This window comes from Lampetra planeri, chromosome 52, assembly GCF_965212315.1.
Source record: "Lampetra planeri chromosome 52, kcLamPlan1.2.h2, whole genome shotgun sequence".
In the NCBI taxonomy this organism is placed as follows: domain Eukaryota; kingdom Metazoa; phylum Chordata; class Hyperoartia; order Petromyzontiformes; family Petromyzontidae; genus Lampetra; species Lampetra planeri.
Window position 1 is genome coordinate 4,578,790 of NC_136158.1, and position 61,105 is coordinate 4,639,894.

A 61,105-nucleotide genomic window follows, 5' to 3' on the forward strand; every position below is an offset into this window, starting at 1 on the left:
TACCCGCAATTTACGAAATGGGAAAACACAGAGCAACATCGTCCTGCAAAAATACGCCTTGAGCCTCAGCAAAGCATTCGTGGGAAAACGAATGTCATCAAATATAACAAGCGTTATGAATGGTTATCGTTCGTAATCGACTGTGAATCACATCGCCTGAGCACAATGCCAATGTGTGTGGCACACCCTCCTCCACGCGACACGGCCATGTGAAAAAAGCCGTCACGTGAGCACAGCGGTATGTTGGAGAGCGATACGCGACGTTTAACAATAAGCTGCGACTCTTCTCCGGTAGATAGAACCGGCATCATCAGGCGTTGCCAGAACTGAACTCCTGCAAGAGTTGCCTGATGGTCATCGTCGAACGAAGACGGTCGTCTGGAACGCTCTTCCTTTCGATGTTAGCAAGCTAATGGAGCTATGCACTTTCAAATCTAGGTTGAAAACTATACACGAAAAGCAGTTCGAAAGAAATTAGTTTGTTGTCCTTCCCCAGCACCTCCGATTACCACGGTTAGCCACGCACGGTGCAAAAGAAGTTGATGATGATGATGATCACATTATCATCTTCATCAACCGACAGCTCTTGACCTCAACCATCGTTTTCTCTTACGCGGATAGAGTGCGATATTCGTCCGCTGCAGTAGGGGCACCTCGTGGCTTCGTGGGCCAAACGTGACGCAACAACTTCATTTCGTACGACCGGCGGGCCTCGGTAAGGTGACGAGGGCCGACTGCTACTTCAAAGTGACCCGCAGAGCGTTAGCTAAATACCTCCGCCACACTGCACGCATCGTAGCGGCACATCCGATGAGCATGGTCGGCTACGTACGGTGCGAAAGAAGTTCAACCTCGGGTCTGTTCTCCCGTAACGCGTGTTTTCATTACGCGATTTGGATACAACACGATGAATGTATTAGAGAAGACATCTTTTTTGTTTATCACGCATATGAGAATTTGGATATAACGCTATCGAGTGAATGGAACCAACTCGCAAGCGAGTAGGAATATGCGGTCGTACGGCTGCCTCGGCGTAGCCTCATCGCACAAAGCATTGGGATACTGCTGGATGCTTCTAGATGCTACCCACACGCCTCAGTCTTTGTTCAGCCTGCTTACGGACCTTGCATGTTACTCGGGACTGTGCTTTACCGCTACATTACATATGATTTATTCTCACGCGATTTTTCCCATAACGCGGTGTTCTTCAGGAACGCAACCAGCGCCGCGTTATCGGAGAACAGGCTGTACATTTCGTGCAAAAAAAAAAAACGTGCGCAAGAGCCGCCCGAGTTAATCGGGCCGTGACCGCCAACACGTGAGACGACGCGTCACGCGTGACGCCGACCGTGACGTGGAGGCCCCGCCCCCCTGCATTCCTGCACCACCCGGTCTGTCCGTCCGTCGTGTGGCAGTGACCCTCGGCCGAGGCTCGCATTCTGCCATATCGGTGCCCCCCCGGTCCTAATGAGAGTGCGAGACTGAACGCTCGTCGCCGCTATGAAGAAATTATAATTTTTTCACTTCCAAGCTCTTGTTCCGCCGAGAAAATTGGAACACATCAATACACATTGCGGTAATGGAGCAGGCAGACCCCCCCCCCCCCCCCCCCCTTGCAAGTCAAGGACGAGCTTTACCCTTTCACAGCTAGCCGAATATTATATGAATATATATATGTACGCACTAGTACACACACACATGCGCGTGCCTGCATGTATATCCGCGCGTGTATGTGTGCACGGGGAGCGGTAGTGTGGTGGTTAGCGCTACGCTGCGCTACGAATCCACCGACCCGAGTTCGATTCCCGCTCACGGCCAACAGCAGTAACGATTATCTGAACCCGTCCTGGGCCTCCCCTAGGTCGACTCGGCCTTAAAATATTAACTTGTGCGAGTGCGAACATGGGCATAGGTGTTGCTTGCTGCCAGCACTTGCCCCAACAGTCGATTAATGCCACACGGGGGATCTTTGTCTTTGTGTAGACTATTAGACATCGTGCCGCAAGGCAGGATTTTTCCAATTTGTGCTGTAGACAGAAGCGAGCCCTCCGATGCCCTCCGGGCGAACGTTTGTTTACAACAATAACGGTGAGAGGCAGCTCCAATTTACCTATCCCCCTAGCCCTTTACTATTGTTGTTAAGCGTGTGCCTTAACGGCAGGTGGGGGGGGGGGGTTGCCACCACTGAGGTGCAAAAACCAGCACGCATCATGGGAAGAGGAAGAATATGGGAATGCACTTTCTCGAATGGATGTCTTATTATTATTATTATTGCCACCTCGAAAAGAGGGCATTCTTGGGAAAACCAGGACAGGTGGCAACGCTAATTGCAAGTATGTTTTGGTACACGTGGCAGATAATTGGCTCTTGAAAAATGACGGATGAAGGCCTCCCACGCTGTGTTAGTTATAAGGGCTGTCTGACCGTGATGTTGAGATGTTAACTCCCTCGCCTGGTATGCAGGAGGTCGTGGGTTCGATCCTGATCCTGACGCCTCTGTGTTTTGGAGTTTTCGTGTTCTCCTTGTGGTTGCGTCGATTTTTTTTCGGGTCCTCTGGGTTTTTCTTTCCACATTTAGAAACATGCGTTTCGAGTATTTTGTTGCTGTACATTTCCACAGGATAAGCCAATTCGTTGAACTATCATTGTGGCCAGGTCACTTCTGAAAAAGAGTTATACAGCTCAGTGGACCTGACCTGGAAAAATAAACATTGTTTGCTTCATAGTTTATATGTATGTTGAACTTAATAATAATAGGGGTTTTCCCACCTTTTTTCGGGCAACAAAACTGAAACCTTTTTACAAGGATTCATGTCTGCATTAACCACAATACTTGCTGTAAAAATGCTAACAAAAAACATACTATGATAATACATGCATTGTCCTTGAAACTGATGGGTCCATACCAAGGGACGGCTTTCTTTTGAGCCTCGACCCAATTGGTGCTCGACCAGAGGACGCCAAAAGGCGTACAGCTCAAAGACAGCGGCACTATCAAAGTAACGAGGGCTCGGGGTGAGCATCTACATCATTATACCTCCTTTGCCAGTACCAAAATATAAAAATAGGGGAAAAACCCCTATTATTATAGGGGGAAACGCCTATTATTATATTTTGGTACTGGTAAAGGAGGTCTAATGATATGTTGAACTTCTTTCGCACCGTACGTAGCCAACCGTGGTAATCGGAGATGCGGTGGAAGGACAATCAACTAACCACAAACAACAGTTCTAAAGAAATTAGTTTTCAATCTAGATTTGAAAGTGCATATCTCCAGTGGCTTGCTAATATCAAAAGGAAGAGCGTTCCAGACGGCCACAGAAAGCGTACGATGTGGTGACCATCTTTGATGGTTTGCCAAAAGCCGCTGCGAGCGTGAGCGGAGTTTGCGTGATGGTTTATGCAAAAAATTGATGTCAGCCCTCGCTGGGAATGAAACTCAGGTCGCCGGATTCATAGTACAGAGTGCATCAACCACGCCACTCTAACCTGTGTATGAACGTCACCAGCCATTCTGTCTGCATGCACCTTCATAGACTTTTGTTTAATGGTGCGATAATTTCCAAAAATGAATCCGTTATTCAAGCGAGTGAAGCGGAGTATCAAAATTGCGCACAAACTCAGCAGACAATCGGTGTTTCGCTCAATTCGATCAAGTCTACCTCCGGTAATGGTGCACTTCTCTGTAGAAATGAAATGCACGTCGAGCGCAAATCAAGCCCTGTAAGGATAATGAGCTAATGTCAGTTACGTCATTCCCCAGTGAGATGTGCTGGCTGAGCCGTCAAATTAATGGGATGTGAAAAGTGAGCTCAACTTTTGTTTTACCCAATTAACGAGCAAAGCAAACGGCACAAATGGTAAACATGTTATGAAAATCGCACGCGCAACACAAAGAAGCACAAATCGCGATTTGAAATAGCACAGCACAGCCACAATAAATCTCGCAGGCCATCGGAGAACTGAGACTGGCATCTCCGACAAGAGAACACGTGCAGGCCGCAGCAGTTTTTTGGTTGTTCTCAAAGTGTCCTGCAAAGGATCGCTCGCAAATACGCTGCAATTCACGCGGTTACTCGAATCAACTTCGATCAAGTCCAGTGTTCCTGTAACGATGCACTTATGCACAGGGATGAGCAGGGCCGGATTGAGGTCAGCGTAGGCCCTAGGCACTTCTGTTTCGTCGGTCTTCACTGATAACTGTCTCCAATTGGTACTGCTGCTGCTGCTGCTTGCCCCATGCGACTACACCCGCTGTCACTCGGCCTGTTTCACACGCACTTCGTTCAGCCGCTGGAAAGACGTCGTTCGCGATACGTTCACTCTTTAGTCCGTGGACCTAATTCGATGGGAGCGCGCTATGTGCCGCAGATGACCAGATTTCATTTGCAATTATTGAGAGCAGAAAAAAAAAACGGTACGCTTAAAAATATTACGAGGGAAAATGTCCTCAACCATTTTTGTTACTGGGATTATATGATGTCGGATGACGCAGCTTTAAAAGGATGGCGTTCATTTCAATCGATAACAAATTCAACGTGCTGAAAGAACGACCGCATGGCGAGCCCGATGTTGCTTTACTTTCATTGAACCTTGACGATTATGTTCGACTGTTATTTTAATATGCCTCGCTTACAACGAGTCAACGACTTTTTACCACTGCAAATGGCAACGGACAGCCACATGAATATATTTATTCGAGGAGATATCTTGGTAAAAAAAAATTTTGTATCACACAAATAATAAAATATCTTACATTTTTTTTTATTCGTAGGGTTTTTGAGTTTTCGTAAGCCCTAGGCGCCGTGCCTAATGTGCCTATTGCATAATACAGCCCTGGACGATAGGCACTTCAGAATCATGAACTTTATTTATCCTGGAGAAATCCGATTTGCTCCGACGTTGTTATTTTTTCTTCTTCACAGATGTCCCGCAGAGTGCACTGTGTGCAAGACAGACCCATCGTTCCTTGTTGGGAATACGCTTTAAATGTACTCCCATTAATTTCCGTTCATATATTTAAACCACTGCCCTCTGCTCAAAAGCTACTTTGTCCTGCCGCCGCTGGTGGCACAGTCACCACACGTGCCCTTGTTTGACACGAGGGACGATTCATTATTTTTTTGTACGTAATTTTTTTTCTTCCTCCGAGGAATCGCGTGTAAAATGTAACACGTTTACATTATTTAAAGCACCTTGTTGTGCCTGTTCAGCGTGGCTAAACTTAAACCCGTTGTCTCATATGGCTGTGGCTCAAATAAAATAAAATAAAAATGGCCTTGTAATAAATCATGCAACCACGCTTCATTAGGCCAGCTGGCATAAAAGGTGCTTTGGTAAGTGTTTAGTTAAATAAATAATGCTACGCTCCAAAGGTAAATTAAGAGTGCTGATGATGTTCAGCGAATGAATGAGGAGAAGGCTGTGTGTGAGTATGTATATATAGGAGTTCATTTGGCCCCAACAGTCTCAAGAAGGGCCTCACAGTTTGTCGTTGAATATTTTCTCGGGTCCACTGGTCGACTAGACTGGGGTATACTCTTAGTTCTTTCGGTAAAGTCACGTAGGTAAAAAAATGAAATTAAAATTTAGAAAGAAAAAGAAAATAATAAATTATTTAAAAAAAAAGAAACTATTATTTATTTTTTTATTAGCTTTTTTTTCATTTTTTTACCTACGTGACTTTACCGAATGAACTAAGAGTATGAATCCTTGCAGTCAGGAAAGCTTCAAATCTAGAATTAGACTGGGATAGCTGGCAGCTGACTCTCGCCGCCAAATCTATAGCGAGATAGGAACATTGAATGTCTCCTGCCGGGGGGGGGGGCGGTGAGGGTTGAGATATTTTCCAGAGTTCAGCCCATGGACAGCTCCAGCTGAAATCTAGCACCGGTCAAAAAGCCTATACAGTGGGACTCTTGTGTCTTTGTGGGGGAGAGGTGGGGAAGCAACTGCACATCCGAGTAGCACGGTTGGCTACGTACGGTGTGAAATAAGTTCAACATACGTACGTACGTGCACGCACTTACATGCAAGAATATGCAATAGAAACAAAGATCCCCCGTGTAGCCTGAACAGACTGTTGGGGCTGTTAGCGAGCATCTATGAAGGCCAGCACGGCACACGAGGGGGTGTGTGGACATCCCCTCGTGTGCCGTTGTGCATACACACACAAACATGCAATCATTTCACACCGAATTACCCCACCCCCCCTAAACATGTATTTTTTTACTGTTTAGAAGAGACTATGGCCTACGTTCAATTATGTATGTACCGTATATTGAACTGTCTATTTGGAGTTTGCGTGTTCTCTCCCTTCTCCCCGTGGTCGCGTGGACTTGTCTCCAGGCCCTCCGGTTTGTCCCTCCACATTTAAACGTTCACGCCATGAGCCCTATTCTTTGAGCCGTAATTTGTGGCCGGGTCACTTCTCGAAAGAAATAAAACAAGACCTACCTATATAGCTCAGTGGGCCTTACCCGCTAAAATGAACACGGTTTAACTTCGTAGTTCACACGCACGGCGCGCTGAACTTCTTTCGCACCGCACATAAGCCGGACCGTGCGAGCGCGTTTCGGAGGTGTGTGCGAGAAACAGTGAGAGCGACGGAGCAGAACGCCCGTCGAGGAGACCGGATCGATGACATCGGCTCGTGGCTTGCGAGGCCGCAGAACCCCGAGCGAGACAGCGAGGGGGGTAGGGAGGGGGGAGGGGGGCGTCATCCAGCAGTGGATTGACCACGGCCAATGTATGGCGACGACGAATGGAGCAGAGCAGCGAATGCACAAAGCTCCTCGGGGAGTCGCGCGCAATGTTCTCACGCAGACCCCGCGCCCTGCCAAGAGTATGTCTCGAGTTTTACACGAAGCCAATGAAAGTGTGGGGGTGGGTAGGGGGGGCAATTGCCACGCGAACACGGCACCTGCTCCTCCACTGCATCGCCCTTGTTTTATTTTCTTTATAGCAGTCGGTTACTGATTGATTACGTTCGATTAAAGTGGAGTTAAACAAAAAGAGAGCAACCACTTCAGTGTACCGCACTGATAAAAATTTTTTTAAGTATTTATTCTGCAACAACAAAAACAAGGTCTGAGTGTATACTTTAATCATTAACTGCTGTGAAAGCGCATGATGTGTACTGTTTTTTAGTGGCCCTTTCGGGCATTCGATCATGATAAAATAATGGTGTGTTTACCCAATAAGGCCTCGTTAAAGTATTACATTTTTTTTCTCTCTTCAGAAGGGTCTTGAATTAGCACTGCGACTCGCAGTCAGAAGGTTATTGGTTCTAACTCCTGGCCAGGTCTTCTTGGTTCTTTCGGTAAAGTCACGTAGAATGGAAATAATAAAATAATAAAAATGAAATCTAATAAAATAATTCTCACGACGTTTCGGCCACAACGCAAGCAGCCGTCCTCAGGTGAAGAACAGGTCTGTCGAGAAGACAGAGTCTGAATGACACACCCCAGGCTTGGAGCGTCTGTTTAAGCTGGCCAGGTGTTCGCAGGACACTACACAGCGGAGTGCGGTGTTCTTCATTGCTAATCCACGTGGTTCACTGACGGTCCCTGGTGGCCTTTAGTGCGGCCCCTGACTGGCGGTCCTCAACAGTCAACAACGAGTGACAAACACCACCCACCCATCATCATCATCATCGTGCTGCTGTCAAACTCCCCAATGGCGGTCCCTCACTCACGCTGATGATTTCTTCTCGGGGAAAGTGGCACCCTCCTCTGAAAATTAGTGAGGAATGCCGGCGTAGTGTTACAAGCGGTTCGCTCAGCCCCGGCCATAGAAGTGTGGAATTTACGCTCTTGGCTCGGGGCTTTCAAGGATGATGAGCACCGCCACGCCACACAGACATTTGAGCGGAGACATTTGATTCAAGCTGGAAGAATCTGATGCGCTATGAAGCTGGTTATTTTCCCAGGTGTTCAGCCCAAGCCGTGGTTGGAAAGGGCGGGGAATTACAGGGTGAAGTTGCATGGGTAGATAAATCAAAACAAATCCCAACTCGAACGGCACAACAGAACGATATGGGATAACCGTTTGCAAATTCACAGTTGTCAAAGCACCGTTGCAATGAACAGTTTCAATTGCAACTGTGAGCGGAGAGACACTATATTTATTGTCTTGTGTCGTTAAGAAGCACGGTGTGATTGATGCACACTTGGAATTTACATGCGGCTCAAGTAAACGTGTGTGGTTTTACTGGGGTTTTTTTTGCTACCGTAAAATCACATCGTTTTGCAAGAACAGCCAATCTATACAATGACCGATCAGTATTCCAGCGCGAGCAGGAACCCCTTTCAAAATTACCCACTCGCACCCCACGGACGCAACAATCGAGCTCACTGTGGGGTGGGTGGGTTGCCGCGCTGCGTGTGCATGCATGCACGGAATGCCACGGATATTGGAATCATTTTACGGCCAATTTGCGTGAATTATTCGACATCAATTCTGATTTTGTGCCCTCGGTTGTTTCACGCGATGGCCTGCCGCGCTTGCCACAAACGCACCATAGCCGTCAATTCTTCACCGCCGAACCTACACCCTGAGCCATGAAACTTCACCGAACGTACACCATGAGCTGTGAAACTTCACCCAACGTATGCCGCGAGCCGTGATACTTCATTGCGCTGCGTTCTGTACGGTCAGAATCGATTAGGTGTAGAGGCGAAAAGCGTTCGCTTATTTGTTATCACAATGTCACGTTGTTCGCACGGCAAACAATGTTTGTTTGTTGTTTGCAACGCAGGTTTCTTATTTAGGCAACTGCCAAACCACAGTGAAGGGGTTTCTACGATGTATGGTGGCCAGGAGATGGTGGTACAGCAAATTTGTTTGAACATCTTAACACCTCCTCGTGTGTTATTGCCAGAAACGGTAGAGCCGTTTAGCGTTTTATCATCTTGATACTGCCAAAGAACGGGTCCCATAGTGTATAAATGTATTGAGGTTAGTAAACATTGTTTTTTTTGCGGGGGAGCGGTGGCAGAGTGGTTCCCATGCTGCGCTGTGAACCCGGCGGTCTGTTGTTTGATTCACGGTCAGTCTGGATGTCTCACTTAGAGTGATCAAACAAAGAGAAAGTGTTGAAACGTATAAACAATACATTTCCCTGTTGTGAAAAGAACGTATTTAACGTATGAACAAATTCAAGCCACCTTTTTAAATCCTTTATATTAAATGCGCTTGCTTGCTTAGGACCGTGCAAAATCTTTCGGTCGTTTTTTAACCCACTTCCCGTGATCCAATCGAGCTGACATTTTAGACACAGACTCGTTGTGCGTGACAATTAATATTCGTGAAAAATTTTTTCAAAAATGTTACACTTTTTAGGACAAAAATATTATATTTAATTACCAATTGCTTAATGGTGCAATGGAATCATCTGACCCATAGGTGGCAGCCATCTCAAGCCAGAGGACGAGAGGACTCTAGCCGCCACGCATATTAAGGATTTATAGTGAAAAACTTTGTTTTTACGGGTTATACTTATTTACAAGCGCCGTTCATTAACGTGCGACATTAACACGCAAAATAGCTGCTTCGAATGTTAAAGAGCAACGCGAATTAAAAAAGGCACAACATCGTGATCTGAGTGTGATGTTTCTTTGCGTCAAATAGTCCGCGCGACGCATTAAAATAGAACTAAGCTAATGACTTGGTGGGCAGTGAAGGTTTACATTTTTATTTCTTCTTAAATCCATATATGTATCCTCCAAATAATTGCCACGCAATTACAGCAAATATGAAATCATTACATGAACTGAAATTATATTAAGCTGTTACCGTTCCCAGGCCGTGTGAAGTGTTACGTTATTTATTAACACTTGAATGTGTGCTCTGCACACCTTTATGGTAAGTTGCAGTGCTTTTAGCGTTATTTTGTTGCCCGTTCAGTGCTTAAGATCTGTAACGCTGATGACCTAGAAATAGGCAGTAGAATAGAGGGACACCGCTACTTACAAACGAGTTATGTTCCAGAGGTCTGTTCGTAAGTCGATGTATTCGTAAGTCCAACTTTACTCCTGTCGATTCCGAGCACGTTGTACGGCATGTACACTAAACACAGGGATAGGCTTTCAAGTTGTATAATCTCTTATAGATGTAGATACCACTGGTTCGTCGTGTTCTGAAGATGTAGATGCCACTGGCTCTCTATGTTCTGCAAATGTTGATGCATTCCCAGAATTTCTGCCCAGATGCAAATGCCCAGGCAGCAATGCTTTGTAATGACACCGAATAACCACCGCCATTTCTTGCGCGGCAGTTGAACTTACGACTCTCGGTCCGAACAGGCAACTGGACATACGGACAGGTTTGTTCGTATCTATGAAAGTTCGTGAATCGAATGTTCGTAAGTATAGGAGTCCCTGTATATGCAGGGATAGAGCGTTACTCCCTCGCACCTGTGGGTTTTCTCCAGACGCTCCGGTTTTCTCCCGCTTGTTGTATACACGACTAATGACTGTAATTGGCTCAAAACATCTTCAAATAACATAAAACCCCTACAACTCAGCGTGGCTCTGCTGGATAAATAAGTTTTCAAACAATACTTGCAGCGAACTCGTTTAGCCCTGCAACGACAAATAAGGCACATCTGTCATTTTTATTATCTTATCACAATCGTGTGTACTCGGAGCACAAAAAGTAATAAAATACCAAGTTAATATGTGCTATGAAGTTTTTAAATAAATATATACCAGGATTTAAAGAATGTCCTGGCGAAAGAATTACGTGAACGGGAGCACAAATTGAGAAGTTGGGGCAATTTTTGTCAGGAGCATTGTCATACTTCTGTATTCCTTACTTCACTTCACGTAATCTACGGAATGACATTTCTCGTTATGTTTGATTCTTCATACGTTTGACTTTCGACGGAAAAATGTAATCAACATATTCATTATACTCTGAATGATCGACATCGTAAATACATTCCTTGATGCATCATCAGTTAAACTACTTTGTGTGTCGTCTTTAACGAAAGCATATTCAATCATTGGCTCTAAAAAAAACATTGCGGTTGTTGCACATATTAAAATAACGTACAAATCATGCGCTTGATTACTCCTAATATAAAATACAAAAATATTCTTGATTATTTACAATATTAGCAATATAATATACACGTTTGACCATCGGGGACACATCGAATAAAGCAGAATTAAACACGTTAAATCATCAAACGTTTATAAAAAATATTCTGCGTTTAAATGTTGTCAATATCCCTCACTTGCCTGGTGTGCAGAGAGCACATGCAAGTTGATCACGCCCAGAGCCAATGGGCGTGACAGGAGGCCGCAGTTAGCCGAGCAGGCCACTCCAATCACAGGTACGAATTCAGGAAAACAGGCTGTAGAGGAGGGCCTACATTTTTGTAGCCAGCATGAAAATATGAAGCAATCGAAAGCAAACAACTGGAATAATATTTTACGGGGTTTTTTGGCACAAATTGAATGTTATTTGACGATTCATACAGCCGAATGCGTGTTGTTTTTACGGATTTTTGTCTCCTATACCCAGACACACTGCTATGGTTTAAAAAAAAAAACAACTCAACGCACCTTCAGAAGGTTGTGAAATCAAATATCGATCAAGGATCAACTCAGCTCCCGTATGAGTCGTTGAAACGAGTAATGAACGCTTTGTGTAAATTCAACAGTCGTTGTCTTGTGGATATTGTGGGCCCTGCAGTAGAAATGTGGAATTTCTACCACCCGCCTCAGATCCACTTATGGAGATGAGCATCAAACTATTTTCGGCATGGGTGACACTTGGGTATACATATATATACACGAAACAAATCACAACTTTATTTGGCTCGTAAAATGCATAGGAATAGCGGTATGAAACGGGCCAATTAGTCTGTTAATTAGCGGGATGAATCGCCCGTTGAAAATTGCTGGTAATGATAAAAATACAGACCGTGCTGGGTCACAACATAATCAGTCTTGCCCATGTCTCATATTACGGCCTGCAAATGCATGACAACACTGTCGTTTTCTATAGCTATTAAATAAACAGCTGAAGGCGCAGCCCGTGCAACTTCTCGCTCACGCCACTGCTGACGGGAGGGCCTCCACTCGAGGGAGCTCCAGGGAGTCCCTTTAGAGGTTATTTGGCCTACTCTTCCACGCGGCCCATAAATATCTTGGAAGTGGTGGTGGTACCCACACTTTACCCCAACAGACACGCGCAACCTGCCGATCGACTGTAATTGAATGTTTTCCAAAAGTTGTTCAATACATTTTTAAATGCGTAGCTGTCTTTGTGATTGATGATCGTTGTGCTTACAAGTTGAGCTTTAATTATTTTTGCATTTTCAGGATGTGATTGAAAAAAAAAACTCCCCATAGTCGTTTCAACCAAAACAATTATTCCTGAACCATCATTACGAGACACTTTGATGCCCAGGATTATGTTGGCCTGTGCTTTGCCATTTCAAATCCATTTAAATCGCGCGACCATGCAATGATGTATCTGTGCTGTGCGTGTAATTTCGTAACTTATTTACCATTCGTGCCATTTTTTTTACTTATTCATTTGCTACCAAAAAGCGAAGCTCATTTTTGCACATTCAATTAATGTGACGGCACAGCCAATTCTTCTCACTGCGGAATGACATCACTGGCATTCACTCATTATCCCTACAAGGGTCTAGTTTACACCCAACGTGCATTTCATCTCTGCAGATAAGTGCATCGTTACCAGAGGTGGACTTGATTAAATCGAGCTGAACACCGATTGTCTGCTGAGTTTGTGTGCGATCACTCACAACCTGTTTTGAGAACATCAGCTTGCTACCCACGACAGCCACGGATTCGAAACCCAGGTTCTCAGCGCTGCTGGTTTCAGCATTCTGGTACTGTGCAGTGCTCACACTAGTTTCAACAAATTCTCGTGAAAAATATTTTCAACTAAGCGTGCGATAAGTTTCAATGCCGTTTGAAGGTTCTTGAACTCAGAATTGGTTATAAATGTGTACATTTTGTGTTGTACGATATAGTACATGCAACATATATGTACAGTGCCTGGATTTCTGTACATGTAAAGTACGTATCGTGGTTGCTTGGTAGGAAACAACATTTCCCTAAATGTTGGTCTCTATCCATACCTTATTCCATTGTTTCTCATGGGAGAACTTGCTCCGCTTTGCATCGCATAGGCAATTTTTACGCTCTTACTATCCCTATCCCCCCTACTATGGTGGGGGGGACGTCCCCGTTATCCATCGTTTCGTTATAAGTCGCCATCTTCCAGGCTCATACTAGTTTTCACTAAATTTTGAAGAGGCGAGTTGTGAAAGGCAGCAGCTACTGTAGGTGGTCGGCCAGTGTTCAATTCATCCCCAAGCTCTGGTGTCCTCTATACAGGTGCTTCAAAAAACATTGAACACTTCTGCGAATTTACAACAACACCACAAGAAATGTGTTGCCCCCGGGCTCTGGAGACCACCTGGAGAAGATTCCAGGCACGCGTTGGCAATGATATTTGACTTTTTGAAGCTATTAACATGCATTCGTTTGCATGTTACAGTGTATTATCCATTCTTTTCCCATTAAAAACGATAGTCCTATATAAGTGTTAACAAAACATTTCAGCATTCTGTATACTAAGGACGTATTGGTCAATCAATGGGTGTTTACATGTGGTTATCGTATTTGCGCCCCGATCGGCCCAGCCACCTGAAAACGAAGCCAGTGTCACTCTCTGTTGTGACGCCACAGTGGTGAGATGTTAACTACCTCGACAGGTATACAGGATGTCGTGGGTTCGATCCTGACCCTGACGCCTTTTGTATTTTACTGGTAGTAACCTCCTGGTTACACCAGCCCACAGGGGATTATTGTGTCCGTCCGTCCGTCGTGAAGGGAGGGGCTGGGTGGGGAGGGAGGGGCTGGGTGTGGATGGGAGGGTGGGGAGGGTGGAGAGGGGCTGGATGGGGAGGGTGGAGAGGGTGGGGAGGGGCTGGGTGAGGAGGGGCTGGGTCGGGAGGGGCTGGGTGGTGCCCTTATAAAACTCAACGTTTAACCTACTCACGCCGGCTTGTGACCGCCCTCACAGTCGGGCATATTTGCGGAATACACCACGCCGCCGTTGACTCTGGCCATTGACCGAGCAACCCAACGTTCCTACCAGCTCCCTCCGCAGGAATGTGTTTGGAGTCTGCATATTCTCGCCGTGGTCGCGTTGATTTGTCTCCACTTCTTCCGGTTTTCCCCCTCCACGAATTAGAATCAACGTGCGTTCGGAGCATTTGTCTGCGACAGATGTCCACGTGATGATGAGCCACTTCGTTGAGCGATCAATTTGTGACAGCCAGGTCGCTTCTGAACAAAGAACTACGTAGCTCAGGGGAGCCTTACCTGGTGAAATACGAAATATTTTTTGTTGTGTGTGTTTCGGGTTGCGCCGCCTGTTGTTCGGTACAACGTCCGTCATTTCTCAGGAACGCAACTGAGGGGGCTCACTTTCTCCCAGAAGGCAACATTGGCCGGCCCACAGCTCAGGCAAATTGGCATCCAGAACACGGCAGCACCAGCTGCAGCCTCCAACTCGATCTCACCTCGGAAGAACGTGAGCTGCTCAATTCAGTCCCTGAAGAAGCTCCCAACACGGGCGAGCGAAACGTCGGACATCGTGCGGAGCAACATACGGTTACAACCAGACACCCATCGGAGCTGTACCAGTCGTAGAACACAGGTTCAACTCGACACCCACAGGTGTCACACAGTTCGTTTTAAAAGTCAGGGTGCCTCCCTGCACAAACAAGCATGTCCGCACCTCCGATTAGCATGGTTGGCTACGTACGGTGCGAAAGAACTCCGACATACGTACAGACATCTCAGTTGATGTATCCGAGCCAGTGATGTAAATTCTATATGACCTGTGGCGGGGGGGTGGGGGGTCCGTAGGAAGAGCCGTCATTTCACTTCTCCGCAAATGGTTTCACATTTGTCAACCGCAGTGAGACGATAAGGATGATGGGGCTGAAACGACAGCTGACCAGGATTTGAACTCGCAAACCGTCCCTGATGGGAGGTTGCGCCGACTTACGTGCGTTGAACTTCCTTTGGCATCGTACGTAGCCAACCGTGATAATCGGAGGTGCGGGGCAAGGATGACCGGTGGCCCGTGATGTACGGACGCTGCACTCGGCGTGGCAACGCTGCGATGCACAGAGGGCCACGCTCTTGAGCGTGATCTTTGGCGACTGCGCTTTAAAGCAACCGCAGGCGCCACTCGGCCCGCGTTCAAATTTTTCCGCCGACAACACAGACACACAACACACACACACCTTGGCTTGAGTTACAGGCGCGCGTTTTATTCATTGCTCCGCCGTGATCTGCACAGATTTGATCGCAGTGCCCCGGCGTCCGAGGCAATAGACACGCACGCGCACAAAGCGGTTGCGCGAAGGAGCTTTAAAAAAAAAGAATTATCAGCAATTTCTGAAAGAATTTAGCAAAATACCACGGCGCGCTCCGCTGTGATTAATAGGCTGACTGCGGCTACTTAATACGTGACGTTTCAGAGCATTAGGCGTGATGAAATATGTCTTTGCACATCCATGCTTCCAGGACCTCCATTCATCAGCCGCGCCCGTACATCCTATTAAAAGGACACTAAAGGACGTGGATGCACAGTGTGTAGAGGTGCGCGTGTGCTTATAGAATTTATAGCCGTCGACACACAATGCATCCATCCCTACACCATACCAACAAAGACAAACACTCCCGTATAGCCTTTATTAGACTGTTGGGGCAAGTGCTGTTAGCGAGCACCTATCAAGGCCGGAACGGGACACAAGGGGGTGGGTGGCCAGCACCACGCCCGACCGCCTTTGTCTCCCCAGTGGCGACGTTTACACACTGCTCCAGGTACTGATTTGAGGCTGAGTAGACGTAGGGGAAGCCCAGTACCGGTTCAGATAATCGTCACTGGTGTTGGCCGTGAGCGGGAATCGAACCCGGGTGGCCGGGTTCGTAGCGCAGCGTAGCGCTAACCGCTACACTACCACTCCCCGTAATTCCATACCAACAAAGACAAATATGAAGATCCACCCCGTATAGCCTCAACAGACTGTTGGGGCGAGCGCTGTTAGCGAGCAAACACGAGGGCTGGCACGGCACGCGTGGTGGCTGGTTTGGTCTGAACCGCGAACGGACGCCTGTGTGTCAGCACCGATGTTTACACACCGTGTCCAGGTGCTCATTTATGGCGGAGTGGACCTCGGGGAGACCCAGGGTTGGCTCAGTTGTCACTCGTCGGTCATGCTTGATTCGTGCCGGGAATCGAACTCAGGTGGCCAGGTTTATCGTGCAGCGTTGCTAACCACATCGCCGCCGTTCCAAACATAAAACCACACAAGCACATACAGGCGAATAACCACTTTTATTAATATAAAAAAATGTTTTCCATGAATCGAACCCTTGCCTTCACGCGCCTTGGTTCAGTGGCCATGCGTTTTGATGGCTAAGGCCAGTTTGGGTAGGGTTGAGAGTTTTAATTAAATCGTTTTGGGATTATTATTTTTCTAAAGCAATACTTTAAATGTTTTATTTGGGGGGGGTGGGGATTTTCCAGTAATTCAAACGTCGTTATGTATTTGTCCGTTTTCTGGGTCGCAAGAGCGACGGTTACTTGACGTCACGTAAAACCACTTTTTTGAAACATCCGCAACACATTTTTTTTTCGTAATGTCTGAAATTTTGTATCCGCGGCTCACTTTTGGAATTTGTTTTCGGATTAATATGAAAATCTGGAGCGCTTCCCTTGTGCTTGCCATCTGGACGATGCAGTATTTCACGGTTAAATCTTGACTTAAAGCTTTCGTGACTGCAGGAATTCATATTCTTGGGTTTTTCGGTAAAGTCACGTAGATAGGTTCAAATAAAATAACTAAAATAACAAAAAAACTACGACGTTTCGATGGAAATACAAGCAATCGTCATCAAGCAATTCTCCTGATGACGATTGCTTGTGTTGCGATCGAAACGTCGTAGTTTTTTGTTATTTTTGCTATTTTATTTGAACCTATCTACGTGACTTTAAAGAAAAACCAAGAATATGTATTTCATGGTTGCCATAAATACATTATATTTATAAATTAGAGACCTGCCTTCTGGCGATCTGCTAAATAAAAGTATAGGGACTTCTGGGTATATTTTTTGTTGTACATCAAAACAACCTGGAACAAAAGCGTCGTAAATTTTGGCCACGGTCACTGCCTGGGGCTACGTTTGCTGTTCATAGAAGATGCACGTTGACTCTGCCAGAAAGACTGACCTAATCAATATAGAAGTCAAGCAAGCGTGACTCGCGGTTCAAACGAGCCATTGGACGGCGTTCGTCTCAGCTGAATGCCCTCTGGCATGTCGGGGAAATTCCACGTTCTTATGGGAGGGGACCAGTCCATCCGTTGATAGCGCAAAGTTGAATTCTCATAGAATTTCGATCATTGTCGTCATCATTCCCGTGGAGTGGGGTAAAATGAAAACACTGGTCAACACACTTTTTCTGGCATAAGGTATTCCAACGGTTTTAAGGTCATTTTGGGGTGCTGATTCCAAATCTGGCATCAGTTTTTGTCTATCACATCAGGTTTTTGAGATATCAAATATAGCATTTTCAATAAAAACTGCAGAAGAAAAATATTAAATAAATGTGGATATCTACATAAAATGATATTATAAACAAACTATCCTAAAAATACAGCACCATATTTTAACACTAAAGCAGTCACTGGACTCGCAACAACTTGCAATCATAAGTGACAGTTAATTTCGGGTAAAATCAATAAAAATAGGGTATGCCGATAGCATAAAAATGAGATGTGATAGCAAATCGGAGATCAGATTTGGAATCAGCACCCTGAAATTAGTCTAAAACAGCTGCAAAAGTCCAGGCCAGAAAAAAATGTTTTTTTTTGTTGACCAGTGAAATGGATCAAATGTTGATAGTATGCTAGAGAGTTGCTGCTGTGGTGTGCTGGTCAACACACAATCCAGAGGACACCGGTTCGATTTCCCGGTGCGGCAAGTGAAACAACGTTGCAAGCTTCTTGAATCCCTCCCCACCGCCCGCTCACATCCCCTCGCCTCTGTCCACCCAGCGGGATAGATGGGTGTCACCACAGTTAGTCGGTTGCGTGTCGTGAATCTTCTTCTTTCGTATGGCTGCTGCTGATGTGGATGCAGAGCAACGAATTACAATTTCACGTGCACGTAGTCACGCCAGGTTACTGTGTCAGCAGCAGCGGAGTGTGTCGCTGCAGTGTCTCCGTCGTATTAGTGGATCGGGAATTGCGTCGTTATATGTTGTACGATCTGTTCTGGATTACCACAATCGCACACTGGAGGGTTTTTTAATTCTCCATTTGTGCATCAAGTATCCACATCTGCCGTGGTTTCTACAGCGATGCGGTTTAGGGTAGACCATTCCTCTTGGTAGAATGTCATAGATCAGTGTTCTTTTGCGTTGGGTCTTTCGCAACAAGGTGTCTGTGAGTTCTGTTAAACTCCACTCAGCTGTCCAAGCATCGCCAGGGTTTGAACTTGCATCGTTGAGGGTGAAGGGCACGTGTCCAAAAAAGGTGGCCCGCGTCACTTTAAGCGACGACGAGAGACGTCATTGAGGTGGTGGTGGATTGAAGTGTGGGGGTACCCCCCACCCAAACTCTCCCGAGACATCCCCACCAGTGTAGATGAGTAGACCAAATACCCACTTAAGGGGCTTTCGCCAGCAGTGGCGACGATGGGATGGCTATTGCAGGGCTTGCGCCTTTGCTTGAGTTTCGCAATCGTGATTGGACTGGACTCGGTAAAGAGTGCGCGGTGAGAAATGCTGAGACTCACTTTTACCTTCTTGGTTCTTTCGGTAAAGTCACGTAGAAGGGAAGTAATAAAATAATAAAAATAAAACATGATAAAATAATTCTCACGACGTTTCGGCCACAACGCAAGCAGCCGTCCTCAGGTGAAAACCAGGTCTTAGAGTCGCGGCATCTCTTCAGAAAGGTGAGATACTCGAAATTTAACCGCCTCTACGGGGAGGGATTCCACATAACTTTGAGATCCTTCAACAAGCTCCGTGATAAGAAGGCTCAGCTAATCGAGTCTCTCACCTTTCTGAAGAGATGCCGCGTCTCTAAGACCTGGTTTTCACCTGAGGACGGCTGCTTGCGTTGTGGCCGAAACGTCGTGAGAATTATTTTATTATGTTTTATTTTTATTATTTTAATACTTCCCTTCTACGTGACTTTACCGAAAGAACCAAGAAGATGAATCCCTGCAGTCACGAAAGCTTTAAATCGAAACTCACTTTTACCTTTGGCACATCGCCACCTTGTGGTGTAGGCGTGTTACAGTGATTCGCCACGCCAGCGAATCGATACATTGTCATGATTTTGGGGGTTCGCGGGGCAATTAAAATTCCAGAATCGATTATGTTTCACGTTATTTGTAGCGGCTCGTTTTGTATTGTTTAATATTTCCCTCTTCTGTCTCGTTTTTGTTTGTTTGTTAGTTACCATTTTTGTTTGCTCCATTCGTCATCGCCAGCCATGGTCAATCCACTGCTGGATGAAGGTCCTCACCAAGTCGTCGTTCACCTCTCACGATCCTACGATGTCATAATCCACCAGCGGATTTAATCGACAACCATCTCCTCGGTCGGAACATGTCCCATCCATTCCGTTGGTTTGCCACTCCTCACTCCTCTAGCCTCGGCGTAACGTTTAAGCACACCACACATGTAACCGATTGTCACGTGTATGATTCCACTCGTATAATACACCTATAGAATGAAATTTATAGCAAAGAACCAATGCAATGCTCTCATGCCTAAAGTGTAGGGGCAATCAACATTGGTTGTTGTTGTTTTTAGAAAGATAAACAAGCACGCATACACGTGGAACATGTAACGATTTCCAACATGCATTTGTCTTCACAATTACCCGTTAGCATTATGGACGCTGTCGCCTAACTGCCGGTGTAAACGTGCGTTTGCGTAAATTCAAATACTGCTGTAGTCATACATCCTCTGGTTCGTGTCACCAAGATTTCAGCACGCCTTTTAATCAATGTAGCGAGTGTTGGCTTAAGCGTCCGTTCCACCAGAGCAACACAAGTGTATACGAACGTGTTGTTCATTGATGATAGGGTTTTCCCCTTTTATCTGGCAACAAAACAGGTGTTAAGATGTTAAAACACCAAACTGAAACCTTTTACAAGGAATCATGTCTGCATTAACCACAATGCTTGTGGTCAGAATGCAAACAAAAAACCCACTCTGATAATATATGCATTGTCCTTGAAACGGATTGGTCCACACCAAAGACAGCTTTCTTTTGAGCCTTATCTCAAACGGTGTTAGACCAGAGGATGCCAAAAGGTCGTACACCGTTTGAGACGAGGGTCAAAAGAAAGCTGTCTCTGGTGTGGACCAATCAGTTTCAAGGACAATGCATATATTATCAGAGTATGTGTTTTGTTTGCATTCTGACCACAAGCGTTGTGGTTAATGCAGACATTATTCTTTGTAAAAGGTTTCAGTTTGGTGTTTTAACATCTTAACACCAGAGTTGTTTCTTTTTGTTTGCATTTTGACTGCTTGTGTTGTGGTTATTGCAAACATGATCCCTTGTATAAAGGTGTCACTTTTTGTACCAGTTGAAAGGGTAAAAACCTATTACTATCTTAACACCTGTTTTGTTGCCAGAAAAAAAGGGGAAATACCTATTATCCTATTTTGGTACTGGCAAAGGATGTGTTGTTCATTTATTAGATTTTTTTACGAAAGTTATACTGCGCCCCTTTTCATCAACAATTTAAACTTTCATTTGAAAAGCGTTCGCGGATTGTTGCCTCGGAAGAAAAAAACAACGATTTAAATTCAGCACCTTGTCCCGCGAGCAGCGACAGCGGGAACATAATCCACTTTATCTCTCCGCCGCAGATGAGCGCAAGACTCGACAGCGTCTCCTTGTCAGTAGTCAAATAGCGTGGCCGAGCAGCGCGAGTGATGCTGAGAATAGACATGGGCAAAAGTCGTCCCCCCCACCCCCTCCCAACGTTGTGCTGATTTAGTTGTACTCTACATCAAGGTGTCTCCCCGCGCACACACGAGCGCGGTCGAGGCTTCGTCCGTCTCCACATTACCACGACGGAGCGCCAGTTGCACACGGGATGATTGCCCGCTGTTTGACTCCGCTGCGTAAAGCGGATTCTCTTTTGCAGTCGGGTTTCTCAAATAATTGTCGTGAATTTCGATTTAAAGCTTTCGTGACTGCAGGGGTTCATCTTCTTGGTTCTTTCGGTAAAGTCACGTAGAAGGAAAGTAATAAAAGAATAAAAATAAAACAGAATAAAATAATTATCACGACGTTTCGACCACGACGCAAGCAGCCGTCCTGCTTGTGTTGTGGCCGAAACGTCGTGAGAATTTTTTTTATGTTTTATTTTTATTATTTTATTACTTTCCTTCTACGTGACTTTACCGAAAGAACCAATAAGATAATTGTCGTGACTTAAAAAATTAAATTTAAATGATTTTACGAGTTGGATGTAAAGCACGCCTGTAAGCACAGCGCTGATATCAGCAACGCGCTGGTGGGTGGAAACTGAAGGGTAACGTCTGATATAAGCACACTACTTCGTAAACATATATTAGCACGTATGGCCTTGCTACTAAGGAGCGTGGTTATATTCAGCTTCTGCTGTTTAATTACACGTGGTTTGTTTTGCAGTAAAATGTTTTTCAAAAGTATGGCACTATCGCAATCAAATGCAATAAAAAACAGAAACTGACAAACATTACAATCAATGGCCCTGCTCCAAAGACACGATCGAGACTCAGTGAAGCTTTACTGCCCCTACCGGACAAAAATAAATTAGCTCATCGGATTCCTCCAGTATAAATACAGATTCTGAATCTGAAATACGAATAATTTACAACCCTTTCTCCAGCCAGTGCTGGATGAAGGCCTCCCCATACAGTGCACGCCATGGGGTGGGGGATTATCACCATACTTCACCACGCTGATTTGAAGCTTTCGTGACTGCAGGAATCCATACTCTCTGCTTCTTTCGGTAAAGTCACGTAGAAAGAAAAAAAATTAGTGCCGTTGTAAAGTATTAGCAATTGTACGTTTTCACGTTTTGTTCTTGTTGTCCGTTCACTTTGTATTTCTCGAAAACCATCTCAATTTCCTGACGTCTCTTTTTAAAACAATACGAGAACAACAACAACAACAACAATCTCAGCCACCACCTATCCGGGTAAATATCACTCTGTTTATCTCCGTCTGCAGTAGCATGATTGCAGGCGCTGTTGTTGTTGTTGTTGACATGCAAGGTCAGAGCGCGTCTCTACGCTCAACAGAGCCCCGGGGTCGGCCGTTTAATGCGGGTTTGCTCGTCGATAATTACAATTTCGATGAGATTAGATAATTATTATGCGATTAGATCATTGATTAGATAATTACCTGTCGAAATTGTACTGCGGCGCCTATTCACCGAGGCGCTTTTTACAGCGATTAGAAATGTGTCAGGTACGATTGGTCGTGATCTTGAGACGAAGTACGTGGGAGGGCTCTATTAAAAGTGGTGGTGGTGTCAGGGGGTTGTGGTACACTTGGTCCTAGATCGGTGGGGGGGGGGATGGAAAAATGTTGAGGCATCATTGCATTGGGAAGACAAAGGCGGTCGGCCGGGAGAGAATGGGGGGAGGGCGTAGGTTTTCATGGTCGTGCTGGACTGCCCTCCGATGTGTTTCCCACGTATTCATCATCACCGTCATCATATTTGGCTGGCATGCAATGCGTTCGATGGGCGAGACAACGGGTGCAGCTCTCCGATGACGTATTCGAATTTGTAACCGCGCGTTGTTCAGCGGAGTGTCCGACGTTTCGCTCCGCGCGTTGGAGCCCTTCTTCGGGAACCGAGCTGAACAGCTCACTTGCTGGATTGCCGGCGGCGGCTGCTGTTACTGTTATTGTGGCTGCCGGTTCGTGATGCTGATTGGATGAGCCATTTGCAGAGGTAGAGATGACGCAGAGAGAGTGAGTGAGCCATCGTGTGCTGAGCCCTCTACAGAGGTAGAGATGACGCAGAGAGAGTGAGTGAGCCGCCGTAGCTGAGCCCTCTACATAGGTAGAGATGACGCAGAGAGAGTGAGTGAGCCGTCGTGGAGAAACCCTCTGCAGAGGTAGAGATGACGCAGATAGAGTGAGTGAGCCGTTGTGGATGAACCCTCTACAGATGTAGAGACGGCGCAGAGAGAGTGAGTGAGCCGTCGTGTGCTAAGCCCTCTACAGAGGTAGAGATGACGCAGAGAGAGTGAGTGAGCTGTCGTACCCCGTGTAGCCTTAACAGACTGTAGGGGAAAGTGCTGTTAGCGAGCACCTATGAAGGCCAGCACGGCACACGAAGGGATGCGTGGCCAGGACCACGTCCGGGTCGTCGCGCTAGGTACTCATTTGAGGCTGAGTCGACCTAGGGGGAGGCCCAGGACCGTAGCGCTAACCGCTACACCACCGTTCCCCACGACGCTCGCACAACAACCGCCATATGCCACTAAGTGGCGGTGACGTCACCACGACGCTTGTGCCAGGCTATGTGTACACACACACACGCACACAGATCGTGCCGAACAACCCGCTAAAAAATGCAATGGCAGAAACAACCGCGGAAGATAAAATAAAAAACCCTACGCAGGAGAAACAAACCAACCTCTTCGCTGTTAGCGTGCGTCTGATTGAAGTTGCCCCCCACACACACACACACGTGGGGGGGGGGTCGGGGTGCCCCCCTCCCCTCGCTCGCTCGCTCCGCGTGTAAATGACAGGTGAGGCACTCATTTCCAGCCACGTAGGCCCCCGGGACCTGCTCTTCGCGGCAAATAGAAGCCAATTAGGGAGCGATTGATGTTACTTTAGGGGCTCCAGTTTCTCGAGTTTTTGGAAATGTTTTTTCTTTAACACGATTACACATCCGGCTGAGAGATCCTGCCCATGGTGCAATCGTCAACACGCCGGTCCAGTGATGGAAATTCCACATTCGCATGGCAAAGGGACGGTCTTTCCATAGGATAATCACTGACATACAGACGACGGTCATGAGGATGAACATTTTTTCCGTAATAATTTTCAGGATGCCCCCAGGTTAGCGAACTGGACTCGCAATCCAGAGGTCGACAGTTCAACACGATCTCCCGGCGCGGCAGAAGAAACAATCGGCACACGGGTATTTCTAAAAAAATAAAAAAATCACCGCACCTCTGTCCACTCCACAGTGTAACAGCCGATCGCTAGAATGTACGTTGGAACTTATTTCGCACCGTACGTAGCCAACCGTCCTTATCGGAAGTGCGGGGGGGGGGGGGACAGCGAACGAAGCAGGCTGCGTGTGGTGGGGTCAAGCGTGGATACTTGGTTCTTTTATCGCAAGGGGCCGTCCATAAATGACGTCACGCACCTAGGGAGGGGGGGGTTAGACATTTGTGACGATGTGTGACGGGGGAGGGGGGGGTTGAGAAATGTGACGTCACATAAAAATGAGCAACTTTAAATAAATATAGACAACACGTTCTACTTAATAAATAGACTTTTTAATAAATGTCTTCTCCTACAACATCAGCGTGCAGCGCCACATTAAATATGCACTACAATGGCAAAACAGTAGTTTAAATCGATTTGAAGAATGTTTTATTTTGGGGGGGTAGAGCTTTGTGACGTCATATTTGAGGGGGGGGGGGGTCTGACTTTTTGTGACGCCGTGTGACGAGAGGGGGGGGGGGGTCAGAAATCGTCCAAAATCGCGTGACGTCATTTATGGACGGCCCCAAAGGCGTCGTGACGGGCGTGGACGATCAGGTCGACTACTCTCTGGTGGGGCTGTCTTGAGCTCTGTCAAGTAGAGACCTTTAGGATCGCGAGGAGGAAAATGATCGCGTGTCTTCCAGATGGGGGTGTCAACGTAGCCCATCATCATCATCATCACCGGCATCGACCCGATGAGGTCAATGAAGTGTTAACTACTTCACAGAGACGCCGCCTGCCATAAGAACGTGGAATGGTCAGTACTGGCTTAGGGCCACTTACGAAGATAAACGTCACTCGACGCTCAATGGAGTAAGGAGGCACTTTAAATTACGGATGCAATTACATATTTTTTTGTGATTGCAAGCGATTACAAGTCTTGAAGATATTTTTCGTGCCCTGCGCGTTCACCTTCTGTGGCAATGCGTGGTGGCCAAGCGGCGACTGTGCGACATCGTGCAGTTGCTTACTCCGCGGCCGCCCAAACGCCCGCGAACCCTTTTGTCACACAATGAACCCCATCAGGCTAGCGGTCAGTCAGAAAACGTGCGCGTGACATGACTATCATCTGTGTCTCTCGTGCGAGGTGGGGGGGATGTGGGCTTCTCTTTCCCTCCCTCCCACCCCTAGCCCCCCTCCCTCCCTCCCTCCCTCCCCACCCCTAGCCCCCCTCCCTCCCTCCCACCCCTAGCCCCCCTCCCTCCCTCCCTCCCACCCCTAGCCCCCCTCCCTCCCTCCCTCCCACCCCTAGCCCCCCTCCCCACCTCCCTCCCTCCCACCCCTAGCCCCCCTCCCCACCTCCCTCCCTCCCTCCCACCCCTAGCCCCCCTCCCTCCCTCCCTCCCACCCCTAGCCCCCCCTCCCCACCTCCCTCCCTCCCTCCCACCCCTAGCCCCCCTCCCTCCCTCCCACCCCTAGCCCCCCTCCCTCCCTCCCACCCCTAGCCCCCCTCCCTCCCTCCCTCCCACCCCTAGCCCCCCTCCCCACCTCCCTCCCTCCCTCCCACCCCTAGCCCCCCTCCCTAACTCCCTCCCACCCCTAGCCCCCCTCCCTCCCTCCCACCCCTAGCCCCCCTCCCTACCTCCGTGGGTGGTGAGGGGAGCGGGGAGACGGGGGAGGGGACCCCCACCCGCCCATCCCGCGACCAGTTGACCATCTCATCTCGCCTACACCGTTGCACTTTCTCAGGAGCACACGTGTGTATGTACGTGTGTTGAACTTCATTCGCACCGTACGTAGCCAACCGCGCCAATCGTAGGTGCGAGGGGTGGGGAAGGACAACAACCACATTTTTTTTTAAACGGTCTTAAAGAAATGAGTTTGTTTCTCTAGATGATTTAAACGTGCGTAGCTCCAGTGTGGCTTCCAAATATCGGAAGGAAGAAGCGTTCCAGACGGCCGCCGAAGCGCATCTGAAAGCGCCGCGCGATGCGGTGACGGCTCGCCAAAAGCCACCGCCGCCACTGCTGCTGCTGCTGCAGAGAGGATAATCGGAGTCCGCGTGACGATGGTTGACACTCCTTGACGAGAAAGTGTTAATCTGCTGAACACAGTGCCCCCCCCCCCCCCCCGCTGCTGCTGCTACGCCCACGGAGTGAGCGCGACAACATCTGCGGTAGACGCCTGCCTCGCTCGTCAATGCGAGCTCACATTCATCATCGGCCCGAGCGAAACAGATGTCACGAGTGAAGGGGGCACGCTCTCACTTTAAATCTTTATTTTTGTATTCATTGCCTATCGGGCTGCTTTTGTTTAACTTTATTTTCACCAATTTTTTTTGTATATATACCGATTGAGTTTCGAGTAGGGCTCGTCTTCCTTTGGTGGCTCTGGACCAGTGGTGGAAATTCCACGTTCTTATGGCGGGGGCGATTGTCTTCTATGGGACAACCACTGAAATATATATTTAGTTGAAAATCTATAGTTATTTCTCGAGTAGGTGCTCACCCCCTGTTTACAGCCCTGAGCCAGTGGTGGACATTCCCCATTCCTATGACGGGGGCGAGTGTCTCCACAGGAACAACCACTGTCACTTCCCAGCGTCACGTGATGAACCTCGAAAGGGATGACGTGCTGAGTGAACTCCCGTCGAAGATTTGAACTCGGCAATAGCGAGCCGCTCCCTCTGAGCCACCGGGGCGATTAACGCCGCTATTTATTAGAACTCCGCGCGTCCCCCTGAGTGGTGACGTGAGATGCATGCGAGCACCCAAGAGTGATTGACAGCAAATTGTTGTAAAGGCTCAAGCGAGCAGTGGCTCGCGCGCGCTGCGATTGATCTGCGCTGCGCTCTAACCCAGGTGGCGGCGGCACCATCCATCAACCCGGGAGAGGTCGCAATTTAATTATGCGAATATATAAATAAATTACTCACGCAGAGAAAACATTAGCGACATGCAGGGGCGATCCCTCTATAGAGCCCCTCTAGACAATGTGTGTGCACGTTGAACTTCTTTCACACCGTGCGTAGCCAACCGTGCTCGTCGGAGGTTCGGGGGAAGGACAACAAACTGAACACAAAAAAGCAGTTGTAAAGAAATTAGTTTTAAATCTAGATGGTTTAAAAGTGCATAGCTCCAGTGGAAGGAAGAGCGTTCCAGACGGCCGCGAAAGCGCGCGATGCAGTGACCATCTTTGTTCGATGGCCAGCTAAAAGGCTTTCGTGACTGCAGGGATTCATCTTCTGGCTGCTTGCGTTGTAGCCGAAACGTCGTGGGAATTATTTTATTATGTTTTATTTTTATTATTTTATGATTTCCCTTCTACGTGCCTTTACCGAAAGAACCAAGAATATGCACCGCTATATGTTGGCCTACGCTTCCACTCTGCCTGGACATCTTGGAAGAGGTGTGAGTCCCCAAGCTTCTCCCGACTGCACGCGACCTGCCAATCTCCAAACTGCGGTGTCCTCATTTATACCGCTGGATGGACGGAGGCGGTGCGGGCTTATTGAAGACGCGTGCCCATTGCCACTGCCACGCTAAGCGATTGAAGCAGCGACCTGTGGATGGCAAGTCCAAGTTGCATTTATTTGGTATAGCCCTGTGAGCCATTCGGCTCTTGAATCGGGTGCAACCGCAACAACAAAAAAAAACAAAAACGTGAACAAGAAAAACATCTTAAAGGCACGTGAAGTGTCCAGCGTGTGCTGACCATCACATCACTGCAGCATCCGTCATTTACAGATCACGCCGTTATAACAATTGGGAGAAACTATAGATGCGACTAAAACTTTTATTCAAAGCCTCGACCGATCTCAAGATACGTATCCATATTTGAACTCCCCCTGTCAGACAATTGGAGCCATCGATTTCGCAACATTCAATCAGCTGTTGAGAAGTAATTAAGAGGGTAATTACCAATCAGTAGGGGGTATCTATACAGCACGGTTGGCTACGTACGGTGCGAAAGAAGTTCAACAAACATACCTGGTCTTAGGTTTTGTCGGCAAAGTCACGTAGGAAGAAAAATAAAAATAAATTATAAAAATAAAAGAAATAATAACATTTACTTCTATTTTTATTTTTCTACCTACGTGACTTTACCGAAAAAACCTAAGAGTATGAATCATTGCAGTCACGATAGCTTCAAATCTAGAAACATACATGGGTCGGCGTGCGTATACAATATACGTTCAAGTCAATCGTCAGAACAACAGTACATCCCTTTTAAAGCATTAGGTGGTGCTCATTTCCTCTTGGGGGGGGTCCTGAGCCAGTGATATAAATTCCACAGTTTTATGGTTGGGACCAGTTTATCCACGTTCCAACTGATATTGAATTGCCACGAATTGGTATGAATGGAGGGCTGGCTGATCGATTAGAATTCACAACCGTCAAACTGCGAGTTGAGCACTTTGTGTCACTGTATAAAGTAATTACTGTCCCGTATCATCATCATCATCAGCCAGGGATGCTATGCACTAACCACTGTGCCACCGCTCCAACCCCATGTCATTAATACGCCATAAATCCATTAACACGCCATAATTCAAACAATTACTTTCCGTAAAATAATAATTATTTTTCATAAAATGTCCTTTAAACATTTTATTTAATATTCATTATAATGATGAGATCGTACCACATGAATGCTGTAATAACGTTCATAGTGTTAAGAATGTTCTTTACGCATTAGCTGTACTTTAGAGGGCAACGTGAGCACGTTTGGAGTGCGCGCTCGTGTGTGTACCCACAAAGACAAAGATCCCCCGTATAGCTTTAACAGACTGTTGGGGCAAGTGCTGCTAGCGAGCACCTATGAAGGCCGGCACGGCGCACGAGGGTGTGGGTGGCCAGCACCACGCCCGGCCGCCTTTGTCTCCCCGGTGGCGATGTTTACACACCGCACCAGGTACTAATTTGAGGCCGAGTCGACCTAGGGGAGGGAGGCCCAGGACCGGTTCAGATATTCATCACGAGTGTTGGCCGTGAGCGGGAATCGAACTCGGATCGCCGGATAAATAACGCAGTGCGCTCACCGCTGCACTATCGCTCCCCACATTAGTGCACGCACAGAGACACGCACACTGACACACATGCACGCACACACATACACGCACATTTTATTTTCTCATCAAAAGCCGGTTACGAAAAAAAACATTGCAAAGTGCAATATTGAATTTTATGGCTCGTCAATTTAAATCACTCCAAAGGTGTCTCTGCCAACATTCCAGCGCAAAAAAAAAAAGATTTCGACTCAATCCGTCTCTGCTATTGACTTTTAACCATCAGCTCTAAAGGGCGCGCGCCACCTCGCGCGACCCCAGATGGCTCCGGGAAGTCCAGCGGCTCGGCCTTGAAGGCTGCGATCGTGACCTGAAGTGTCTCGGTGTGACGCAAAAGGTCAGCGCGCTTGTGCGAGCGCTTGGCTTGGCCACCCCCTTGCCACCCCCCCCACCCTCCCCTCCGATTCGCTCAACGTTCCCCCATGCGCGCCTCGTCGCTTCGCCGACATCTCGAAAGAGTTTGGAGTAGCCACACTTTTAGAACCGACCACACGCGGACCTGACGACCGACGAGTTACACCGATGGATGGGCGTTCGCGGGGGGGCAGGAGGCGGTGGAAGAAACTCCCCCCCCCCCTCTTAGATTGCAAGTGCGGTGTGCTGACGATTACAACATCGTACGAGGATGCTGTCAGAATCAGAATTTGTATTTTTCGATTTTAAGCTTTCATGACTGCAGGGATTCACCTTCTTGGTTCTTTCGGTAAAGTCACGTAGAAGGGAAATAATAAAATAATAAAAATAATACATAATAAAATACAATTCTCACGACGTTTCGGCCACAACGCAAGCAGCCGTCCTCAGGTGAAGAACAGGTCTGTCGGAAAGACAGCGTCTGAATGAACACCACCAAGCTTGGCAGCGTATATTTAAGCTGGGTAAGAGGAGGAAGGGCGCCTTGACAAAGGCATTTGCATATCAACAGAGGAATTTAACATATTTATGGAAAATGCAGATATGGGATTAGTCACTACTTGTGGAATGCGTAGGAAGTGGGGGGGGGTCTCAAAGTCATATTATGCTCGTGCATTATGTAGGATTAGCAGCAACAAAGGGAGGAAGTAGGGTTAGCAGTAATAAAGGGAAGGAATTTGTACGTGTACTGGAGGAATCCGATGAGCTAGGAAGCTATTTTTCATAGATTACCTAAAACATCTCGTTTATTTCCACAGAGGTCAGCATAGGGACATTATTAGCCTGACTGAGAAGACAGCAGAGGCCTGTGTGTCCATAATAAAGGTTTTTGGGGGGTTAGATCACGTCAGTCGACATTACAAATTGTTTGCCGGGGAAAGCCCCAAACGAGTCTAAGGACTATTACTGCAGGAGGGGTCCTGCTACGTTTGTCAAAGTCGGGGGCGGAGAGGGTGAAGACTGCCACTCGTTCCCCATTCAAATAATTTCGCAGTGTACATTTTTTGTTTTAATTTGGAAACTTTTTACCAAGACACTGGCACGCAACGGCCCTAATAAATATCATTATTATATCTTAATTTGGAGCTTTTGTGACTGCAGGAATTACTCTTTGGTTCTTTCGGTAAAGTCACGTATAAAGATAAAATAATAAATTAAATAATAGCATGCAATAAAGATAAAATAATAAATTAAAAAATAGCATGCTATTATTTATTTTATTATTTTATCTTTATACGTGACTTTACCGAAAGAACCAAAGAGTTATCATCATTATATTATAATTACATCGCACGATCTTTAACGTCCAATGTTGAGCGAAGCAGATGACGCGTATTTTATGATGGTTAAAATAAGAATAGGTTTTTAAAAATAAATAGGCGTATTTTTCACGGTTAACACACGGCATTAAGCAGGGCGGTCTGCCGGATTCAAACCGCAAACCTCCACAACAAGTGGCGAATGCTGGGCACCGGGAGGTATGGAACAGCTCACCCATAAATGTGGTGATTGCAACGCACAAGTCATCAACGTAGCACTGGAATATAGACATCACTTTCATACCGTGGTGTAATGGTTAGCACATTGAGCTTGCAATCCAGACGGAGCTCTGGAGAAACCAGGTAAAGTTTTAACTGACTGTGATCTTTCCATCCTACCTGCCTATGTCAGCTGTTATTTCATGCTAATCTCTCACATTAACATAGCCACTTCCGTGCCCTCGTCGAGGAGGCCACTCTCCTCCTATCTTACAGTTTCATGCTAATTTCTCACATTAACATCACTAGCCCCATATTATTAGGTTTTTTTCGGTAAAGTCACGTAGGTAAAAAATAATAAAAGTAAAATAAAATAAAAATCACGACGTTTCGGAGGCAACACAAGCCTCCGAAACGTCGTGATTATTATTTTATACTACTTTTACTATTTTTAATTTTAATTTTCAACTTGATACAGCAATCGTGATGTGACGGTTCCACCTGAAGACGGAGGCTTGTGTTACCTCCGAAACGTCGTGATTTTTATTTTATTTTACTTTTATTATTTTTAATTTTAATTTTTTACCTACATGACTTTACCGGAAAAAACCTAAGAATATGAATCCTTGCAGTCACGAAAGCTTCAAATCTACAATCACTAGCCTCGGCCACTTCTTTATGACCCTTGGGCTACACCCATTTCAAACCTTTTAAAACAGTCTGCTTCAGCAGCAGACCATGCTTTCCCACCTGATGACGGATGCTTGTGTTGCATCCGAAACGTCGTGATTTCTTTTATTTTATACCTACGTGACTTTACCGAAAGTATGGATTCCTGCAGTCACGAAAGCTTCAAATCAAGATTACTCTGGTGGGGTATTTGGCCTACTTTTTTCCAAGGCTGGCGAGACGTCTTAGAAGAAGTGGGAGGACCCACACTTTACTCCAGCACACACCGGCCTGGCAATCAATCAACGCCAGTGTCACCCGTTTATACCGCCGGGTTGACAGGGGTGGCAGGGGGGGGGCGTGTGGATTTAAGAATCTTATCACCAAATTTAGACTTAAAACTTTCGTGACTGCAGGAATTAATCTTCTTGTTTCATTTCGGTAAAGTCACGTAGATAGAAAATAAAAATGAATTCAAATTAAAATTTTAAAATAAATTAAAAATAAAAATAATTTTTATTTTACTTTTTTATTTTCTATCTACGTTACTTTACCGAACGAACCAAGAATAGAAAATTACCTCGGTTATTTCAACTGCCGCGCCAGGAGATCGAATCGCAAATCACAGCGAGCTGCTGCTGTCCACCATTACATCTCGGCAGCAATTTTTTACAAAAAGATCCGATGACGTTCCGATGACGTTCCCTGATCCTGATCGCAAACTCCCGAATTCGTCGCCAGGGCTTGCAGGCGGCAGCCCCCGTTTGTTTAAAAACTCAAGAAGTTGAGCCTTTGGAACTGCCGTCGACGGACAAGCAGCCAATCGAACTCGACGAAAGGGGGGGGGGGGTGGGTGGTCAGACCGCGTGTCCATTACAATAACTCCCGACGGACACGCGCAGCGCACGTCCTGTCTAGATCGAATCCGATTGGCTGACGGAGGGTGGATGGGTGGAGCTTCCCGCTGCCGTGATTGAATGATTGCGTACGAATGAGCGGCTGTCGTGAGACACAGGTATGGGCGATGACCTGAAGTTACTTCTTTTGCCCGCTCTGTTTGTTGTTGTACCTCACCACAACCCCCCCGCCCCGCCAACCCCACATCCCACGAGATCCGCCTTAGCCTAAGACAGCCCTATCTGGTAACACGTGCTAACAGAAATCAGCGGAAGCACCAGATGGTACCGTCAACATTCTTTACTTTGTTTTAGATATAAACCGCGCACTTACGATCATCGGTTGGCAAACTTTAAAAGGTTACGAGTTCAAATTCGAGTTTGGAAGGCTTAGGCTCAGCTCATCATCCCTCTGGGGTTGATAAAGTAAGTGTAACCTCATTGTGAGACGTCAACGGTGATTGTGTTAAGGTTTGACTTGGCGCCCGCAAGAGAAACGTGGAATTTCCACCGTTGGCTCAGGACCACCGACAGAAAGCATCGACCCACCCACCAATCGCTCGTCTATTTTCACGACATACTCGGAAAATATTTTAAATACCACGAGCAGCTGCTGTATATGAGCACCTATATCATTGCTAGCGTGGGCCATGTGCCACAAATTATTGGCCACCTTTGGTCTCCCCCACTTTTACTGTCGACCATACCCAAGTGTGCAATTACACATATTTCTTGTCAAATCTCACGGTCAACATTTCAGTCCTAAGAATAGTTACGTCGTTTGACTTTAAAGGTGATTATAGGTGGGTTTTTTTTTATATTGCTCATACGAGAATAAGTGAGTGGTTTGACATCGACTTGAAACTGAATCAACAAACGCCATCCCAGCGTTGATGAAAGAGCGAGTTCGTCTGAGTGAGTCCGACAACCTGGTCTCGTTTGAGCATTTTCTCCAAGGGCCATGTACTGGTACCGCTCGCCACTTGATTGTTATAGCCGTGGCCAGGAATCGAACTTTGGTGGCCTTGGTTCGTAGCGCAGTGCACTGACCACTTAGCCACACTCACACACACGCACAAAGACAAACAGCCCACGGCACAGTGTAGCCTTCCATGAAATATTGGCACATGTGCTGTTAGTGAGTCTCCTAGTCTCTTCAGGTGTCACCTGGTTAAACAAAATAAAACTTGAGTACCGTATTGATTTGAAGCTTTCGTGACTGCAGGAATCCATACTCTTTGGTTCTTTCGGTAAAGTCACGTGGGTAGAAAAAATAAAACAAAACATAATTTATCACGACGTTTCGGTCGTCCTACGTGACTTTATCGAAAGAACCAAAGAGTATTGAGGATCGTACTTATTTAGGCCAGCATGGCCTAAATAAGTACCATGCCCAGCCCAATGTCTAACCAGTGCTGATTATTGTATTATTATTACTATACTACGCATGTTTACCCAGGAAAACTCACTTCTTTAGAAAGTTTTTTTGTGTGTTTAGTTTGTTGTTCTTCTCTCGCACCTCCGATTAGCACGGTTGGGGCTACGTATGGTGCGAAAGAAGTTCAAAATTCGTACATGCGTACAAAGCCTCGCTGAGTCTCGTGACTCGTTTTCAGGAGGCTCCTGCCAAGGTTTCACGGTCGGGGGACAATGGTCGCTATGTGTAGCTTCCAATGTATACGTCTGCTGGGACTTTTTCGAAATTGGCAACTTTTAACCACGACGTTTACACATTGCATCGGACACTCACTGAAGTAATGTCCGGAGATGCTCAGGACCAGATCACACGATCACCACTGATCTTGTCCGTGACCGGGAATTGTAACACAGGATTGCAGGGGGAAATCCCACATTCTCGAAACATGGTCCCGTGTTTCCAAATGACGTTCCGCTTGTTAATCTTAAACGAAGCGATTCTCGTTTTATCAACCCCCCACAGTGATGATGGGCTGAGTCCACCACCAACTGAGATTTGAACTCGTCACCTTCCGACTCCGAGCCAAGGGCTTGAACAACGACGCCACTTTTCCGGCCGTATACTCGTTGAGCGGAAAGGCAATTTTTTTTCGTGCATTTTTGCACGGTATTATGTTATGAATTACATCGCGGTGGTGAAGTCAGTCACATCGTGAGACTAATCAACTTGTTCTTGCCATGCATCAGCAGCCAGAGGAAGTGGAATCACGGTAGTTGGCCTACTCTTGCGTACAGAGGAGTGACGGCGAATTGCTATGCAATTCGTCTTATTATCCATCGTATTACGTGTGTATTTTGAACTTCTTTCACACCGTACATAGCCAACGGTGCAAATTGGAGGTCCATGAACGGCGCCCTGAACCTGACCAGCTAAGTTTTATTCCCAGCCAGGGCTAACCTCATTAGTGAGTGGTCCTGCCCCTCTCTCTCTCCTTCCTATCACCTAGAAAGGTGAAATCTTTGTTTGTTTTAACCAGGTAGTGATACATATCTCCGTGAGCAATAATGGAATAAGCCACAAATGTTAGGTCGCCGAAGTGGTTAATGTGGAAATGTACGGTAGCCAAATATTCTGAACGCACGTTTCTAAATGTGGAGAGAAAACCCGGAGGATCTGGAGAAAAATGAACGCGATCACGGCAAGAGCATGAAAACTCCAATTATACAGCAGGCGTCAGGGGTTGGAATCAAACCCACGACCTCCTGTATACCAGGCGAGGGAGTTAACTTCTCGCCACCGTGGCGCACTACAGAGTCACCTCGAGCCGCTCCTCTTACCTGGCACTGGACTTCGGGCTCTGCATCAGCGGTGGATCACCGCGTTCCGTTCAACCTGACACAATTATTATACATCATTAATTATTACTGCGGTCTTACGACGTTGCCGTGGTGTGATTTGCGAGGACACTGTGGCTTGCGATCCAGAGGTGGCCGCTTCGATTCAATGTCCCGGCGCGCGGCAGTTGAAACAACTCTGCAAGTTTCCTGCAATCCCCTTTCCCCCACACCCCTGCAACCGGCCACTCAGCGGTGCAACTGGATGCGACAAAGTCGATCGGCAGTCTGCGTGTGGTCGGTTAGAAGTGTGGGGGAACTCTAACCTCTATCCGAGGCGCGTGGGCCAGAGAATAGACCAAGGAGCCTTCTTAAATGGACCAAGAATTCATACTCTTGGTTTTTTCGGTAAAGTCACGTAGGTAAAAAAATTAGTTTAAAAACAACTAAATTAATCACGACGTTTCGGAGGCAACACACGCTTCCGTCTTCAGTTGGAACCGTCACAACAAAATTACTGAATCAAGTGAAACAGTAATTGTCACTTGAACCGTCACTTGATAAAGGTCTGTGTGCGTCTGTGGGTCTCTGTGTGAGTCTATGGGTCTATATAAGCATATAGGTATGTGTATCTATGGGTCTCCGTTTGAGTCTATGGGTTTGTATGAGCCTATAGGTATGTGTGTGTCTATGGGTCTCTGTGTGCATCTATGGGTCGCTGTGCAAGTCATAGGAAATGACACACATAAACTTAAAATCACACAATGTATCCAAGACAACTAATAACATCATATACGCTGGAGTGTATAATAAGCTAGCACATAGAACAACTCGTGTATAGTGACATCCTTGTATGCTTAAGGTACACAAAGTTTGTACAAGGCTTGAGAATGATACTTAGAATTAATCTGGCTGGGTGGTGGTGGTGGTGTCATTAAAGCGTTCAGCTCACAAACTGGAAATTCGCGAGTTGGATTCCTCGTCAGGAATTAAACCGGCCCATCATTCCCCCGGCGTCCATGAAACTGAGACCACTTTTTTGGGACGTTAACATCGGCTGTTGTTTAAAATTGACTGTGTCGTGCCATGAGAATGTGGAATTTCGACCACAGGCCCAGGCCTTCCAGTAGATGCGTGCAACCCTTGCTTGGCAGGTTGGTTGTGCTTGATTCGAGTGGTGTATGTACGTACGTATGTTGAACTTCTTTCGCACCGTACGTAGCCAACTATGCTAAGGGCCTGTGACCTGACTTGACTCCGAATTGATTTTACGGTTTTAAAAACACTCCTCAAAGCCAAAAACCACGTTACCCATAACTCCAATTATCCACATCCTCAATTGGTCCACAACATTTATTGAATTGAATTGTAATTTTCCACGTATTTTTCGCAGATAAGAGCAGTGACCCCCCTGAAGTGGTGTGGAAGTGGGTAGCGCAGTGGGTATAAACCTACTGCTGCTACGAACCTGGTCACCCGAGTTTGATTCCCAGCCAGGGCTAACTTCAGTCGTGAGTGATATATTTTTTAAATATTTATAGTTACAGAGCACCTTAGCTCAAGGCGCTTTTACGTGGTTTAAAACACGGTAACAAAAAATCGAAGTGATTTCGATCAAGTCAATCAATCAATCAAGTCTTTATTTCTTTTGCACTATTTCATGCAAAGGAAGGCATTCAAAGTGCTGTACAGATACAAAAAAAAGCATTGTTAATAGACTAAATCACAATATGAGAATAAAAGCAAATTCCATACAAAAATAAAGTGCATTATAATAAATTGCTATCGAAGGCATATTAAAAAATACACTATGAAAGAATCTAAAGTAAAAGCAAGTTTAATAAGGTGATTTTTTTTATTCAGATGGCAGGAGGCGTGCGAGGGCTAAGGAATGGGTGACCGCAACAGAGGTCACATGGGGGTCAAGAAAGGGCTATAGGGGAGGGACGGGAAGGAGTGGAGGGGCGAGGGGAGGGAAGAGAAAGGGAATGGGCCGTGTCTGTGTCGGATGGTGGTGGTAGGTTAAGGACAAACTTTAATCATTGGAATTATTAAAGTTGCAATTATTAAAGTTTGTCACTGAAAATAAAAAACCGTGGTCTAAACAGTTCCGCGAAACACCGGTTCAGAATATTCCGGCTGCAACGAATCACCTGAATCACTGCCTGCATATCAAGCGTGCTCATCCCATCTGAAGATACCGAAAATCTTCCGCGGATTTCTTCATGCACCGACCGCTCACTCCCTGCGCTCTGTCGTGCCAAGCAGGCACCGTGAGCCAGGGGATGATGTCACAGTTCCGGGCCTGCAGTCGTGTTGACGTAGCCGGGGGTGGAGGGGGGGGGGTGGTAGCAGCTGTGAATGTCTCAGCGATGTATGTTGAACTTCTTTCGCACCGTACGTGCTAATCGGAGGTGCGGGGCAAGGATGATCTGTGTGACCTGTGACGTACGGACACTGCACTCGGCAGGGCAGTGCTGCGGTGTGCACAGAGGGGCACGCTTTTCAAGCGTAATCTTTGGCGACTGTGGACAAGCCGCCGGTGTTTGCTTTCCTGCCTAGCAGATGCGCGCGCCCAAGTGTGCGCTCGCAGTGAAAGACGGCGGTGACAAAGGCGCAAGGGAGGCACATTGCTCGCTTGCGATGCCGCTTGCGATAAAGGGAAGCCGGGGTGGGTATTTGGAAGGGGTGGGAGCTCGCACGCTTTAAGCCCATCACGCGATGACCTGCACATCGAATGGCCCGTGCACCCATTCATACTGAATTTACATGCGTGTATATATATACATATACACGTGTATATATATGATTGCACGTATGTGAAACTCATTTCGCACCGTACGTAGCCAACCGCGCTAATCGGAGGTGCTGGGGAAGGACAACAAACTAAACTCAAAAAGCAGTTCCAAATTAATTACTTTTCAACCTCGATGATGATTTAAAAGTGCATAGCTCCGGTGGCCTCCTAACATCGGAAGGAAGAGCGTTCCAGACGGCCGCAGGAGGGCATCTGAAAGCGCGCGGTGCGGTGGCCGCCTTTGTCCGATGGCCAGCAGCCAAAAGCTGTCGCTTCGAGGGTGACGGCAGGTCACGTGAGATGTGTTATGCTCCTTGACGAGTTCGGCGAGGCATTGCGGTTGATTTGTGGCGAACAACAAAAACGTACTTACGTCAAGGTACACAGCACAGGTGAGGCAAGGCGGGCTCACACCTTGAACGAATAAGTAACAAGTGCAGTTTTGACTTAAAGCTTTCGTGACTGCAGGAATTCATATTATTGGTTCTTTCGGTAAAGTCACGTAGATAGAAAATTTTAAAAAAAATATTACATTTAAAATAAAAGCATCCGCCTGATGAAGACCGCTTGTGTTGCGATCGAAACGTCGTGGGTTTTTTGCTTTTATTTTTTATTTTATTTATTTTTTATTATTTTTATTTTCTCACTACGTGACTTTTCCGAAAGAACCAAAGAATCTGAGCACGTGCAGTGTCAGCTCAAGCCGCATAGCACCACGGAACTCGCGCGCGCACTCGGCTCACGCTCCATTGCCCCGGGCCTTGTTTGCTCTGCCGCTGTTTGCCGAGCAAAAATCACCCCACTGTGACGTCAGCGGCACACAACACGTGGTCTCGCTCGACGCTCTGGACATTTTTTTTTAGCCGCGTGGCCTCGTCGTCCTGTTGTGACGTCCGCGTGTTTGTGCGGGGATGGGGTTTGGTGGGGTTTTTTTTTACACGATTTTATTATTTAACTCACTCTGTCTGTCGTTGTTATAGTTGTTGTTGTTGTATCCTCAAATATTGTAATTCAAATTTAACCCACTTCCCAATGTGGTATCGACTGCAAACTTGGTAGACGTATGTCATACTTATGACAATACAATATTCTATCATAAAAAAATTACATTAATTTTTTTATATGTTATGTTTCGGCTTGGGTCTAATTGTCCACGGTCAACTGACGTTGGCTGTAATTGGCCACGGTCCCTTACGTTATGGCAAGCTTCGGGGCCACTTCCTGGAGTCGTGGAGTTCTTCCATTACTACGGTACATTCATGTTTACGATGTGACGATCGATCTACGAGCCATACTACGCCAAGAAACAAGATTTCATGAAAGCGTGTTTAAAAAAAGTTTTTTTCAATACATATTTTTTTATTTCTGCTGCCCGACTTTGCCCGTCGAGTCTCAGCTCCTGGGGCCTGGAATTGTCATTCTACCATGCAATTAGAGAACACTGGGGTTTTTTTTTTACTTAAAACTTTCGTGACTGCAGGAATTCACATTCTTTTGTTATTTTGGTAAAGTCACGTAGATAGAAAAGTAAAACATTTTAAAAGAAAAATAATGTTTTAAATAAAAGCAAAAAACCCACGATGTTTGGATCGCAACACAAGCGGTCTTCATCAGGCGGAGAGAAAAGATGATGACCGCTTGTGTTGCGGTCGAAATGTCGTGGGTTTTTTGTTTTTATTTTTAATTTTATTTTTATTTTATTTTCTATCTACATGACTTTACCGAAATAACCAAAGAATATTTGTTTTTCTTCCCTGCGTTTAACGGCCGTTCGTGTCAGACCTGTTGGCTCGCAATCGGAAACCTCGCACATTCAAATTAATTTCCACGTTTTAATTTTATTAAATGTTTTGGGAGGGTAGGGATTTTTGCCACAGTTTTACCCCGATGTGTGCTATCAGTGTAGTGTCATGATCCTTTCGGATCTCTTATAGTGCAGCGTAACCCTCCGTGTTAGAGCACGGCCCGCACAAGTTGATATCACAGAGCTATCACTGAGAACCTCTTCAAGTGACCTCTGGTCCACATTGTAGAAGGCGGCACTTTCCCCGCCCACTCTGCATATGAGATTCATGTTCGCCGCATGACAGTCAAATTGATGTTTAGTTCTCAGAGCTGGAATTTAGCCAATTTAAGTACGTGACCAAATTTCACGTGTTGGGTTTTTTTGCGTTGTGCAATCATCGGCAACTGGGCTGAGACCTTCAACTCTTGAGGACCCGGTTTAAAGACAGACTCGAACCCAGGATAGCAGCAGTGCCAGTTTAGTGCTCTGACCTGTTGACCTCTGAGACACCCGGCCATCTAAATTTACATTTTTACTGGTAGGAACCACCTGGTTCCACCAGCCTACAGGGGATTATTGTGCCCGTCCGTCGTGCATCCAAAAATGAGAGGAGTGGGGCTGGGTGAAGAGGGAGGGTGGGGAGAGGCTGGGCGGGGAGGGTGGGGAGGGGCTGGGTGGGGAGGGGCTGGTGGGGAGGGTGGGGCTGGGTGGGGGTGGGAGGGGTGGGGCTGGGTGGGGAGGGGCTGTTTACCCCGTGGTGCCCTTATAAAACTCAACGTTTAACCTACTCACGCCGGCTTGTGCCCTCCCTCACAGTCGGGCATATTTGCGGAATACACCACGCCGCCGTTGACCCTGGCCATTGACCGAGCAACCCAACGTTTCTACCTGCTCCCCCCGCAGGAATGTGTTTTCAGTCCAGCGTCTTGAGTTGCGATTGCATTTTGATGCCACATACACCGCCCGTTGTTGTTTGAAACCCAATCAGGGCCCGACTCAGGCGATCATTCCTCCTGGGTCGACAAAACGAGTTACCCCTTTGCGAGAAGTCGTCAGCTTTCGTCTTAAGGAGAGGTCACCTTCCACCACGGCAATGTCGAATTTCCACCATTCGCTCAGGGTCACGGTCGTAGATGACCTCTGGCGTCATTGCTCGTTTTGGGCAGGAGGAGGCTTTGGTTTGTCTTGGCAATTTAAAACCGTTTGGTTTGTTCTGGTTAAACTTAACCTTGCCCGCTCTCGACTTGTCAAAAGCTGTACATTTTCAGCCAGGCTTTCCCAGCGTGTCCCCAAAGCATTTGCAATATTGCGGGATTTTGGTCCGGTTTAAAATTGTTCTGGCCTCACGCGTTTCTCAACCACACAAGTAAATACACGCGTACGCTTGGGAAGTCCAACAACGAGTGGTTACCACTTCTCATGACACCGACTTTCTCATGTTGCACACGCACTATTATGATTACGACCGGCAAGGAAACCCAGGTCGTTGGGAATTGTAGCGCGGTGTGCGAAACAATGCACAACCGCTCTACGACAACGGCAGTAATGGGGATGTCAACCGGCTTGTGCCATGCTCAGTTGCACCCTGAGGCCATCGCGTGAAACAAGGTTCGCTGGTAAAGCCCAGCTTTTAATTTGTTAACTAATTGAGATGACTGGCAGAGGCGCCGCCGGCAATCACTCCCCACGGTAGCAACTGTTCTACACACGCAAAGATGCCCCAAGCCTCAAGACTGTTGGGACAAGCGCTGTTAGCGAGCACCTATGAAGGCCGGCACATCGCAAACGAGGGAGGGGTGGGCGGAGGGCGGGAACCACGCCCGACCGCCTTTGTCTCCCCAGTGGGCGATCTTCACACACCGCGCTGGGGTTACTCATTTGAGGCTGAGTCGATCTAGGGGAGGCCCAGGACCACCTATCAAAGTGCAACTGAAAGCTGCCACCACCATTGTGTATTTCACGTGGTCGGCTTCTGGTCGCGAGTCACGGCAGATTAATTGACCCTGCTCCCCGCACCCCCCCTCTCTTCATCCCGCAGAGCTCAATTCTCAAATCCTCGTTAAACCAACAACAAAATAATCACGGCCAAAAAATAAATAACATCACGGCGCGCCGAGAAAGAGAGAGAAAGAGCGAGAGAGCGCGATGGGGGAGGATCGTTATGAAGAACCCGTTCTGTGAGCTTCGCGGGCCACGCTTTACGCAAACGAACCGGGTCCCTCTCGCAACACAGGCGGGCGTACGGCAAATATAACCGTGGGGCCCCCGCTCACCACGGAACAATGCACAGATTCGTGGAGACCAGGCCGCTTTAACTCTTGCGCTGGGCAGCGTTTACGCTCGCCCAAAGTGACCGGACTCGAGACGCATTGCCGTTGTTATACAGGGTGCTTCAAAATGATGTTAACACTTCTGAGATTTGCAACAATACCACGAGAATTTTGCTGCCTCCTGGCTCTGGAGATCACCTGGAGAAGATTCCAGGCACGCGTCGACAATGACGGCGAACAACTGGAGGCTTTGTGACTTTTTGAAGCTATTAACATACATTTTCTTGGTTCTTTCGGTAAAGTCACGTAGAAGGGAAATAATACATAAAATAAAACATAATAAAATATGATTTTTAAATTATAAAAATAAACATAATAAAATATTATTTAAATTTTATTATTTTATTATTTCCCTTCTACGTGACTTTACCGAAAGAACCAAGAAGATGAATCCCTGCAGTCACGAAAGCTTTAAATCGAAATTTAGCATACATTTGTTATCATGTTACAGCGTATTACCCGTTCCATTAAAAACGATAGTCCCATATTAGTGTCAAAATTTTTTGTAGTACCCTGGACTTGGAGCTTGCTTGTCTCTCTGTGTCTCTCGCTCCCCGTGGTCGCGTGGATTTTCTTTCGCCAGTGCCTCTGGGTTTTTCCCGCTCCACATTTAGAACCACGCGTTTCGATCATTTTGAATATTGTTTTACACGGCATCACAGTTGACCTGCTCCTCCTTTTATGTCTGAGATGCAGTCAACAGCGGTGTCGTGGTCAGCACCACACTGAACTTGCAATCCAGAGGTCGGTGGCGTTATTTTCTTAAAACCCCCTCCGGTTATGTCCACCCAGCGGTTATAAATCGATGCGCCGCAGTTCGTCGATGTCTAGCACGATGTGGGGTAAACCGTGGGTTCTCTCACCTCTTCTAAGACACGGTTGGAGGGTCGCTCTAGAACAGTGGTTCTTAACCTTTACTGCAGCCTCGCACCCCCTTTGGTTCTCCATCGTAAAAAAAAACTAAAAATGCATAATGTTAACAAACACATCGGTATGATGAAACAACATGCTTGTATTGACGTGGCCGTGCTCAATTCGTGTTTCGATGATTTACCTTCGACAAAAGATCTGGCCATGGCTCGCATCGCCAGAAAGGGCATCTCGCACCCCCTGGTTAAGAACCACTGCTCTAGAGGGCTACCTCTGATGGAGGCCCTTCTGCCGACAGTGTTGTGAGCCAGCGATTGCAGGGCCGCGCCTTGAGATTGTTTTCACGTCTGTTGCCATGCACGCAACTGCCACGTGTTACACGTGTTAGACATTTCCCATCCACGTTATTTCTTGCAGCCCATCGCAAGTGTACAGACGTAACTAGTCATGGGGACACAGCAGATGTGGTGTTGGTTGTGTTGTTGTTGTTCTGTCTTCACCTTGTCCCCTGGGTCTCAATTGTTACTCCACCGCACCTTCGATTGGGCACGGTTGGTTACGTATGGTGCGAAAGAAGTTCATCATATGACGCCAGTCTACAGTTGCTGTTGTTGTTGAGTAGGTGATTCCCCCCTCCCCACCACTTCCACTTTGCACATTGTTTGATGGTCCTTTAGAGTTTATTACTTCCCTTCTACGTGACTTTACCGAAAGAACCAAGAAGATGGTCCTTTAGAGTGCCCGAAAGATCAAGTTAAACCGGTGAACTCTGGACCCAGATGTGTACCTGTTTACTACGCAGTTGTTTCGCGAAGCCATTCGCAAATCGTTGGGGCATGTGTTGTTAGCGAGCACCTATAAAGGCCAGCGCAAAGGGGGTTGGTTTGACCAGCACCGTGTCCAGCCACCTTTGTCTCCCCAACGCCAATGTACATGCGCTACACCATTTGAGGCTGAGTCGACCTATCGGTAGGCCAATCACCAGTTCAAATATTCACCGCTGACTGATGCGAGCTTTGGACGAGAATTGAACCCGGGATTTTTCCAGGTTCATAAAACACGGTGCGCTAACCGCTATGCCACCGCTCCCCATACCATTCACATCCCCTCGACCTCCGACACAAAGACAAAGATCATCCCCTCCACCCCACGCATAGCCGTAACGCACACAATGCGTATCGCAGTCCGTGGCGCTGTTAAAACGTGAGCGGGTGAATGAACAACACGTGGCTTTCTATGCTTCATTATCTCGCCCATTAATTTACTGCGAGCATTGTGTTTTTGCAGCAAATTAGGGCAAATCATGAAATTAGTCTGTTTTTCTTTAGGAGTGGGGGGGGGCAATATTTGTCCAATTAACGAAGTGTCACGCCGGTTGCTCGTTGTCATCACCGCACAGGCGACGGATTACAGGGACGCTTCGCTCAACGCACCGCAGTTACAGACGAGGCGTAACAGCCAGGCGAGGTCATTTTAATTAGAGGCATCGTTCACAATACAGACGACAACATTTCATTAATTCCAGCTTAAACACGCGTTACTCTGTTGAATACACATTAGGCCCCGTGGTTAAAATGGAAACATTTTTTCTTAGTATTATTATTTTTTATTAAATAAAAGCTTGTTTGCGCTTGGGATTTTTTTTCTTTCGGCGGAAGGATACGGCGTGGCGGGGGAGTGGGGGTCATTCTGATCGCTCCGATGACCTCATCGCTCGCGGCGCAAATCGAACACGCACGTGCGCGGTCAGGTGGATTCCACCAAGCCGCGCGTCCGATTGGCCGCGGTTGGCTACGTACGGTGCGAAAGAAGTTCAGCGTGCCCTACGTCGCATCGCTTTGCTTTTGCGGTCCACAGGACGAGCCTGCCTTGCCATACCCACCGGGTGAATGCGCCACAACGACTCACCTTGAGCGATCCATGCGAGTGGCGTGAGGCTGGATTAAGTGTGGGCCCTGCCGCCACTTACAAAGACGCCTGGCTTGGCTTTGCTGGCCAAGTGAGCGGGGACTTTACGGAGCGTGCTGCGTTTGTTTTGACTGTGAAGAACGCTCAAGAGGTTAAACGTGTTCCAGTCGGGACAAATTCATCAGTATCGACGATGCAAGAACTGGGGGGGGGGGAGGGGGGTCCATATGTTACTGCGTATTGACAGCTGCAGAAGGTTGCGCTATAGATCGTGGGGCGGACGAGTGGCGTTATTAAATCTGTGCGATACCGGTGAGATGAATTACCAAAAGAAAAAAAACAGCTGCATCTCATCATCACCACTATTAAACACGGAGGACGGTTGGCCGAATGGCCACGTTATTAATTTCTCGAGGTATTTTTTGCAATACAGCGATGGCATAGTTGGCATTTGCAACGCATCTTTGCGTTGCGTCTGCGTGTTCCGCGTGCGGGGAGCGGTGGCGCAGCGGTTCGGCGCACCTCGCTACGAAACCCGGCCACCCGAGTTCGATTCCCGCTCACGGCCAACGCCAGTGACGATTAACCTGGACCGGTCCTGGGCCTCCCATAGGTCGACTCAGCCTCGAATGAGTACCTGGTTGCGGTGTGTAAACATCGCCACTGGGGTGACAAAGGCGGCCGGGCGTGGTGCTGGCCCACCCACCACCTCTCGTGTGCCGTGTCGGCCTTCATCGGTGCTACTCGCAAACAGAAACCTGCCCCAAAAGTCCGTTCAGGCTACACGGGAGGGAGATCTTTGTGTTTGTGCGACGATTTGCTTATTCAGCTGCTGGCGAAGGAGACAGCGATGATTTGACGCCTACAGTCTGCGCTCCTCGTTAACGGGGGGCCGTCTTCGTCGCTACGGTAACGATGTTCCGATCGCGACCTGAACGTCCTCATTGATATTCTTAGGTTTTTTCGGTAAAGTCACGTAGGTAAAAAAATTCAAATTAATAAAAGTAAAATAAAAAATAAAACAAATAAAATAAAAAATCACGACGTTTCGGAGGCAACACAATCCTCCGTCTTCAGGTAGAACCGTCACAGCACGATAGCTTCAAATCTAGAATTAAGTCCTCATTGAAACCCAAATGCCCTTCATTAAATCGAGGAGCCAACGGACACGCCGCGAGCGTTTGGACACTGGATGCAAACCACTGCTGTAGCAGTTACCACTCAGTGACGGTGACGTCACCGCGGTGCCTGTGCCAGGCCACGTGCACGTTGAGGCCACGCGAAGTGTCGGAATTCTCGCTGACAGGAGGTCACGGAAGAGACCCAGGTGCCACCGGTTGACTGACAGATGACTGGCAGATGCACCAGGTGTGACCCCCCCCCCTACTGTGCAAACTTGCTCAATTTTAGCCCGCCCGGTGCTTCACCCGTTGTTGTGAGCGTCGCTCTTCCGCCCTCCGTTGTTGTTGGAGGGCGACCGCCTCCAACTGCCCAGCAGCGTCCTTCACGAGCCTCTTTCATAGACACCGCTGGTAGCATTCTTTGGCAAGTCCACTCAACTCCACATCCTCTCGTACTTCATCAGTCCATCTCTTGTCCAGCCCGTGTCGTGCCCGTTTCGCCCCCTCTATCCGGCCAAACAGAAGCTGATGGATGCGTACACACACATACATACACACATACATACACACATACATACATACACACATAAACACATACATACATACACACATACATACACACGGACACAAAGACAAAGACTCCCTCACATAGCCTTTAACAGACCATTGGGGCAAGTGCTGTTAGCGAGCACCTATGAAGTCCGGCACGCCACATAGGGAGAGTGGGAAGACCAGCACCACACCCGGCCGCCTTTGTCTCCCCAGTGCTGATGTTTTGGACCCATTCATACATTCGCCACTGTTGTTGGTCGTGGGCAGGAATGGAACTTGGGTCGGCGGGTTCGTAGCGCAGTGCGCTAAACCCTGCACCACCGCTCTCCACACACAAATACAAATATCTCCCGTGTAGTCTTAATAGACTGTTGAGGCAAGTGCTGTTAACACACATGTACATACACACATGTACAGGTGCACGAATACAGAAACAAAGACAAAATTATCTTTGGTTAAAATAAAAAACAATTGGTTGGTGCTCATATTCACAAGTCGGAAGTGTGAATTCCACATTTCCATGGTAGGGACCAGTTCGTATAAATCATGCCTTTCCACAAAAGCAGCATCCTTGTTATCCATCCTATGATGATCTATTTGAACTCATAAACTTCTGAGCCTGAGTCAACCCGATGCCCGCTGTTCACCCACGAACGCCTCATCGAGCCTCGGGACCCGTTTTCAAGAGCATCCCCTGCGTTGGGATGTTAACTCAGTTGTATTGAGTGAGCGACTGAGCGAGTGTCTGTAATGTTTGGGTTACCCAGAGAAAAGCCACGGTGGATACTTGCCTAGAAGCACTTCAAAGTTCATTGTTCATTTATTAGGTATAGCCCTGTGAGCCATTCGGCTCTTGAATCGGGTGCAACCGCAACAAACAAAAAAACATGAACAAGAAAACATCTTAAAGTGACTATGTGCAAACAGAAAATCCAAGAAAAGACAGCAAAATATTGCAGAAAAAGCCACCGTACACCAACGCTGTGTGCAAATATCCCAGTGGGATGCAAGTCAAACAACAACAACAACCACAAGACAACTTAGATTAAGGCCATCAGTCTAACTCTGTACTACAACAAACAAACATGGTAAACTTGTTGTTGTTGTTGTTGTTGTTGTTGAGGCAATCATAAGTTGCCCTGCCAAGCGTAATTTGCCCATAGTGCAGTGCGTGACCAGGAATTGAACCCGGGTATTGCTGGGAGCTGAGTGCATTTCTCAGCTAAGTACCATTGCACGGCTTTTTTGCACGCACGCACGCACGCACGCACACAACGCAGGCACAGAATCACAAGGGGTACAGACATGTGTCAAATAAATACAATGTGCAAACATCCACCGCCGCTATGATTGTGTGTGCAAAGGCTTGGGAGTAAGTGGAGAACGCAAGCAGGATTTGGGAGAGAAGGCACGCACTCCGTGTGTGAGTGTATCGTGACAAGAGAAACACACATTGCTCTTATCACAATTACTGAAGGCAAGTACCCATAATCCCATGATCAGCGGTTGCTCAGATTACCGTTACTGAGCATTTGCCGGTCAATTACTTCAGGAAAACAATTGAACAGTGAAATGGGTGAAATGATATCAGCAGCTTGTGTGAAAATGAACGTGGAAAGCCAAAACAAATTAGCCTCCAGTCAAGGCTATGTTATTCATTTATTCCAGTCACGTGGGTTGTTTGACCATACTTCACCAGCCTGGTCATTGTCGGTGGGTTGTACCTACAGACTGGTCCAGATATCACCCGCCAATGATGTCAGCCGTGGCTAGGAATCAAACTCAGGTCGTCGTGTTCATAGCGCAAATGTGCCAATCACTGCGTCACCAGTGGTGTGCTAGTTTTAAGCTGAGTCGACCTAGGGGAGGCCCAAGACCGGCTCAAATAATTGCCATTGGTGTTGGCCCTGAGCGAGAATAGAACTCGTGTCGCCGAGTTCGTGGCGTGGTGTGCGCTAACCACTACACCACCGCTCCCCACAGCCCACCAGCACACGAGCCCATTTCACCACTCCATCTCCACAGGTGTGGGCCCTCCTCTCGCTTGGCTGCCACTGATCATTCTCGCCCATCGTACATCTAGCCGTGACGCGTCCGGCCAAAGCCCACCTGCATTTCTTAACAGTCAATCTGATGTCTCTGCAATGCGCAATTTCTCTCATCCATGCAAGGCCGTAGCGATAGAGTCAACATTTGGGGGGACCAAATTTTCCAGGGGGTCTGGGGGTCCCTTCCCACCAGAAAAAAAATCGAAATTTGAAAACGAATTTCCTGCCATTTCTTGCCTAAAATATTAAAAAAATCACTGTCACATGGGATGGAAAATTTCGATTTGAAGCTTTCGTGACTGCAGGGATTCATCTTCTTGGTTCTTTCGGTAAAGTCACGTAGAATGGAAATAATAAAATAATAAAAATAAAACATAATAAAATAATTCTCACGACGTTTCGGCCACAACGCAAGCAGCCGTCCTCAGGTGAAGAATAGGTCTGTCGAGAAGACAGACCTTTATCGAAAGAACCAAGAACATGGGATGGACTTATTATTTACTTTTTTACAATAATGTATAATATTTTATTGTATTCCATTGCTCAGTTTTTTTCTTTTTTACCTTATCTTGTTTCATTGTATGTAATGGCAGAGATTAGGGATTTAAAATGTACAACCATAACCACAATCATATAAACATACATTTATTTTATAGCAATATATTGGGGGGGGGGGACATTTTGAGAATATTTGAATATTGGGGGGGGGGGGGGGCTTGCATCCATCCACGTGTTCCTATTTCTATATATCGGTGGAATTCAAAAGCGTCCATCTCCCCACGCGCCTTTTGCGCAACTTTTCTCCTATTGCGAGGTCTCTCGTTCACGGCCCTGCAGGATACGTCACAGCAGGTAGCTGGCACTGACTCAGCACCTGGCCTGCAATCGGGCAAAATAGTCTGTCAGAACGGGGGGTGGAGGGAGGATAAATAGTGTTGCTGTGTGTGATTTCAAGTAAAATATTAAAGTTTTTTTTATTTAGATTTGAAGTTTTCGTGACTGCAGGAATCCATACTCTTTGTTTCTTTCGGTAAAGTCACATAGGTATAAAATTAAATAAATTCAATCACGACGTTTCGGGCGCAACACAAGTGCAGTCATCAGGTGGAAACAACCACAGCAATACACAATTGCTAAAGTGGACAAAAACTAAATTTGGACCGCGATGCCGGCACACACAATGGAATGACGTCAGGAGATCGTTTACGTTTTACATTAACCACGGTGCCCTGCGAGGATTAGAACCGTGAATCTCCGGGCGGTTCCGTGATTTGAATCCGGCAAGGTGTTACCGTTCCCGCTGGGGCTCTTGTCACCTGCCCATGCACTGGGCCATGTCACCTGCCCGTGTGCTCACTCACTGTATAAAGCAAAGTACTGTGAGCATTGACGCTGGCAAGGGGGCTGCGAGTTTGGGGAGGTGGGGGTCCTTGAAACCCGTGTAAGTTTGCTCACAGGATTACAGGCAGGGCAGCTAGAAATCTGCGGAAGCCTTAAACACAAAGTGACCGGAAGCCAGTCCCCTGACGTGTGATCACTGCTCAGTGAGCAGCGCACATTTCTGTGATGAATCAAGTGCCTGGAAGATGAGCTTGCCCCACTGACCGTTGTTAATTAGGAGTATAAACTTTATTCCGATGACCACCGAGGAGACAGAGCGATGAAATCAGTTCACGCATGTATGTTGGACTTCTTTCGCACCGTACGTAGCTAACCGTGCTAATCGGCGGTGCGGATGAATGTTGGGACCAGGTAATAGGCACACTGAGCCGCGTAGCTCTTTTATCAGAAGAGACCCGGCTACAAATGATAGCTCAACGAAGTGGCTTATCATCATCTGGTAGAAATCTATAGCAGCCAAACACTCTAAACGCGTGTTTTTTAACTGTGGAGGGAAAAACCGGAGGACCCGGAGAAAAATCCAAGCGACTACGGGGAGAACACGCAAACTCCAAATACACAGCAGTCGTCAGGGTCGGGATCGAACTCACGATCTCCTTCATACCAGGCGAGGGAGTTAACATCTCCTAGCCACCGTGACGCCCCCATAAGTTAATGTGCATGTCCTAGCAGGATCGTGAGAAATCGTTACATATTCCACGCGTATGGATGCTTGTTTATCTTTCTGAAAATAACAGCAACAACAACAACCAATGTTGATTGCCCCTACACTTTATGCATGATATGATTGCATTGGTTCATTGATATAAATTTGATTCTATAGGTGTATTATACGGCTGGAATCATGCACGTGACAATAGGTTATATGCGTGGTGTGCTAAAACGTTACGTCGAGGCTAGAGAAGTGAGGAGTGGCAAACCAACGGAATGGATGGAACATGTTCCAATCGAGGAGATGGGTCGATTAGATCCACTGGTGGATTATTACATCGTAGGATCGTGAGAGGTGAACGACGACTTGGGGAGGACCTTCATGCAGCAGTGGATTGACCATGGCTGGTGATGGTATATGTCATGAAATAATAATGTATTTGAAAGGTTACCTGTTATTAATCCTAAATCACAATATAATAATACACAATTTCAACGGGAAATAATAACCAAATATGGTAAAACAACATTTAATTAAACAAAATATCAACAACACGAACATTTTCGCAGACAAATCGGTCCCTGAACATATCATCAAAAGTGTTTTTTACTTGTTTACAGTAATAAAACTAGTCTACCAGGCGTTGCCGCGTCGTCCCAATGTCACGAACGCAGTCGGTACAGCAGCAGCAGCAAGTCCAGAAGCAAAACGCACCGCCATTAAAACAACAACAACAACAACTTCTCAAAACGTGTTCGTTAAATAAATCCTGACAGAGAACTTCTGCGGATTTCAAATGCCCCACTCCCCCCACCCACCCACCCACACCCCCGCGCGCCTCTTGAGAAAGGTGGGCATTAGCATCGCGCAGAAGGTAAAGAGTGAACAAATACATCATCACACACTACGACCTGCCTCCCGGGGAGGGAAGGCGACCGACCCCAGCTGCGTGGTTAAAATCGCGCGCTCCCTGCCCCCCCGTCTCGCTCCACCTGGAGGAGGGGGATGACAGAAACTTCCTGGCCGGATCGTTCCTCCTGGACCCGCGCGTTACCTGACGGTTACAAACCATCAGCGGAGCAACGGGAGGAGGAGGAGGACAACGAGGAGGATGCGGGAAGAGTTCCCGCAAGGTTCAAGGGTTGTTCGCTTTGCTCGCCCGGCAGCATCGCGCCGCCGTCAATGCCTCCGATTCGCTCGCGCCCCGGGGACTTGAAAAGGTTTGGAGATCTCGGCTCGGCTCGCGCGTTCGCTGGGAGGTTTTTTTTGTTTTCTTTTAAGCCCCCCCACCCACCCCTCCCGCTGCTGTCATAAACGCGGCGCAGGTAGGAGGTGCGTGGTGTTGGGCTTTCAGTGCAAGAGTGCTGTTGGCGAGAGGCACTGAATGTACTGGTCGTGGAGGCGGTGGGTAACGTTGGGCATTTCGTGCGTCGGAATTGTCTGAACGGCTGCGCTGGCGGGGAGTTCATCATCGGCGCGCGCTTCGCCCCTTGTCGATGAGCGCGCGTTTAAGGGAGAATTCCCTCCGTTGGAAGCTCGTCTCGTTGTCCACCCGCACAGGCATCGCTTTTGTCAATCCCCTGCTGGATTAAGGCCTCCCCCGTACCACGTGGGGTTCTTGGGGGGTCCTGTGACCGTGCCTCACCGCGCGATGGTTGGGTGCGGGTCGGTGAAGTTGTGGTGCCCAGGACCGGTATCGGATGTCGATGCTCGATCCTTTTCCTTACTCGGGGCTGGAAATGGAAACCGGTCGCTGATTTCTTCGTAGAGACGAGCGTCAACCACCGTGCCACCGCTGAATACGCGTGGTCCAGGGGGTGCCGTGGCGTAGTGGTTAGCGCTCCTCAAGTTTCAGCTGGGGTGTCAAACTCAGCCGATCATTCCACCAGGGCGTCAATAAAATGACTACCACTTTGTGACGAAGAAGGAGGAGCAGCGGTAGTCGTTTGGACAAACTGGCCCGTACCAGAAGAACGTGGAATTTCCACCACTGACACGGGACCACCAGTGTAGATAGATGAATACTGCCCCATTGCTATTCTGAGCAGTGATACGCTTTGACTTGACGTGGGAAACACATCCGATTTGGTGCGGCATCTCGCAAAAAATAAATCTGGCATCAATTAGAACAAATATATATATATTTTTTAAATAGCCATGATGATAATTGCGTTTTAAAAATAACAAAAATCACATCTGGTTTTGTTCGTGAATACTTTTAAAATTAACCTAAAACAAATCGTAACAGAAGACGGGACATGCTGCACGAAACCGGCAGTCGTGGTCACGCACGCGGCCACCTGCAATCCAGCGCTGTGTGGTCAGCAGCAGCGAGGGCTGATGGATCACTGCACAGATGTTGCCGTGAATCTCCCTTGCCGTGGGCGTCGATGTCGCTATACCTTGGTTTGCTGGAAGAAGGTATTATACAACACGTGGACTAATCGCCATCTGGTTACACCTGTACGGGGATAGGGTGGTGTGTTGCTCCTTACATTATCAGGTCGCAGTCATTACACCAAAAAAGTGCTTGCCACAATTGAGCCACAATGCCTCGCTGATCTCGTCAAGGAGCGTAAACTATCATCACGCAAACTCCGATCATCCTCGCAGCAGCAGCAGCAGCAGTTAGCGGCGTTTGGCTGATGCCATCGAATGAAAACGACGGTCACCGGCATCGCGCGCTTTCAGATGCGTTTCTGCGGCCGTCTGGAACGCTCTTCCTTCCGATATTAGGAAGCCACTGGAGCTACGCACTTTCAAATCGCCTTGATTGACAAAACTCATTTATTCAGAACTCATTTGAAGCTTCCGCGGCTGCAGGAACCCAAACTCTTTGGTTCTTTCGGTAAAGTCAAGTAGGTCGAAAAATTAAACAAAATAAAAAAGTAATATTTCACGACGTTTCGATCGCAACACTGAAGACGACCGCTTGTGTTGCGTAGGTGGAAAAATAAAACAAAATAAAAAAGTAATATTTCACGACGTTTCGATCGCAACACTGAGGACGAGCGCTTGTGTTGCAATCGAAACGTCGTGATATATTATTTTTTATTTTGCTTTATTTTTCTACCTACGTGACTTTACCGAAAGAACCAAAGGAGTATGAATTCCTGCAGTCACGAAAGATTCAAATCAATAAAATATTTTTAAAAAATGGTCTACGTGCTGTATAATACCTTCTTCCAGCAAACCAAGGTCTAGCGACCTCGACGCCCACTGCAAGGGAGATTCACGGCAACATCTGTGCAGTGATCCATCAGCCCTCGCTGCTGCTGACCACACAGCGCTGGATTGCAGGCGGCCGCGTGCGTGACCACGACTGATTCGTGCAGCATGTCACGTCTTCTGTTACGATTTGTTTTAGGTTAATTTTAAAAGTATTCACGAACAAAACCGGATGTGGTTGTTTTTCATTTTTAAAACGCACTTATCATCGCGGCTAAAATAAAACAGTTTTATTTTATTTCTACCTACGTGGCTTTACCGAAAGAACCCAAGAGTATTTCGAACTGCTTTTCGTGTTTAGTTTGATAGTCCTTCCCCCCGCACCTCCGATTAGCACAGTTGGCTACGTGCGTACGTACGGCGCGAAAGAAGTTCAACACACATGCGTGCATGCAGGGCGTGGGTTTTCTCCAGGTACTCCGATTTTCTCCCTCGTGTATGACCTCATCATGAATTGGCTGAAAGCATCTGGAAAAAAAACATCCCGATGTAGCAAGACCCTCCTGAAAAAAAATATTACCTCTGTTGTTCTCCTAAATACACAAGTACATTTGTTTTTCGATTTAAAGCTTTCGTGACTGCAGGGATTCATCTTCTTGGTTCTTTCGGTAAAATCACGTAGAAGGGAAATAATAAAATAATAAAAATGAAACATAATAAAATAATTCTCACGACGTTTCGGCCCCAACGCAAGCAGCCGTCCTCAGGTGAAGAACAGGTCTGTCGGAAAGACAGCGTCGGAATGAACGCCAGACGCTGTCTTTCCGACAGACCTGTTCTTCACCTGAGGACGGCTGCTTGCGTTGTGGCCGAAACGTCATGTTTTATTTTTATTATTTTATTATTTCCGCTACGTGACTTTACCGAAAGAACCAAGAAGAAGTACATTTGTATTATTATAATAATAATAAGATTATTTTTGGAGTAAAAAAAGAACAGCACTTGGTTCCGTGTGCCAGGGTTCGATGCACATAGCATCATTAGCATACCTTTCAAAAGCACAGTGGCACCAGTAATGAAAGGGCTGCTATTATGGATCTCTTCACGCGGCAATCTATTACTGGCTATGCAATTACCAACTTCATAGTTTATTTTTTAATGATACCCAGTGCAGGTGCTCTGTTACTGTTCAGTGTGTGGATAATCATTTTCATTTACTCATTCAATGCCGCGCCTTTTAAATGCTTTTATCTTTCAGGCGTAATTGTTCATGGTAATTTGCATGAATGGAATGTGCATTTGTGAGTGTGTGTCTTGGGTCTGTGGAGCGGTGGTGCAGCGGTTAGCGCACTGTGCTAGGAGCCCGGTTGCCCCAGTTTGATTGCGGAACATTTGTGTATGGATGTTGAACTTACTTTGCACCGTACGTAGCCAACCGTGCTAAGTGGAGGTGCGGGGGAAGGACAATAAATTAAACACAAAAATCACTTCTAAAGAAATTAGTTTTCAATTTAGATTTTAAAGTGCATAGCTCCAGTGGCTTCCTAATGTCGGAAGGAAGAGCGTTTCAGACAGCCGCAGAAGTAAATCTGAGTGCGGGTCATGGCTAATATCAGTGGCGAGCAATATTATAACCTGTCCTCGGCCTCACCGAGGTCAAATCATCCTTAAATGAGTACCTGGTGACATGTGTTTCAACATAAACATCGGGGAATTCTGACCACACCACCCCCTCATGCGCCATGGTGGCATTTCCATAGATGCTTGCAAACAGAACTTGCCCCAACAAACCTGCGCACGCTATACGGCAGATCTTCGTGTGTCTATCGGGGGAGTGGAGGTGCAGTGATTAGCACACTGCGCTACGATCCTGGCAACTTGCGTTGAATCCCCACCCGGGTCTATCGGTGGCAAAAGGTATCTGAACCTCCCCTACATCAACTCAGCCTTAAACAAGTACATTCTACGTGGAGTGTGAACATCAGCACTGGTGAGACGAAAGTGGCCAGGCATTGCGCTGACCACGCTGCTCTTGAATGCCCTGCCAGCCTTAATAGTTTCTCACAAACAGGACACTTTCCTGCGTAGTGTGGTCAAGCAATTAATTGATCTTCGCAATGGGGGGAGCGACAGTCCACTGAGCGGTCAGCGCATTGCGTCGTTATCCCAGCGGCGATTCCAGTGACATCTTCATCGCCACTTGTGGACCAACCATGCAGGCACACTCTTTAAAACCAACGACCCTCGCCACCGAGGCTGCTCAAGTGTGGTCCAGCAATTCATTGATCTTCGCAACGAATGCTTTCCCCGCGTTTTGTCGTTGCTTATTTATTTGTACCGCCTTCGCCGCGTCCGCGAAGCGCCTTTGAGGCAGTTCGTCGCGCGAAGAGCGCTACACGGAGCAAGGGGTCAATCGATCAATTAATGGGGGGGGAGGGCTAAATAATAATAATAATAATCCCCATAGCCGATTGTCCATCGGGCGGCCTCCTTGCTCGCACTCGATGTCACAAAGAGGTGGAACATCCCATTGTATCAACGTTGTGATGAACTGTCGAATGTTATATTTGAAGCTTTCGTGACTGCAAGGATTCATACTCTTAGGTTTTTTTCGGTAAAGTCACGTAGGTAAAAAATAAATAATAATAAATAAAATAATATAAATAATAATAGAAATAAAATTATAAATCACGACGTGATTTACTTGATACAGTAAATTTAGCTGTGACGGTCCCACCTGATGACGGAGACTTATGTTGCCTCCGAAACGTCGTGATTTATTATTTTATTACTATTAATATTTATATTATTTTTATTATTTCTTTTTACCTACATGACTTTACCGAAAAAACCTAAGAGTATGTCGAATGCTATAACAAGAATGCTCCATAACAGACTTTTATTGTGGTTAGATCGCGTGAATATATAAATGCGTCGTTAAACCCGCCACCACCCGGCACAGCCAATTAGTAAGGTTTGTCACGTGAACAAAACGTGTCAATTCTCAATTCGTTACTGGTACAGCACACCGGTGTGTTGGAGAGTAACCCACAACATTTTCAATTCGAGCACGACGTTTCGTTGGTAATTGCAACTAGCATCATCAGGCAACAGCCAGGGTTGTGGAGAAATCCTCCTGTTTCGGTCTTAAATACAGAGGGATACATGTGATGTCGTCACTTGTAAGCCAATCACGTGCGGAGGCCGGGGGTGGGGGGCGGGGGGTAATGTACGAGTTGATTTAGTTGTGTGTGGCATTTACCTTTGAATCTTTGCATCCTTTGAAGAACCTTACTAATTGGTTGTGTCGGGTGGTGGCGGGTTTAATGAAACATTTATATTTAGGCGATCTAACCCCCCCCCCCCCCAAAAAAAAAACATCTTTAATTTGGATGATGTTGTTCGCGAAAGCCTCCTGTGTGTTAAACTAACAAGAATGCTGTTCGCCTCTGCGCACAATCCCCACACTTTTATTTCAGAGTGACTGTGTCACGAGATAAACGTCACTTGGCAGCGTCATCTCCCGGAGCGCTCTCGCACTGAAACCCTGAAGGCAAACAGAAAACAAGTTTTAGCACACACACACAAACATAAATACACACGCGCACACACATGCGAAAGAAGTTCAACATACACGCACATATATAAACATTCTCGCTTACACGCAAATGCACAAAAACACGCAGAACACACGCACGCACAATCGCAAATGCATACGTGCACATCCGCATAAAATGCACACGTAGATACACACACACACACAAAGTACAAACACACATATCAATACACACACATACCACTCCACAAATATACACATACATACCAACACACACATATATCCCTACACACATAACTCACGTACACAGAGACACACACACACACACGCACCAACACACACACACACACTGCACACACACGACTCAGGGACGGAGCCCGAACCATGGTGACCGTGTCCGGGGAGCTGTTCCTCAACATCACGGGCGGCAGAGGTGGAGGCGGTGGTGCGATGCGGGCCGTGGCTGAGAACATCTCACGCGAGCTGCTGAGGATGAACGAGAGCCACGCGACTCACGCCCTGGTGAACAGCACGGCATCGGCGGCGGACGACGACCGCACGGTGCCCGAGCTGGTGCTCATCATCGTGTTCACCACCATCGTCAGTCTGCTCACCATCATCGGCAACATCCTGGTGATGCTTTCCTTCAAGGTGAACAGCCAACTCAAGACGGTCAACAACTACTTCCTGCTGAGCCTCGCCTGCGCCGACCTCATCATCGGCGTCTTCTCCATGAACCTCTACACGACCTACATTGTCATGGGCCGCTGGGTGCTGGGCCAGGTGGCCTGCGACCTGTGGCTCGCGCTCGACTACGTGTCGAGCAACGCGTCCGTCATGAACCTGCTGGTCATCAGCTTCGACCGCTACTTCTCCATCACGCGGCCGCTCACCTACAGGGCCAAACGCACCACCAAGCGCGCGGCCATCATGATCGGCCTCGCCTGGGCCGTGTCCTTCATCCTGTGGGCGCCCGCCATCCTCTTCTGGCAGTACTTCGTCGAGGAGGTTCCGGACTCGGAGGGCAAGTGCCAGATCCAGTTCCTGTCCGAGCCCATCATCACCTTCGGTACGGCCATCGCGGCCTTCTACCTGCCCGTCACCATCATGTGCATCCTCTACTGGAGGATCTACAAGGAGACGGAGAAGCGCTCCAAGGAGCTCGCCGGGCTGCAGGGCTCCGACACCGACTCCGAGTCGACGGGGCAGCTCGTGTTGCACGAGAGCCGCTCGCGCAAGTCCAGCTTCAACGAGGTCTACGTCAAGGACAACGGGGGCGGTGGAGCGGGAGGAGGAGGAGCGGCGGGCGGTGGCGGCGGCGGCGGCGGAGGCGGCAGGGACGCAGGGGGGCTGCGGTCCCCTCGCTACTGCTTCCCGGGGCTGCGCGTGTGCCACCCGCACAAGCGCGCCGAGCGCGAGCTCAGCAACAGCGAGAGCTGGCGCAGCCACGGCGGCAGCGGTGGGCCCTCGCCCAGCCACTCGGCGCTCTCCGAGGAGGAGGGCTGCCCGCCCGAGCGGCCCAAGTCCATCTACACGGTGGTGATGAAGACGTCGGGCTCGGGGCTGCTCGCCGTGCAGTCCTCGTCCACCTCCTCCGTGGCGATCACCGTCTCCGCCGTCGCGGTCGCGTCGGCCGGGGCGTCGGCGCAGGAGGACGGCGCCGCCGCCGCCAAGGAGGCGGCCGTGCCGACGGAGACGCGGCTGCGGGCCGACGGCCACTCGGCCGCGACGTCGCCCGTCGAGGCCTCCGCCCACCCGGAGCGGGACAAGCGGCACAAGTTCCACCAGCGCTGCTGCAAGTTCCCCGAGCAGTCCGGCGCCAACGCCGCCGCCGCCGCCTCGTCGTCCTCCTCCTCTCGCGGCGGCAACGGCAGCAGCAACAGCGGCGCCGGCGGCGGCGGGGCCGGCGGCGGCAGCAAATCTCCGCGGCCGCAGTTCCTGCACGGCCAGGCGGTGTCGTGGAAGCACGACAAGAAGACGCGCAAGCTGCTGGCCAAGGCCAAGCGGCACGCGAAGCCCAAGAGCGTGACGCTTATCAAGGAGAAGAAGGCGGCGCAGACGCTGAGCGCCATCCTGCTGGCGTTCATCGTCACGTGGACGCCCTACAACATCATGGTGCTCGTGTCGACGTTCTGCGACGACTGCATCCCCGTCGACCTGTGGCACCTGGGCTACTGGCTGTGCTACGTCAACAGCACGGTGAACCCCATGTGCTACGCGCTGTGCAACCAGAACTTCAGGCGGACCTTCAAGTGGCTGCTGTTGTGCCAGTGGGGCCGCAGGAAGAAGAGGCAGCTGCAGGACCAGAAGAAGGTCATCTTCTGCAAGAAGATCACCAGGGACGCGAGCACATGAGCGGCGGCGCAGGTACGGGACGGTAGGGTGGGACGGAGTCGTAGGAGGAAGGCATGGCGAGTCGATCAACGAAGGCTCGGGCCCTTTGCCGTTCGTTTGTGCCGCTAGGGGAAGGCGGAAGGCCAGCGAGCCTATGCCGGAGACGGAATCGGAGGCGGCGCTGAGGATGTACTGTGGTCGTGGTGCCGTGCTTGCGATGGCGAGAGAAGATCGGCGGCTGCGGCTCGGTATTCGGACATGTGGAGGAATTAAGAAGTGAAAAAAAGACGAAAGTATAAAACACGTGTCGTTTCTCTGTATAATTCCAGTGTACATAACTTTGCTGTAAATACGTCAAAAAAACATATCTATATATGTGCTAAGAAGGTATTTTTTATATTTTGTACTATATTAAGATGTAGCTCTGCTTGTAATGCAGTAATCGATAAGGTGTGGTTTTTAAACACTCGACACGCGTGTGAATTTAGCCACGGCGCTTCAAGTACGGTCAACGGTTGCCTGCGTCCGTAACACGGATCCAGAATGGAATGCACTCCTTGCAGGTCGGTGTATTTGCGAGTAAATTTTCGTGACGTCTTTGCTGCTTTGAATATTACCCGTGAACAAAACGAGCGCGAAGTCACCGCCAGTCATCGATTCTCTCCGTTGGTTGAAGGAGCTGTGGGGGGATGGGGGGGGTGGGGGTAAAGGGGCCCTAGTGGCTACGAAGACGACGATCAGAACCGCGCTGAGACGTGAGATATTCGTGGTTTTGCCGAAACAATTCGAGGGGGATGCTGTTTGGTTATATTTGTACCGTTTTCTGTGTCGTCACCGCAAAGCGCCCGCAGGTCTCCTCTTTCCTTTTTGTTGTTGTTTGGCCGTTGTTTTGCAACCAAAAACTACGTTTTTGTTAATTGCAGTGAAAGATCTGAAATGTAACTTTGGATGGGAAACGCCGCAAGTGTTGCACGTTTGGAATTTCAGACGATAACGGGGGGGGGGGGGGGAGTCGTTTTTTTTGTTCAAGCGTTGAATTAA

General features: G+C 47.7%; 1 protein-coding gene across 1 annotated transcript; it reads left to right on the plus strand.

Moving 5' to 3' along the window:
* Positions 1–51,904: 51,904 nt before the first annotated feature.
* Positions 51,905–60,740, plus strand: LOC144734666 (muscarinic acetylcholine receptor M1-like). Its single transcript, XM_078616957.1, has 2 exons — positions 51,905–52,226; positions 57,654–60,740. The coding sequence occupies exon 2, from the start codon at positions 58,115–58,117 to the stop codon at positions 60,083–60,085; it is 1,971 nt and encodes a 656-aa protein (XP_078473083.1). The 5' UTR covers positions 51,905–52,226; positions 57,654–58,114; the 3' UTR covers positions 60,086–60,740.
* The last annotated feature ends 365 nt before the right edge of the window (positions 60,741–61,105 follow it).

Bases quoted from the DNA above. Each gene is read 5' to 3' on its own strand.
- LOC144734666 (XM_078616957.1), top strand. From the start codon at position 58,115: ATGGTGACCGTGTCCGGGGAGCTGTTCCTCAACATCACGGGCGGCAGA.